Source organism: Ranitomeya imitator, chromosome 6 (assembly GCF_032444005.1).
Source record: "Ranitomeya imitator isolate aRanImi1 chromosome 6, aRanImi1.pri, whole genome shotgun sequence".
NCBI lineage: Eukaryota > Metazoa > Chordata > Amphibia > Anura > Dendrobatidae > Ranitomeya > Ranitomeya imitator.
The window spans coordinates 135,446,905-135,518,993 of record NC_091287.1 but is presented as its reverse complement, the minus strand read 5'-3'; the positions used below and the strand labels follow the sequence as shown (position 1 = coordinate 135,518,993).

At 45.5% G+C, this 72,089-nt stretch overlaps 1 protein-coding gene across 4 annotated transcripts; it reads left to right on the top strand.

Moving 5' to 3' along the window:
* The first annotated feature begins 17,187 nt into the window (after positions 1–17,187).
* On the top strand, positions 17,188–70,147 carry CTNNB1 (catenin beta 1). Of its 4 annotated transcripts, none has more exons than XM_069730131.1 (17): positions 17,188–17,520; positions 46,820–46,896; positions 61,614–61,662; positions 61,827–62,054; positions 62,130–62,383; positions 62,583–62,821; positions 62,988–63,189; positions 63,334–63,478; positions 63,698–63,801; positions 63,889–64,227; positions 64,670–64,828; positions 65,474–65,593; positions 65,757–65,907; positions 66,425–66,546; positions 67,290–67,350; positions 68,956–69,179; positions 69,270–70,147. In XM_069730131.1, exons 3-16 carry the CDS (start codon positions 61,650–61,652, stop codon positions 69,162–69,164), a joined length of 2,346 nt encoding a protein of 781 aa, XP_069586232.1. In that variant the 5' UTR covers positions 17,188–17,520; positions 46,820–46,896; positions 61,614–61,649; the 3' UTR covers positions 69,165–69,179; positions 69,270–70,147. The 4 variants fall into 4 exon arrangements, with proteins under 4 accessions (XP_069586232.1, XP_069586233.1, XP_069586231.1 ...); XM_069730132.1 differs by having other exon boundaries at positions 17,218–17,433; XM_069730130.1 differs by lacking the exons at positions 17,188–17,520; positions 46,820–46,896 and adding an exon at positions 56,157–56,784.
* Positions 70,148–72,089: the final 1,942 nt, after the last annotated feature.

Genomic DNA, 72,089 nt, shown 5'->3' with positions numbered 1-72,089 from the left:
GGTCTTGGTGTCCGTCTGGGGTCTTGCTGCCAGGCTGGGGTCTTGGTGTCCGGCTGAGGTCTTGGTGTCCGGCTGGGGTCTTGGTGTCCGGCTGGCTGGAGGCTTCTTCTTCTTTTCTCTCTGGGTCTTGCTGGCAATATGTGGGGTTGAAGGCCCAGACCAGGTTTATATAGATTTGGGGATGTCTGGCAAATTAGCTAAAAAATCCTGGTTCTGAGCATGCTCAGTAGAAAAAAACGTATTGCAGTGCTGCATTGCGTCGTACGACGTGTCTCGACGCATCCGTCGCTCATAGACTTTCATTGTAGCCAAAGACGCATGCCGCAGAATGCGCCGCGACACGTTTTTTTGTCGGAGCCAAAAAACGTTACAATCTACGTTTTTCCAGACAACGTGTCGCCTAATTTCGACGCATACGTCGAAAGACGTATACCGACGTATGCAAATCCGTCGCAATGCATCGCCAATACAAGTCTATGGGGAAAAAACGCATCCAGCAAAATATTTTGCTGGATGCGTTTTTTCGGCAAAACGACGCATTTTAACGTATTGCTAGTGTGAAAGTAGCCTAAAGCAACCCCGACAGAAGTTAGCAACATTTAGGGGGTAAAAATAACATTTTTCCTTCCTAGCATGCTACTTTGTATTAATTCTTAAAGCACCCGAATGGTTAATAAACTACCTGACAGCAATTTTGAATACCTTGAGGGGTGCAGTTTATAAAATGATGTCACTTTTGGGGTTCATATGACATATTGGTTCGCCAAAGTCACTTCAAGACTGAATAGGGCCATAAAAGGTACGTTTTGTAAATTTCCCTGAAAAAAATAAAAATTGCTGCAACAGTTTAAAACCTTCTAGCATCCTATGTTTTAAAAATGGTGCTGATGTAAAGCAGACATGAGGGAAATGTTATTTAATGACTATTTTATGTGGTATGACTGTCTGGGTTAAAGAGATAATCATTCAAAGTTTGAAAATTGCAAATTGCTTGCATTTTTTGACAAATATCTGATATTTTTTATAAATAAGCTCAAAAAATATCAACATTAATTTACTATTAACATAAAGTACAATGTGTCACAAAAAAGTCACAAAATAAATGAGATCTGTTGAAGCGTTCCAGAGTTATTACTAGAGATGAGCGAATTTGCTTGGGTTCCCTCTTAAGCTGCAGACGGAACCCGGCTTCCTGGATCGTGACGGCTGATCAGCGTCGCAACTGCATGTGTCGCGGCTGTGTAACAGGCACGACACATGTATGGAGAGCCTGGTTGTTGGGCTCTCCATGCCTGTCACACAGCCGCGACACTTGCAGCTGTTGCACCGATCAGCTGATCGGCCAGCGCGATCCAGGAAGCCGGGTTCCCTATGCACTCTGCAGCTTACTCGGCAAACGCTATAGCTTGCTGAAAAAGAGGGAACCCGAGCAAATTCGCTCATCTCTAGTTATTACCACAAAGTGACAGTGGTCAGATTTGAAAAATTTGGCCCGGTCACTAAGAGGTTAAAATGCAACTGCCGGCCCCACTGCTGGACAGTGCTGGCACAGGAGGTAAGTATAAATGTTTTTTATGTTAATGAGGGCAAACAGTCAGAGAAGCAGTTGTCCGAGTAGGGGACAACCCCTTTTAATAACTATCCTCAGTGTAAAAAAGAACATTGGGTTCTAGAAGTGAAGACATGGCCCCTACAAAGCCCTGATCTCAAAGTCATTGAGTCTGTCTGAAATATTACATAAAGGTAAAGGATTTGTGAAAATCTACATCCACTAATTGAAAACAGAAGAGGAGAACCCCATTGTGTAACCCTCTCTAACAGATCATAAAACTTACCCTTTATTGATTATCAAAATAAATGAGGGTGGGTGTAACAGGTGAATGATTAAAAAGGAATAAGTCCCTAATCTGCTCAGATTATATTTATTGAATAAGCAATTGCTTCTATTTATCATATGATGGAACCTCGGGGTGCCATCATTGTTAGGCAGAAAAGAGCACTCAATTAAAACCCTGCTTTTCTGCTCACATTGGCTGTCCACTTGTGTATACCGTATATACTTTTTCGGGTCAAATAGACCCAAACAGAACACCAGGGTTAAAAGCATAAAGTCCCTCCGACATGTTTGACCGCATACACATTGTCATCAGGGAAAGGGACAGAAATAGCAATTACTATGTGAGCAGATTAGGGGCTTATTCCTTTTTAATCATTCACTTATTATACCCTCATTTATTTTGATAATCAATAAAAGCTAAGTTTTATAACGCAATGGGGTTCTCCTCTTATGTTTTCAATTTATAATACATCCCTCCCAGGTCATTTGTACCCCATTAGTTTAGCCTGCTACATCCACAGAAGATCTATGGTTTTCCAAGATGTTTGGAACCTCATCTGCCTAAAATCTTTTTTTATACATTACTGTACATTAGACTTGGGTCAGCTGAAGCCACATATTACGTCAGTGTCACCACCTCGCAGTCCGGGGCGCCTTCTTTCTCTTCCCCGCCTGCTCTTACCTCTTCTGGTCCTGTCCTTAGTCAGCAGGGTCACGCTCCGGTCGTCCGCCGGCGCTCCGGGGTCCGTCCCTGCAGACATGCTGCCCGGGTCCTTGCTCCCATGTCTGCTGCACTCCCTCCTTTCTCTCCCTCTCCTAGGGAGTGCATAGGGGGCGGGCAGGTGAGCTCTCTGGCTTCTTAAAGGGTCAGCCCCCCCTACTCACTGCCCCTCCTCCCAGCCTATCACCTGGAGGCTGGAGGTATATAAGGATCTCAGTCACTCCTGGACGCCGCCTGGGCAACTTCTATTATCCTGAAGTTGCTGCTCCAGGTCTTATCCTGCTTGGCTTATCAGTCCAATTTGCCTGTCTTACTCTGTGTTCCTTTTTCCCTAGGATCGAGTCTGGTCTCCACAGCATCCGGAGTCCAGTATCCTGTGTGGTTCCCTGCAGTCTTCTTCCTGCTTCCAAGTTCCACATTCAGCCCTATTTTGTTTATTAATTTCTTCCTACCTCCTAGGTCGATTTAACACAGGTGTCTGCCTCATCGGACCCTCTATTGGTGGTCTAGGGGAAATCCCTGTATAGGGGTTACTCCAAGCCTTGGTCTCCTTAGAGGCTTTCTGGTGTTGTGGCCCTGTGGCCTTCCTTTGGGGTGTCTCCCCTAGTGTTTGTATTACTGTACAATAAAGCGTTTGAACCTGCTTTCCTGGTCTGGTTCTCCCTTCCTGGTATCAGTAACCGCTGTATTTGCGGTCCAGTGGGTCCACCTGATAGACACGTCTGTAGGGCGTGACAGATTTTGCCCAGGACATGGACCCCGCTGATGCCAGGTTCGATGCTCAGAGGGAGCTTGCTAGTCTCTGCCAGAGCCAGGTAGTTGCGTTCATGCGTACCCTTGAGGCCCATCTAGCTTCCCCTCAGGGAGTGGATGCATCTTTCTCCTCTCATCTTGCAGATCTCCATCAGGAGTTGGATCAACAAGGACGGATGCAGACACAGATGCTGAGTTACATGACGTCTGTGGATGAGCGGCTTTCGAATCTGCAGCGATCTTCTGCTCCGGTTACCGCACCCGTGTTGGATCCCAGTGCCGTAGGAGGCGTCTACTCTTCCCCTCGCCTCTGCAAACCCACCAGGTACTCTGGGGATCCAAAGATGTGCAGGGGTTTCATCAACCAATGCCAGCTGCATTTCAGGCTTCTCCCTCATCAATACCCTACGGATGTGGCGAAAGTGGCCTTTCTGGCATCACACCTGGAGGGCGAGGCCTTGGCCTGGTTCAACCCACTAGTGGAGAGAGAGGACCCCATTGTATCCGATTTGCGGGCCTTTTTGGACACCTTCGGGAAGATCTTTGATGAGCCAGGTCGGGTGGCTTCTGCCACGGAGGAGTTGTTCAACTTACAACAAGGTACTCTGTCGGTTGGCCAATACGCCATACAGTTTCGCACTTTGGATTCTGAGCTTCGCTGGTCTGACGAGCCCCTGATCGGTGTCTTCCGGAGAGGGTTATCCAGTCACCTGAAGGACGAGCTCGCCGTACGAGATCTTCCTGGTACCCTGGATGAATACATCTCCTGTCACGCCCTACAGACGTGTCTATCGGGTGGACCCACTGGACCGCAAATACAGCGGTTACTGATACCAGGAAGGGAGAACCAGACCAGGAAAGCAGGTTCAAACGCTTTATTGTACAGTAATACAAACACTAGGGGAGACACCCCAAAGGAAGGCCACAGGGCCACAACACCAGAAAACCTCTAAGGAGACCAAGGCTTGGAGTGACCCCTATACAGGGATTTCCCCTAGACCACCAATAGAGGGTCCGATGAGGCAGACACCTGTGTTAAACCGACCTAGGAGGTAGGAAGAAATGAATAAACAAAACAGGGCTGAATGTGGAACTTGGAAGCAGGAAGAAGACTGCAGGGAACCACACAGGATACTGGACTCAGGATGCTGTGGAGACCAGACTCGATCCTAGGGAAAAAAGGAACACAGAGTAAGACAGGCAAATTGGACTGATAAGCCTAGCAGGATAAGACCTGGAGCAGCAACTTCAGGATAATAGAAGTTGCCAAGGCGGCGTCCAGGAGTGACTGAGATCCTTATATACCTACAGACTCCAGGTGATAGGCCGGGAGGAGGGGCAGTGAGTAGGGAGGGGCTGACCCTTTAAGAAGCCAGAGAGCTCGCCTGACCGTCCCCTATGCACTCCCTAGGAGAGGGTGAGAAAGGAGGAAGTGCAGCAGACATGGGAGCAAAGACTCGGGCAGCATGTCTGCAGGGACGGACCCCGGAGCGCCGGCGGATGACCGGAGCGTGACCCTGCTGGCTAAGGACAGGACCAGAAGAGGTAAGAGCAGGCGGGGAAGAGAAAGAAGGCGCCCCGGACTGCGAGGTGCTGACAGTACCCCCCCTCCAGGCCCCCCCGGGCGGCGACTGGCAAAGAACCGCCGTAGGAGACGAGGAGCATGGACGTTGCCCTCCGGCTCCCAGGACCTCTCCTCAGGACCAAACCCCTTCCAGTCGACCAGGTACCATGTGGCACGCCCTCTCTTCTTCACATCCAGGATGGCACTGACCTCATACTCGTCATTGGCCGAAATCGGAGGAGGACGCTCTCCCGAATCCTGGGAGAAGCGGTTGAGGATCACAGGTTTGAGGAGGGAACGGTGGAAAGAATTATGTATTCGCAGAGAAGGAGGCAGTAGTAGCCGATAGCACACATCGTTGAGTCTCCGGGACACCTCGAACGGTCCGATGTACCGAGGTCCGAGCTTGAAGGAGGGCACATTAAGGCGGACGTACTTGGCTGATAACCATACCTTGTCTCCTGGTTGAAACATCTGGGCATCAAGTCTTCTCTTGTCGGCATGGTCCTTCATGCGCTGGGATGCTTTCACAAGAGCCTCGCGAGTCTTGTTCCAGATGTTGGCGAAGTCGCGAGCCACGGCCTCTGCTGCAGGATTGGGAGTCGCGATGTCCAAGGGAGTCGGGATCCTCGGGTGTTGCCCATATACAATAAAAAATGGAGTGTTACGAGAGGACTCACCAACATGATTATTGTACGAAAACTCCGCCCAAGGCAGTAGGGACGTCCAGTTGTCGTGGTGTGCGTTGACAAAGCGTCGTAGAAAACCTGCCAACACCTGGTTTACCCATTCCACCTGTCCGTTAGACTGTGGATGATAAGCCGAAGAGAAGTCCAAGGTAATATCGAGTTTCCTGCAGAGAGACCGCCAGAATCGGGACACGAATTGTACTCCCCTATCTGAAACAATGTTGGAGGGTAACCCATGCAACCGGAGGATATGTTGAACAAACAACTCGGCCAGCTTGGGTGCCGAAGGAAGACCAGGCAGAGAAACGAAGTGACTCATCTTGGAAAATCTGTCCACCGCGACCCAGATGACAGTATTCCAGGAGGATGCAGGGAGATCCGTGATGAAGTCCATCGCAATGTGTTGCCATGGTTTTGATGGTATAGGCAAGGGCAAGAGTTGACCGGTGGGAAGCCGTTTGGGGGTCTTGTTGCGGGCACAGGAAGAACAGGCTGAGACGTAGTCTGACACCTCTTGACGCATCCCAGGCCACCAGTAGTACCGATCGATTAACTGTAGAGTCTTTGTCAGACCTGCGTGGCCGGCTAGTAAGGAGGAATGTCCCCAGTGAAGGATGCGTTCTCGACTCAGTTCGGGCACCAGCGTCTTACCAGGAGGTACCTGCGACAGTCGAAGCGGTGCAACCATGATCACCTTGGATGGATCGATGATGGGACGAGGTTCCTCCTCCTGATCGTTGGTAAGAAAAGACCGGGAGAGGGCGTCAGCCTTGATATTCTTATCTGCGGGACGAAAATGAAGACAGTAGTCAAACCGAGCAAAGAATAAAGACCAACGGGCCTGACGAGGATTGAGCCTCTGGGCAGACTGGAGATAGGCCAAGTTCTTGTGATCGGTGTAGATCACCACCGGGTGCACCGCTCCCTCTAGGAGGTAACGCCACTCCTCCAAGGCCATCTTGATGGCAAGCAACTCACGGTCACCAATGGAGTAATTCCGCTCACAGGGGGTAAAGGCCTTCGAAAAGAAGCCGCAAGAGACAATGCGTCCGGAGGCGGCTTTCTGCGTGAGGACGGCCCCGACACCTGTGGAGGATGCGTCCACTTCCAGAAAGAACTGCTTCTCAGCAACGGGCCTGTGCAGGGCTGGTGCGGAGGAGAAGGCCCGTTTGAGTGCCTGGAAGGAACACTCGGCCTCTGGAGTCCATCCATTAGCAGGTATTCCCTTGTGTGTGAGTGCTGTGAGAGGCTTGACCAGATCCGAGAAGTGCTGGATAAACTGCCGGTAGTAGTTGTCGAATCCTACGAACCGCTGGATGGCTTTGATCCCGATCGGCCGAGGCCAGTTCATGATGGCCGACATCTTGTTAGGATCCATCTCCAGCCCAGAGTCAGAGACGATGTATCCAAGGAACGGCAGAGAAGACCGCTCGAAGAGGCATTTCTCATACTTGGCATACAAGCGGTTCTCCCGTAATCGAAGGAGAACTCGTCGGACGTCTCTTCTGTGTGTGGGTAGGTCTGGGGAGAAAACCAAGATGTCATCCAGGTATACCACTACACATACGTACAGCATGTCACGGAAGACGTCGTTCACGAACTCCTGGAAAACGGCTGGTGCGTTGTCCGAAGGGCATCACCCGGTACTCGAAGTGACCATCACGGGTGTTGAAGGCGGTTTTCCACTCGTCACCGGCCTGGATGCGGACAAGGTTGTAAGCCCCTCACAGGTCCAGTTTGGTGAAGATCCGGGCTCCCCGGAGCCGATCGAAGAGTTCTGGAATAAGAGGCAGTGGGTACTTATTCTTTACCGTGATAGCGTTTAATCCGCGGTAGTCAATGCAAGGACGCAAGGACCCCTCTTTCTTTTTCACGAAGAAGAACCCGGCTCCCATAAGGGATGTGGACCTCTGGATGAATCCCCGGGCCAAACTGTCTGTGACGTATTCTGACATCGCCTGAGTCTCAGCAGGGGACAGAGGGTAGATTCGTCCTGTAGGAAAAGAAGCACCTGGAACCAAATCGATGGGACAATCATAAGGCCTGTGCGGGGGCAAGACCTCTGCTTCTTGTTTATCGAAGACATCCGCAAATGCCCAGTAGGCCTCCGGAAGTCCGGGCAAGGACGTAGGTGAGGGAGGCAAACGGATAGGCCGGACGGACAGCAGGCAACGGCTATGGCAGGCCGAACCCCAACGCAGGCCCTCCCCACCTCGCCAGTCTATGACTGGCTCATGCGTACGCAGCCATGGCAGACCGAGCATGAAAGGCGGAGAGAGAGTGGGTAGCACGTAAAAGGCAATCCTCTCAGCATGGAGAGCTCCGATCTGAAGCTCCATCTCACTGGTAATGCCCTCAACGGAATCTAGTAGGGGTCTCCCGTCTATGGTGGTGATGATGCGGGGATGCTGCAGGGAGTGTATAGGAATGCCGAGGCGGAGAGCCATGTCTCGCTGAATAAAGTTACCTGCAGATCCCGAGTCCAAATACGCCAACTCTGAGAATCGCCTGTCACCGACTTTCACCTGTATGGAAACAGTTAACGGTAGAGAGGTATCACTCTCACCTAGGATGGCCTCTCTTACCTGTCCTAGGTGGAGGAGTTTTCCGATCTTCTTGGACATTGCCGGCGGAAATGGTTGGAGCCACCACAATAGAGACACAACCTCCGGGCGACTCTCTCCTCACGCTCCCGGGGACTCAGCCGGAGACGATCCACCTCCATGGGTTCGGGTGCTTCAGCAGAAGAAGCGTTACCTGGTAACAGGGGCCTCTGAAAAGAGGGTGCCAATCGAGGTGGTCTTTTCTCCTGGGTTCTCTCCTTGGTGCGTTCTTGTAGGCGGCGATCTATCCGGACGGCAAGGGAGATGTATTCATCCAGGGTACCGGGAAGATCTCGTACAGCGAGCTCATCCTTCAGGCGACTGGATAACCCTCTCTGGAAGACACCGATCAGGGGCTCGTCAGACCAGCGAAGCTCAGAAGCCAAAGTGCGAAACTGTATGGCGTATTGGCCAACCGACAGAGTACCTTGCTGTAAGTTGAACAACTCCTCCGTGGCAGAAGCCACCCGACCTGGCTCGTCAAAGATCTTCTGGAAAGTGTCCAAGAAGGCCCGCAAATCGGATACAATGGGGTCCTCTCTCTCCAGTAGTGGGTTGAACCAGGCCAAGGCCTCGCCCTCCAGGTGTGATGCCAGAAAGGCCACTTTCGCCACATCCGTAGGGTATTGATGAGGGAGAAGCCTGAAATGCAGCTGGCATTGGTTGATGAAACCCATGCACATCTTTGGATCCCCAGAGTACCTGGTAGGTTTGCAGAGGCGAGGGGAAGAGTAGACGCCTCCTACGGCACTGGGATCTAACACAGGTGCGGCAACCGGAGCAGAAGGAGATCGCTGCAGATTCGAAAGCCGCTCGTCCACAGACGTCATGTAACTCAGCATCTGGGTCTGTATCCGTCCTTGTTGATCCAACTCCTGATGGAGATCTGCAAGATGAGAGGAGAAAGATGCATCCACCCCCTGAGGGGAAGCTAGTCGGGCCTCAAGGGTACGCATGAACGCAACTACCTGTTCCTGGCTCTGGCGGAGACTAGCGAGCTCCCTCTGAGCATCGAACCTGGCATCAGCGGGGTCCATGGCCTGGGCAAAATCTGTCACGCCCTACAGACGTGTCTATACAGGGATTTCCCCTAGACCACCAATAGAGGGTCCGATGAGGCAGACACCTGTGTTAAACCGACCTAGGAGGTAGGAAGAAATGAATAAACAAAACAGGGCTGAATGTGGAACTTGGAAGCAGGAAGAAGACTGCAGGGAACCACACAGCATACTGGACTCAGGATGCTGTGGAGACCAGACTCGATCCTAGGGAAAAAAGGAACATAGAGTAAGACAGGCAAATTGGACTGATAAGCCTAGCAGGATAAGACCTGGAGCAGCAACTTCAGGATAATAGAAGTTGCCCAGGTGGCGTCCAGGAGTGACTGAGATCCTTATATACCTCCAGCCTCCAGGTGATAGGCCGGGAGGAGGGGCAGTGAGTAGGGAGGGGCTGACCCTTTAAGAAGCCAGAGAGCTCGCCTGACCGTCCCCTATGCACTCCCTAGGAGAGGGAGAGAAAGGAGGAAGTGCAGCAGACATGGGAGCAAGGACCCGGGCAGCATGTCTGCAGGGACGGACCCCGGAGCGCCGGCGGACGACCGGAGCGTGACCCTGCTGGCTAAGGACAGGACCAGAAGAGGTAAGAGCAGGCGGGGAAGAGAAAGAAGGCGCACCGGACTGCGAGGTAGTGACATCTCCCTTGCCGTCCGGATAGATCGCCGCCTACAAGAACGCACCAAGGAGAGAACCCAGGAGAAAAGACCACCTCGATTGGCACCCTCTTTTCAGAGGCCCCTGTTACCAGGTAACGCTTCTTCTGCTGATGCACCCGAACCCATGGAGGTGGATCGTCTCCGGCTGAGTCCCCGGGAGCGTGAGGAGAGAGTCGCATGGAGGTTGTGTCTCTATTGTGGTGGCTCCAACCATTTCCGCCGGCAATGTCCCAGAAGACCGGAAAACTCCTCCACCTAGGACAGGTAAGAGAGGCCATCCTAGGTGAGAGTGATACCTCTCTACCGTTAACTGTTTCCATACAGGTGAAAGTCGGTGACAGGCGATTCTCAGAGTTGGCGTATTTGGACTCGGGATCTGCAGGTAACTTTATTCAGCGAGACATGGCTATCCGCCTCGGCATTCCTATACACCCCCTGCAGCATCCCCGCATCATCACCACCATAGACGGGAGACCCCTACTAGATTCCGTTGAGGGCATTACCAGTGAGGTGGAGCTTCAGATCGGAGCTCTCCATGCTGAGAGGATAGCCTTTTACGTGCTACCCACTCTCTCTCTGCCTTTCATGCTCGGTCTGCCATGGCTGCGTACGCATGAGCCAGTCATAGACTGGCGAAGTGGGGAGGTCCAGCGTTGGGGTTCGGCCTGCCATAGCCGTTGCCTGCTGTCCGTCCGGCCTATCCGTTTGCCTCCCTCACCTACATCCTTGCCCGGACTTCCGGAGGCCTACTGGGCATTTGCGGATGTCTTCGATAAACGAGAAGCAGAGGTCTTGCCCCCGCACAGGCCTTATGATTGTCCCATCGATTTGGTTCCAGGTGCTTCTTTTCCTACAGGACGAATCTACCCTCTGTCCCCTGCTGAGACTCAGGCGATGTCAGAATACGTCACAGACAGCTTGGCCCGGGGATTCACCCAGAGGTCCACATCCCCTGTGGGAGCCGGGTTCTTCTTCGTGAAAAAGAAGGACGGGTCCTTGCGTCCTTGCATTGACTACCGCGGATTAAACGCTATCACGGTAAAGAATAAGTACCCACTGCCTCTTATTCCAGAACTCTTTGATCGGCTCCGGGGAGCCCGGATCTTCACCAAGCTGGACCTGCGAGGGGCTTACAACCTTGTCCGCATCCGGGCCGGTGACGAGTGGAAAACCGCCTTCAACACCCGTGATGGTCACTTCGAGTACCGGGTGATGCCCTTCGGACTGTGCAACGCACCAGCCGTTTTCAAGGAGTTTGTGAACGACGTCTTCCATGACATGCTGTACGTATGTGTAGTGGTATACCTGGATGACATCTTGGTTTTCTCCCCAGACCTACCCACACACAGAAGAGACGTCCGACGAGTTCTCCTTCGATTACGGGAGAACCGCTTGTATGCCAAGTATGAGAAATGCCTCTTCGAGCGGTCTTCACTGCCGTTCCTTGGATACATCGTCTCTGACTCTGGGCTGGAGATGGATCCTAACAAGGTGTCGGCCATCATGAACTGGCCTCGGCCGGTCGGGATCAAAGCCATCCAGCGGTTCGTAGGATTCGCCAACTACTACCGGCAGTTTATCCAGCACTTCTCGGATCTGGTCAAGCCTCTCACAGCACTCACACACAAGGGAATACCTGCTAATGGATGGACTCCAGAGGCCGAGTGTTCCTTCCAGGCACTCAAACGGGCCTTCTCCTCCGCACCAGCCCTGCACAGGCCCGTCGCTGAGAAGCAGTTCTTTCTGGAGGTGGACGCATCCTCCACAGGTGCTGGGGCCGTCCTAACGCAGAAAGCCACCTCCGGACGCATGGTCTCTTGCGGCTTCTTTTCGAAGGCCTTTACCCCCTGTGAGCGGAATTACTCCATTGGTGACCGTGAGTTGCTTGCCATCAAGATGGCCTTGGAGGAGTGGCGTTACCTCCTAGAGGGAGCGGTGCACCCGGTGGTGATCTACACCGACCACAAGAACTTGGCCTATCTCCAGTCTGCCCAGAGGCTCAATCCTTGTCAGGCCCGTTGGTCTTTATTCTTTGCTCGGTTTGACTACCGTCTTCATTTTCGTCCCGCAGATAAGAATATCAAGGCTGACGCCCTCTCTCGGTCTTTTCTTACCAACGATCAGGAGGAGGAACCTCGTCCCATCATCGATCCATCCAAGGTGATCATGGTTGCACCGCTTCGACTGTCGCAGGTACCTCCTGGTAAGACGCTGGTGCCCGAACTGAGTCGAGAATGCATCCTTCGCTGGGGACATTCCTCCTTACTAGCCGGCCACGCGGGTCTGACAAAGACTCTACAGTTGATCGGTTGGCACTACTGGTGGCCTGGGATGCGTCAAGAGGTGTCAGACTACGTCTCAGCCTGTTCTTCCTGTGCCCGCAACAAGACCCCCAAACGGCTTCCCACCGGTCAACTCTTGCCCTTGCCTATACCATCAAAACCATGGCAACACATTGCGATGGACTTCATCACGGATCTCCCTACATCCTCCGGGAATACTGTCATCTGGGTCGTGGTGGACAGATTTTCCAAGATGAGTCACTTCGTTTCTCTGCCTGGTCTTCCTTCGGCACCCAAGCTGGCCGAGTTGTTTGTTCAACATATCCTCCGGTTGCATGGGTTACCCTCCAACATTGTTTCCGATAGGGGAGTACAATTCGTGTCCCGATTCTGGCGGTCTCTCTGCAGGAAACTCGATATTGCCTTGGACTTCTCTTCGGCTTATCATCCACAGTCTAACGGACAGGTGGAACGGGTAAACCAGGTGTTGGCAGGTTTTCTACGACACTTTGTCAACGCACACCACGACAACTGGACGTCCCTACTGCCTTGGGCGGAGTTCTCGTACAATAATCATGTTGGTGAGTCCTCTCGTAACACTCCATTTTTTATTGTATATGGGCAACACCCGAGGATCCCGACTCCCTTGGACATCGCGACTCCCAATCCTGCAGCAGAGGCCGTGGCTCGCGACTTCGCCAACATCTGGAACAAGACTCGTGAGGCTCTTGTGAAAGCATCCCAGCGCATGAAGGACCATGCCGACAAGAGAAGACTTGATGCCCAGATGTTTCAACCGGGAGACAAGGTATGGTTATCAGCCAAGTACGTCCGCCTTAAGGTGCCCTCCTTCAAGCTCGGACCTCGGTACATCGGACCGTTCGAGGTGTCCCGGAGACTCAACGATGTGTGCTATCGGCTACTACTGCCTCCTTCTCTGCGAATACATAATTCTTTCCACCGTTCCCTCCTCAAACCTGTGATCCTCAACCGCTTCTCCCAGGATCCGGGAGAGCGTCCTCCTCCGATTTCGGCCAATGACGAGTATGAGGTCAGTGCCATCCTGGATGTGAACAGAGGGCGTGCCACATGGTACCTGGTCGACTGGAAGGGGTTTGGTCCTGAGGAGAGGTCCTGGGAGCCGGAGGGCAACGTCCATGCTCCTCGTCTCCTACGGCGGTTCTTTGCCAGTCGCCGCCCGGGGGGGCCTAGGGAGTGCATAGGGGGCGGGCAGGTGAGCTCTCTGGCTTCTTAAAGGGTTAGCCCCTCCCTACTCACTGCCCCTCCTCCCAGCCTATCACCTGGAGGCTGGAGGTATATAAGGATCTCAGTCACTCCTGGACACCGCCTGGGCAACTTCTATTATCCTGAAGTTGCTGCTCCAGGTCTTATCCTGCTAGGCTTATCAGTCCAATTTGCCTGTCTTACTCTGTGTTCCTTTTTCCCTAGGATCGAGTCTGGTCTCCACAGCATCCGGAGTCCAGTATCCTGTGTGGTTCCCTGCAGTCTTCTTCCTGCTTCCAAGTTCCACATTCAGCCCTATTTTGTTTATTCACTTCTTCCTACCTCCTAGGTCGGTTTAACACAGGTGTCTGCCTCATCGGACCCTCTATTGGTGGTCTAGGGTAAATCCCTGTATAGGGGTCACTCCAAGCCTTGGTCTCCTTAGAGGCTTTCTGGTGTTGTGGCCCTGTGGCCTTCCTTTGGGGTGTCTCCCCTAGTGTTTGTATTACTGTACAATAAAGCGTTTGAACCTGCTTTCCTGGTCTGGTTCTCCCTTCCTGGTATCAGTAACCGCTGTATTTGCGGTCCAGTGGGTCCACCTGATAGACACGTCTGTAGGGCGTGACAGTCAGGAAGGAGCAACCTATATAATGTGCATTAGACTTTTGGCCGGCATTTGCTTGGCAGATTTCAAGGGAAAAAGGATCATGAGTGCTGAATTTTGACATACTAGATGAGATCCTTTGTTTTTAAATGGCGATAAGCCTTGCCGTCAGTGTCTAACCGAGCCTGATTTCCCTCTTCGCATTCAGGACACATGTAGGTTTCATAAAGTATTTAGGCAAGTGATTTCCTTTGCAAAATGCCATGTTATCGAGAAAACATACTGCATATATATGATAATAAAGCACCCATAACAATCCAAAAATGCAGTTTACTCCAAAAAAAAGTGATTAAAAAGTTGGATGTAGCCTAAAATGGCAAACAACTATCTGGTTTATCCAGCTAGAAATGTGCAGCCACAGAAACATTCTGAGTCTTGAAATGCTAAAACAAATTATACTAGAACTAGATGGTGGCCCGATTCTAACGCATCGGGTATTCTAGAATATGTATATAGCAGCCACATAGTATATAGCACAGGCCACGTAGTATATAGGAGTACTACGTGGCCTGTAGTATATACCATGTGGCAGCTATAAACATATTGTAGAATACGCGATGTGTTAATATAGGCCACGCAGTAAATAACACAGCCCACGTAGTATATAACACAGCCCACACAGTATATAGCAGCCACGCAGTATATAACACAGCCCACGTACTATGTAACACTGGCCACGTAATATATAGCACAGCCCACATAGTATCTAACAGTGGCCACGTAGTATATAGCATGCAGTATAGAACACAGCCACATAGTATATAACACTGCCCACGTGGTATATAGCAGCCATGTAGTATATAACGCAGCCCACGCAGTATAGAACACAGCCCACATAGTATCTGACACTGGCCAGGTAGTATATAGCAGCCACGCGGTATCTAGCACAGCCCACGTAGTATTTAGCAGTGTGGGCACCATATCCCTGTTAAAAAAAAATAATTAAAATAATAGTTATATACTCACCCGCCGGCGGGAGCCAGCGTAGATCCAGCGAACCTCTGGCGATGCGCGCACGGCTGCCGCCATCTTTCGTTCCCAGGATGCATTGCGAAATTACCGAGACCGCTAAGTCTTCTGGGTAATTTCGCAATGCATCTCTGGGAACGGAAACTGGCGGCAGGCGCGAGCACATCGTCGGACTACGGAAGGTGAAAATAGCAGGTTTTTCGTTTTTTTATTATTTTTAACATTAGGTCTTTTTACTATTGATGCTGCATAGGCAGCATCAATAGTAAAAACTTGGTCACACAGGGTTAATAGCGGCGGTAACGGAGTGAGTTACCCGCGGCATAACGCGGTCCGTTACCGCTGGCATTAATCCTGTGTGAGCGGTGACTGGAGGGGAGTATGGAGCAGGCGCTGACTGCGGGGAGTATGGAGCGGGCGCCGGGCGCTGACTGCAGGGGAGTAGGGAGGGACTAATCGGACTGTGGCCACCACTGATTGGTCGCGGCAGCCATGACAGGCAGCTAGTTAGGCAAATCAGCGACTTGCATTTCCATGACAGGGGCCGCCACCAATGAATATCCGTGACAGACAGAAGGACAGACGGAAGTGACCCTTTGACAATTATATAGTAGACTAGATGGTGGCCCGATTCTAGCGCATCGGGTATTCTAGAATATGTATGTCCACGTAGTATATTGACCAGCCACGTAGTATATTGCCCAGCCACGTAGTTCACGTAGTATATTGCCCAGTCACATAGTATATTGCCCAGCCATGTAGAATATTGCCCAGTCACATAGTATATTGCCCAGCCACGTAGTATATTGCCCAGTCACGTAGTATATTGCCCAGTCACGTAGTATATTGCCCAATCACATAGTATATTGCCCAGCCACGTAGTATATTGCCCAGCTTGCCCAGTCACATAGTATATTGCACAGAGCCACGTAGTATACAGCACAGAGCCACGTAGTATACAGCACAGAGCCACATAGTATATTGCTGTCACGTAGTATACAGCACAGTCACGTAGTCTATTGGCCAGTCACGTAGTATGCACCATATCCCTGTTAAAAAAAAAGAATTAAAATAAAAAATAGTTACATACTCACCTCCTGGAGCCTCTGGATCGAAGCGGCCGGTTCCCGATGCTTGTCGCACGCTTTGGTCTGAAGATTGCATTGTGGTCTCGCGAGACCGTATGTCATAATCTCGCGAGACCGTACGTCATCATCTCGCGAGACCGCAATGCATGCAGCGGTCACCGGGGCGTCACGCGGAGCGGGGAAGGCCGGTTTTTTTTATTATTTTTAACATTAGATATTTTTATTATTCATGCTGCATAGGCAGCATGAATAGTAAAAAGGTGGTCACACAGGGTTAATAGCAGCGTTAACCGAGTGCGTTACACCGCGGTCAATGCTGCCATTAACCCTGTGTGAGCGCTGACCGGAGGGGAGTATGCGGACGTTGGGCACTGACTGCGGGGAGGAAGGAGCGGCCATTTTCTTCTGGACTGTGCCCGTCGCCGATTGGTTGCGGCAGCTGTGACAGGCAGCTGCCGAGACCAATCAGCGAATATCCGCGACAGAAAGAAGGACAGACAGACGGAAGTGACCCTTAGACAATTATATAGTAGATTATGTGGCATAACATATAGCGAAGGTGTCATTTTTTTCCCAAAGACTGTGCAAGAAAAAACACTAAAAACAGGGAAAAACTTTTAGGTCATGTTCATTCCTTTTTTTTTTTTGTACAAGAGGCCAAGTCCCTTTTCCAAGCACAGGGCACTTTAGCAATCACTCCTTGTCTCTGGGCATTTTTCTTTAACCCTGAAGTGCTATTAATGTATTTTAGCAGTGAATAAAACACTAATGTTTCTTGAAGTGAAAAAGTTTTCAGAATGATCAAAAAGACCCTCTGACATCATTTCTTTTCAGCCTCACAGTGACTTCTATTCTAAAGTATGGGCTATTTGGGTAGCGGAAACCACTTTTAAATTGGACATGTAACTTGTTTTCGACACTTGGTGTTTTTGAAGTGATTATTACTCCTTGCCTACGAGGCCATTTTTTGGTTTATTGCAATTTTACAGTATGTGCACGCGGACCCCTTATCTGTTGTTAAACAAAGTCACAAAAGCAGCAGGAAACACTGTGGCGTCAGGGAAGGGGTTAAGCTGCGCACTGTCTACTTCCTGTCTGGCGCGCCGTGCAGACACCTCGGAGGCTCCGCTCCACCTGCAGCGCAGACAGCAGCCGGGAGGAGGGAGGCACGGCGGCACGGCCTCACATTCCACCACCGCAGTTCACACACAGTCGCGGCCCCCAGGCAGAACCTCGGAACTGGGATGTGGCCGTCTGCACGCCGGACTGTGGAGAGCGCCGGCCAGGGCGTGGTCACATGACTCACCAGGCGCCCCTACGCTCAGGTTACAGCTGCTGCTGGGGCTTCTAGGACAGCCGTGTGTGACGTCACGGCTGAACGGAGGGGGCGGGGCTACAGTGATGTGGTAAAGGTGTGTAGGCTCTGACTGTCTGAGCGCAAGTCCTGAATGCGGCGGCGGCGGCAATTGGAGCTCGGAGCAGTGCGCCTGCGCCATCTTGTCATGACGTGGTGTGAGGCAGAATGGCGGGGGTCGCTCAGCCACACCTCACCTGTGCAGTCTCCTGTCACCGCCGGAGTTTCACTGTTTAGGACATTTCGCGGTAACTCATTGGTGACCTGTCTGACCTCGGTGGTCTCCGGACAGCGAATGCCGTGACCCGGTCCCGGTGGTCACACCTGTGGGGCCGCTACAGCACGGCTTTACGGCCTTCATTTTGCCTGACGACTCCCCGGTCAGCAGGACCCTGTGGCGCAGTATGGCCGCACTGACGCCAAACTTGTCACACTTTAGTTTTTTTTAAAGTGATAAAAAACAATTTTTGAAATTTGCAAAAAAAAAAACCCTGTCACCGTCTTCTGAACCTGTAATGTGTATTTTTGTCAGTGCGGCTTTGTGAGGACTCGTCTTTTTTGTGTCGCGATCTGATTGACCAATACCATTTTGGGGTCCATCTGATTGCTTGTTAGGCCAGTTTTATGTCCAGGAAGGCTGATAATTTTTTATTCATATGATACCCATTTTTTACGTCCGTATACAATCCATGTGTCTGGTCTGTCCATCGTTACGGAATCTGTTATTGACATTATTAAATAATACAGAACAAATACAGTTTTCTATTAGTGATGAGCGAGCATGCTTAAATAAGGTGTCATCTGAGCATGCTCGGGTGCTGACCGAGCGTCTTCGGCGTGCTTGAATAATATGCTCGAGTATCATGGCTGTTAGACAGCCACAACACATGCAGGGATTACCTGTTTGGTAGGCAGTCCCCACATATTGCAGCTGTCTAACAGCCGCGAGACAGGCAGCCACCGGAAATATTTTTCACGCATGGTGAAGTAACTCGGATAACACCTTACTGAGCACGTTCACTTATCACGGATTTAAGAGGCATGCTTCTCAATTAATTTCCAGGACCGGAGTACATTGTGACGTAATTGACTCCACTTTTGTGGCGTAAATTGTGATGCACTTGGCCATGCCCCCTCCTGTAAATCTCTTTTCAAACAGTTGTCAGAGCTGGCGTGAAAACATTCATGAACGCATGCCAGAAATCAGATGTAAAACAGATAGAGATTATGCAAAATGTTTGCTCAACAAAAGTGGTGTACATTTTGATGGCGCATGGCACCTGACGGATGACCCCCATTAATTTGGAGGTGTGGGCTTCCTATTGAATTTGGTGGGCCTTACTCCAATAGACCCTTTATCAAACCTTGTGCGCAAAATACCAGTCTTGATAAACTGAACTCCAAAAATGTTTACAACTACGAGTTGCACAAAAAAATGTTGCAAAGTTGTAGAACAGATTTCTGGCACAAACTATTTGATAAATCAGCCTCTAACTTTTCATATATTTTGGATGCAGAGTTCTTTATGTAGGTGGAAGATCCCGATCACACTAAAGCCCCCGTCTCACATAGCGAGATCGCTAGCGAGATCGCTGCTGAGTCACAAGTTTTGTGACGCAACAGCGACCTCAGTAGCGATCTCGCTATGTGTGACATGTAGCAGCGACCAGGCCCCTGCTGTGAGATCGCTGGTCGTGTCGGAATGGCCTGGACCTTTTTTTGATCGTTGAGGTCCCGCTGGGTAGCACACATCGCTGTGTTTGACACCTTACCAACGACCTCATGACAGGACGTCCCTCATTGAGGTCTGTTAATCGTCATGAAATAGCTGCCATGTGACATCGTTGTACAGGTCGCCGCATCGCTGCTGCGTCGTTGGGGAGATCTCACAGTTTGACATCTCACCAGCGACCACATAGCGACGCAGCAACGATCCCTGACAGGTCGTATCGTTGTCGGGATCGCTTTAGCGTCGCTAAGTGTGACGGGGCCTTAATATCATCAGTTTTCCTTTTTGTAATCTATCCCTTTAACTTTTTAGGCTATGTGCACATGTTGCGGATTAGCCTCAGGAATTTTTTGTGCAGATTCTGCATCTCTTGGCAGGAAACGCAGGTGTGGAGTTGATGCGTTTTTTATGCGGATTTTGTGTGGATTTCCTGCGGATTTCTTGCGTTTTTTACCCTTGCGGACTTCTATAATGGAATGGGTACAAAAACGCTGCAGATCCGCACAAAAGAAATGATATGCTACTTCTTTTAATCCGCAGCGTTTCCGCGCTGAATTTTCCGAACTATTAGCACAGCAATTTTTTTTTTCATTGATTTACATTGTACTGTAAATCACTTGCTGATCTGCAGCGTTTCTGCACGGTAAAAAACGCTGCAGATCCGCAGGAAATCTGCAACGTGTGCACAAAGGGTATGTTCACAGATTTTTTTCAGGTGGCCAGAAATGTCCTTTTTTTTTTTTTTTTTTTTTTTTTTCCCCTTTCCTCTCGGTAATTTCCTGAGCACTTTTTTCAATGTTATCTAACCCTACCAATTATTTTTAAACATTTTTCCAGAGTTAGGCTGGAGTCACACTAGCAAGTTTTACGGACGTATGAGTGCAGAAAATACGTCCGTAAAACATGCCTAACAAACGTCCCAATTATTCTCTATGCCCCTGCTCCTATCTGCCGTATTTTACTGATCAGTATTATACGGCTTTCTACGGCCGTAGAAAATCGCGGCTGCTGCATTTGTCACCGTATTGCGCAAAAAAAAACGCCAATGAAAGTCTATGGAAGCCAGAAAAATACGGATTACACACGGACCAGCAGTGTGACTTGCGAGAAATACGCAGCGGTGTTAAAGAGAAAAGCCGGAAATTCAGTGCGGTGTACAGTAAAATCACACTGACAGCTTACAGTAGAATAGGTAGAATAAATGTGTACACATAGAATGCGTATATATATGTCAGTGAGACACATATATGTATATATATTATTACTTCATACAGCGCTAGATAGCTTTAAAGCCGGTAATTCAATTACCGGCTTTTGCTATCTCCTTCCTAAACCCGACATGATATGAGACATGGTTTACATACAGTAAACCATCTCATATCACCATTTTTTTTGCATATTCCGCACTACTAATGTTAGTAGTGTGTATATGCAAAATTTGGCCGTTCTAGCTATTAAATTAAAGGGTTAAATGGCGGAAAAAATTGGCGTGGGCTCCCGTGCAATTTTCTCAGCCAGAGTAGTAAAGCCAGTGACTGAGGGCAGATATTAATAGCCTGGAGAGGGTCCACCCCAGAAAAGGCACATCTGGAAGATGCGCCTATTCTGGCACTTGGCCACTCTCTTCCCATTCCTGTGTAGCGGTGGGATATGGGGTAATGAAGGGTTAATGCCACCTTGCTATTGTAAGGTGACATTAAGCCAAATTAATAATGGAGAGGCGTCAATTATGACACCTATCCATTATTAATCCAATACTAGTAAAGGGTTAAAAAAACAACCACATTATTAAAAATTATTTTAATGAAATAAAAACAAAGGTTGTTGTAATATTTTATTCTACGCTCAATCCAATCACTGAAGACCCTCGATCTGTAACAAAAAAATAAACCAACAATATCCATACCTTCCGCAGATCTGTAACGTCCAATGATGTAAATCCATCTGAAGGGGTTAAAATATTTTGCAGCCACGAACTCTGCTAATGCAGCCTTGCTCCTGGCTGCAAAACCCTGGGGAAACAGTAGTGTGGATTATGCAAAAAAAATGGGGATATGACATGGTTTACTGTATGTAAACCATGTCTCATATCATGTCGGGTTTAGGAAGGAGATAGCAAAGCCGGTAATTGAATTACCGGCTTTAAAGCCTTCTAGCGCTGTATGAAGTAATAATATATATATATATATATATATATATATATATATATATATATATATATATATATAATGCCTACAAGTAATATTCAACCCCCTGCAGATTTAGCAGGTTTAATAAGATGCAAATACAGGTCCTTCTAAAAAAATTAGCATATAGTGTTAAATTTCATTATTTACCATAATGTAATGATTACAATTAAACTTTCATATATTATAGATTCATTATCCACCAACTGAAATTTGTCAGGTCTTTTATTGTTTTAATACTGATGATTTTGGCATACAACTCCTGATAACCCAAAAAACCTGTCTCAATAAATTAGCATATTTCACCCATCCAATCAAATAAAAGTGTTTTTTAATAACAAACAAAAAAACCATCAAATAATAATGTTCAGTTATGCACTCAATACTTGGTCGGGAATCCTTTGGCAGAATTGACTGCTTCAATGCGGCGTGGCATGGAGGCAATCAGCCTGTGACACTGCTGAGATGTTATGGAGGCCAAGGATGCTTCAATAGCGGCCTTAAGCTCATCCAGAGTGTTGGGTCTTGCGTCTCTCAACTTTCTCTTCACAATATCCCACAGATTCTCTATGGGGTTCAGGTCAGGAGAGTTGGCAGGCCAATTGAGCACAGTAATACCATGGTCAGTAAACCATTTACCAGTGGTTTTGGCACTGTGAGCAGGTGCCAGGTCGTGCTGAAAAATGAAATCTTCATCTCCATAAAGCATTTCAGCCGATGGAAGCATGAAGTGCTCCAAAATCTCCTGATAGCTAGCTGCATTGACCCTGCCCTTGATGAAACACAGTGGACCAACACCAGCAGCTGACATGGCACCCCACACCATCACTGACTGTGGGTACTTGACACTGGACTTCAGGCATTTTGGCATTTCCTTCTCCCCAGTCTTCCTCCAGACTCTGGCACCTTGATTTCCGAATGACATGCAAAATTTGCTTTCATCAGAAAAAAGTACTTGGGACCACTTAGCAACAGTCCAGTGCTGCTTCTCTGTAGCCCAGGTCAGGCGCCTCTGCCGCTGTTTATGGTTCAAAAGTGGCTTTACCTGGAGAATGCGGCACCTGTAGCCCATTTCCTGCACACGCCTGTGCACGGTGGCTCTGGATGTTTCCACATCAGACTCAGTCCACTGCTTCCTCAGGTTCCCCAAGGTCTGGAATCGGTCCTTCTCCACAATCTTCCTCAGGGTCCGGTCTCCTCTTCTCGTTGTACAGCGTTTTCTGCCACATTGTTTCCTTCCAACAGACTTACCATTGAGGTGCCTTGATACAGCACTCTGGGAACAGCCTATTTGTTGAGAAATTTCTTTCTGGGTCTTACCCTCTTGCTTGAGGGAGTCAATGATGGCCTTCTTGACATCTGTCAGGTCGCTAGTCTTACCCATGATGGGGGTTTTGAGTAATGAACCAGGCAGGGAGTTTATAAAAGCCTCAGGTATCTTTTGCATGTGTTTAGAGTTAATTAGTTGATTCAGAAGATTAGGGTAATAGGTCGTTTAGAGAACCTTTTCTTGATATGCTAATTTATTGAGACAGGTTTTTTGGGTTATCAGGAGTTGTATGCCAAAATCATCAGTATTAAAACAATAAAAGACCTGACAAATTTCAGTTGGTGGATAATGAATCTATAATATATGAAAGTTTAATTGTAATCATTACATTATGGTAAATAATGAAATTTAACACTATATGCTAATTTTTTGAGAAGGACCTGTAAGTTAGAGACTTCAAACAAGAGCAGGATTTATTAACAGATGCATAAATCTTACAAACCAAAAAGTTTTGTTGCTCAGTTAAATTTTTATACATTTTAAACATAAAAGTGTGGGTCAATTATTATTCAACCCCTAGGTTTAATATTTTGTGGAATAACCTTTGTTTGCAATTACAGCTAATAATCGTCTTTTATAAGAGCTGATTAGGCCGGCACAGGTCTCTGGAGTTATCTTGGCCCACTCCTCCATGCAGATCTTCTCCAAGTTATCTAGGTTCTTTGGGTGTCTCATGTGGACTTTAATCTTGAGCTCCTTCCACAAGTTTTCAATTGGGTTAAGTTCAGGAGACTGACTAGGCCACTGCAACACCTTGATTTTTTGCCTCTTGAACCAGGCCTTGGTTTTCTTGGCCGTGTGCTTTGGGTCGTTGTCTTGTTGGAAGATGATATGACGACCCATCTTAAGATCCTTGATAGAGGAGCGGAGGTTCTTGGTCAAAATCTCCAGGTAGAGCTTGCTATCCATCTTCCCATGGATGCGGACCAGATGGCCAGGCCCCTTGGCTGAGAAACAGCCCCACAGCATGATGCTGCCACCACCATGCTTGACTGTAGGGATGGTATTCTTGGGGTAGTATGCAGTGCCATCCAGTCTCCAAACATCACGTGTGTGATTGGCACCAAAGATCTCGATCTTGGTCTCATCAGACCAGAGAACCTTGAACCAGTCAGTCTCAGTCCTCCAAGTGATCATGAGCAAACTGTAGACGAGCCTTGACATGACGCTTTGAAAGTAAAGGTACCTTACGGGCTCGTCTGGAACGGAGACCATTGCGGTGGAGTACGTTACTTATGGTATTGACTGAAACCAATGTCCCCACTGCCATGAGATCTTCCCGGAGCTCCTTCCTTGTTGTCCTTGGGTTAGCCTTGACTCTTCAGACAAGCCTGGCCTCGGCATGGGAGGAAACTTTCAAAGGCTGTCCAGGCCGTGGAAGGCAAACAGTAGTTCCATAAGCCTTCCACTTCCGGATGATGCTCCCAACAGTGGAGACAGGTAGGCCCAACTCCTTGGAAAGGGTTTTGTACCCCTTGCCAGCCTTGTGACCCTCCACGATCTTGTCTCTGATGGCCTTGGAATGCTCATTTGTCTTTCCCATGTTGACCATGTATGAGTGCTGTTCACAAGTTTGGGGAGGGTCTTAACCCTTAGCGACCGCCGATACGCCTTTTAACGGCGGCCGCTAAGGGTACTTAAACCACAGCGCCGTTAATTAACGGCGCTGTGGAAAAAGTCAATAGCGCCCCCCAGAGGCCGAATTTCTCCGGGGTCTCGGCTGCCGGGGGTAGCCGAGACCCCAGAGAACATGATTCGGGGGGGTTTTAACCCACCCCGCATTTGCGATCGCCGGTAATTAACCGTTTACCGGCGATCGCAAAAACAAAAAAAAAACAAAACGCAATCTCTTTTTAATTTCTCTGTCCTCCGATGTGATCGCACATCGGAGGACAGAGAAAAGGGGTCCCAGGTGGCCCCCCAATACTCACCTAGCTCCCCCGATGCTCCTCGTGTCTCCCGGTGGGCGCCGCCATCTTCAAAATAGCGGGCGCATGCGCAGTGCGCCCGCTGGCCGGAACCGGGAGAATCTTTGGGGTCTCGGCTGCCGGGGGTAGCCGAGACCCCAAAGAGCATGATCGGGGTCGGTTTTACCGACCCCTGTTTTGCGATCGCCGGTAATTAACTGTTTACCGGCGACCGCAAAAAAAAAAAAGTAAAGTGTAATTCTCTGTCCTCTGATGTGATCGCACATCAGAGGACATAGAAATAGGGGGATTCGGGGACCCTACAATACTCACCTGTGTCCCTGGATCCTCTTGCTGCTCCTCCTGGCCGCCGGCAGAAGAACATGGCGGACGCGTGCCCAGTGCGCCCGCCATCTGTCTCCATCTGCCGGCCGGCAGGAGAACAGCAGTTGGGGCTAAAATTAGGGGTAGGGGTAGGGTTAGGTTAGGGCTAGGGTTGGGGCTAAATTTAGGGTTAGGCTTCTTTCACACTTACGTCGGTACGGGGCCGTCGCAATGCGTCGGCCCGACATACCGACGCACGTTGTGAAAATTGTGCACAACGTGGGCAGCAGCTGTAGTTGTTCAACGCATCCGCTGCCCAATCTATGTCCTGGGGAGGAGGGGGCGGAGTTACGGCCATGCATGCGCGGTCAGAAATGGCGGATGCGACGTACAAAAAAAGTTTCATTGAACTTTTTTTGTGCCGACGGTCCGCCAAAACACAACTGATCCAGTGCACGACGGACGCGACGTGTGGCCATCCGTCACGATCCGTCGGCAATACAAGTCTATGGGCAAAAAACGCATCCTGCGGGCACATTTGCAGGATCCGTTTCTTGTCCAAAACGACGGATTGCGACGGAATGCCAAACGACGCAAGTGTGAAAGTAGCCTTAGGGTTGGGGCTAAAGTTAGGGCTAGGGTTGGGGCTAAAGTTAGGGTTAGAGCTGGGATTAGGGTTTGGATTAGGGTTGGCATTAGGGTTAGGTTTGGGATTAGGGTTAAGGTTAGGGTTGTGATTAGGGGTGTATTGGGATTAGGGTTAGGTTTGAGGTTAGGGTTGAGATTAGGATTAGGGGTGTGTTGGATTTAGGGTTTTGATTAGGGTTATGGTTAGGGTTGACATTAGGGTTGTTTTGGGGTAAGGGTTGTGATTATGGTTAGGGTTAGTGATTAGGATTATGGATCAGGTTGGGATTAGGGTTAGGGGTGTGTTGGGGTTAGGGTTGGAGCTAGAATTGGGGGGTTTCCACTGTTTAGGTACATCAGGGGGTCTCCAAACACGACAGCCAATTTTGCGCTCAAAAAGTCAAATGGTGCTCCCTCCCTTCTGAGCTCTGCCGTGCGCCCAAACAGTGGGTTATCCCCACATATGGGGCATCAGCGTACTCGGGATAAATTGGACAACAACTTCTGGGGTCCAATTTCTCGTTACCCTTGTGAAAATAAAAACTTGGGGGCTACAATATCTTTTTTGTGGAAAAAAAAAATATTTTTTATTTTCACGACTCTGCATTCTAAACTTCTGTGAAGCACTTGGGCATTCAAAGTTCTCACCACACATCTAGATAAGTTCCTTGGGGGGTCTAGTTTCCAAAATGTGGTCACTTGGGGGGGATTTCTACTGTTTAGGCACATCAGGGGCTCTCCAAACGCGACATGGCGTCCGATCTCAATTCCAGCGAATTCTACATTGAAAAAGTAAAACGGCACTCTTTCTCTTCCAAGCTCTGCGGTGCGCCCAAACAGTGGTTTACCCCCACATATTGGGTATCGGCGTACTCAGGAGAAATTGCACAACAACTTTTGTGGTCTAATTTCTCCTGTTACCCTTGTGAAAATAAAAATTTGTGGGCGAAAAGATCATTTTTGTGTAAACAAAAGCGATTTTTTATTTTCACGGCTCTACGTTATAAACTTCTGTGAAGCACTTGGGGGTTCAAAGTGCTCACCACACATCTAGATAAGTTCCTTAAGGGGTCTAGTTTCCAAAATGGTGTCACTTGTGGGGAGTTTCCACTGTTTAGGCACATCAGGGGCTCTAAACGTGACATGGCGTCCGATCTCAATTCCAGCCAATTCTGCATTGAAAAAGTCAAACGGCGCTCCTTCACTTCTAAGTTCTGCGGTGCGCCCAAAAAGTGGTTTACCCCCACATATGGGGTATTGGCGTATTCAGGAGAAATTTCATAACAAAATTTATGGTTACATTTCTGTTTTTACACTTGTGAAAATAAAAAAATGGTTCTGAATTAAGATGTTTGCAAAAAAAAGTTAAATGTTCATTTTTTCCTTCCACATTTTCAGTTCCTGTGAAGCACGTAAAGGGTTAATAAACTTCTTGAATGTGGTTTTGAGAACCTTGAGGGGTGTAGTTTTTAGAATGGTGTCACACTTCATTATTTTCTATCGTATAGACCCCTCAAAATGACTTCAAATGTGATGTGGTCCCTAAAAAAAAATGGTGTTGTAAAAATGAGAAATTGCTGGTCAACTTTTAACCCTTATAACTCCCTAACAAAAAAAATTTTGTTTCCAAAATTGTGCTGATGTAAAGTAGACATGTGGGAAATGTTATTTATTAACTATTTTTCATGACATATCTCTCTGATTTAAGGGCATAAAAATACAAAGTTTGAAAATTGCAAAATTTTAAAAATTTTCGCCATATTTCCGTTTTTTTCATAAATAATCGCAAGTAATATCGAAGAAATGTTACCACTAACATGAAGTACAATATGTCACGAAAAAACAGTCTCAGAATCAGCGGGATCCGTTGAAGCGTTCCAGAGTTATAACCTCATAAAGTGACAGTGGTCAGAATTGCAAAAATTGGCTCGGTCATTAAGTACCAAATTGGCTCTGTCACTAAGGTGTTAAATAGTCAGAAAAGGCTGGAAAAAGAGATAATTAATCCAAACATGTGAAGCTCATTGTTCTTTGTGCCTGAACTACTTCTTAATACTTTAGGGGAACCAAACAGAATTCTGGTGGGTTGAGGGGTTGAATAATAAATGACCCTCTGAAAAGACTTTTCACAATTTAAAAAAAAAAATAAACAAAGAAATAACATTATTTTTTGCTGCAGTGCATTTCATACTTCCAGGCTGATCTACAGTCCAAATGTCACAATGCCAAGTTAATTCCAAATGTGTAAACCTGCTAAATCTGCAGGGGGTTGAATACTACTTGTAGGCACTGTATACTGTGTCTATATATAGTATATATGTTTTTTTTTCTTTTTTTTTTTACACATGGATCCCTTGTATAGCCGTATGTTGGTTTTGCAAGCCTGCGAGAAAAACATGCAGTACGGATGCCATACGGATTACATACGGAGGATGCCATGCGCAAAATACGCTGACACACCCTGCCTACGGAGGAGCTACGGACCACTTTTTTGGGGACTTTTCAGCGTATTACGGTCGTAATATACGGACCGTATTGTCTTACGCTGAGTGTGACTCCAGCCTTATTGAGGTATTTCTTGTCTTTTTGAGCCTTCCCAGTGACTTGATTTGTAAAGTATAAAGTGTGTCAGATGGGAAGACACCTGAAGAATGGCAGTGGCTTTTTAACCTTCGTCAGGCTGCATAATTTTACAACGTTAACAGGCTGCAGAGGTACAATTGTACCTTCATATATATTTTATTGAAATTTGGCCAATATATTCTGGACCAAAACTGCAGAGATGTCACGAAATTTCAGCCCTCTACGGCTTTTCGGGAAAAAAAAGTTATTGCAATTTTAAAACGAAATAGTTACAATTGTACCTACTCAGCCGGACGAAGGTTAACCCCTTCACTGCTGAGTTATTTTCGGGAAAGTGGGGAATATTATTTTTTCCCTCCCGCAACTTTATTTTTCCGTCAGTATGTATGAGGGTTTGTTTTTGCAGGATAAGTTGTACTTTTGAATGACCCCATTAATTTTATCATATGATGAACAGGAAAGCAGAAAAAAAATTCCAAGTGTGTTGAAATTGCCAAAAAATTGCTTTGCAATTTCACAATTTTTTTTTTTTTAAATTTGCCATTTTCAATATTGGGTGAAACTGACCTGGCAATATGACTCTCCAGGTCAGTACAATTACACAGATGACAAACATGGATAATTTTTTTTATTTTTTAATTGAAGTGATGAAAAAAATTCAGAAATGTAAAAATAAATAAATTGTCACCAGCCGAGACCGGTAACGCTTTCATTTTTTTGTGATATGGGGCTGTGTGAGGGTTTATATTTTGCGCTCAGAACTGACATTTTTACTGATAACATTTTGTGGTAGATATGATGTTTTGATCGCCTTTTATTGCAATGTTGCAGCTGCCAAAACAACCTAATTTTGGCTTTTCTTTCTCATTACGCTGTTTAGCGATCAGATTAATTTATATTTTGATAGATTGAACCTTTTATTAAGGGCTCTTTCAGACATTGGTGTGTCGAGCATTTATGGTGACAGTTTCACACTTACCGGAGACTCTTAGGCCGGGATCACACATGCAAGAAATACGTCCGAGTCTTGCATGGTAATACCCAGCATTCCCGCCGTCACTCAGGAGCAGAGCGTCGGCCGCATAGCAATTCATGGAGCCGCACGCTCTGCTTCTGAGTGACGGCGGCAATGCCGGGTATTACCATGCGAGACTCGGACGTATTTCTCGTATGTGTGATCCCGGCCTTATGTGTACAGACACATTCACTAGAATAGGTCTATGTATGTAAGTGTGTTTCCATTGACAGTGTGTTCGTATCCATTTTTTTTAACAGTAGCACGGGCTGCAAAATGTTGCACATGGATGACATCAATGTGTCATCAGTGTGACACGTAGTGGCGCTTGGGAAACAGCGGTAATGTTAGCGCTGGTGCCGTGTGCTGAAGACCTTTCTCATCATTGTCCCCTGCTCTGCCTGTGACCAGCGCAAGCAGGGGAGAATGTTGAGTAATATTCAACTGATAACAGCGAGAGCAGGCGACTTCTGGTGAGACTACTACTCCCATCAGCCTACACCTGCTGCCACTAATAACCGTGAGAGCAGGTGCTGGCTGCAACCCTCAGCTGTCAGCGTCAGCAAGGCTAGTTTTCAAGAATAGAGGGGTCCCCACGCTTTTTTAAAATTATTTAAAGCAGATCGCTTGGGTCTGGTAAAGGTGGCCCCCACAGCCACCTAGAAAAGGAACATCTATTAGATGCACCCAATTCTGGCGCTTTGCCTGGCTCTTCCCACTTGCCCTGTGACGTCAAGTGGGGTAACATTTGTGGGGTTGATGTCACCTTAGTATTTTCTGGTGACATCAAGCCCACTGGTTAGTAATGGAGAGGTGTCCATAAAACACCTACCCATTACTAATGCTATAGTTGTATGGTAAATAAATACACAGCAAGTATAAAGTGCTTTATTTGAAATAAAAACAAAACACACAATGTTATACTCGCCTAATGCCTATACCATTGAAGCCCTCGTCACCTATTAAAAAACAAAAAATTAAAAACAACCATATCGCTCAGCTCTCCGTCGTTCTGTCCCATGCCGTAAACCGTGTCTGGAGAATAGTTTGCAACAGGATGGTGCCAAGATGCGACATCCAGGCTGAGAACCACTGATGAATGAACTGCTGTGAGTGCAGCGTCAGTGAGCAGCGGTGACATTGAGGTTACCGCGGGTCACTGAGGCTGTATTCCTAGCCAGGCTGAACTGCGGTGAGCACTACAGATCTTTGATCTTTCACTCAACCCGGAGCTGTTAAAGGCACCTTGTTGGCAGGAAAAATGCTGGAATCGATATATGGTGTACCAGTACGTCACATGTCGGTAAAGGGTTATCTGATTGGCGCTTTGAAAACCTAAAGCGGTTAAGACTCTCAAATGACTGAAAATATGAACAGCAACTCGTTTTATACATAGAAAGTAATATGTTATTTTGAGCATGTTCTGCTAAAATATTGCAAAATTTGCACAAGGGGAAAAACGTGTACAAAAAATAATTCCAGGGAGTGGAGTATCTTTGCACAAAAATATTGCAATTGAGGTATCGGCTAAATTATCTGGAAACCCCCAAACTGAACCTAAAATACATGCCTAAAAATAAGCAGAAAAACACTTAGGCTGGTTTCACACTTGCGTTTTAAAAAAAAAAACGCATGGTGAAAACGCATGTAAACATATGCAAACGCTGCGTTTTTTTGACGCATGCGTTTTTGCATGTGGTGAAAAAAACACGGCGTTTTGACGCGTTTACATGCGTTTTTTCATGCGTTTGTGTTTTTTAAATGCATGCAGATAAATGTGTGACAGCTGCCAATCATCAAAATAAAGTAAAAAACCCACTAAACAGAAAGAGCTAGGGTTAGGGGTAGGGTTAGGGGTAGGGATCCTAACCCTACCCTTAAAGGGATTAGGGCTAAGGTTAGGGGTAGGATCCCTTTATCAATTTTATGGTGTGGGGTGGTTTATCAGTGTGTTTTTTTGTTTTTGTTTTTTTAAAAAAGCATGCGTTTTTAACGCATGCAAACGCATGTGGTTAAAAACGCATGCGTTTACATAGACAGCAATGCATTTTTTTGCCGCAAAAAAAGCATGCTTTTTTTGCGGCAAAAAAAATGCCGCTAAAAATACTACATGTTGCATTTCTGCAACACAACACATGCAGAAAAAAACGCATGCGTTGCAAAAACGCATACAAAAAAACGCATGCATTTTTAATGTTAAATATAGGGAAGAAAACGCATGCTTTTTTTGCGTTTTGTACCGCAAAAACGCAAAAAGAAAAACGCAAATGTGAAACCACCCTTATAAAATAAAAAAGGTGCAAATGAAAATCTGGTGAAAAAACACCAAAAATGAGAGAAAATATGGTATAAATGTGGTAATGAATAGGCTCATTGTATTCTGTATATTTTGACAAATAATATGGCAAATATATACGTTTGTAAAATGTGTTTGGAGATGTTGGCAGGGGTGAGAGGGCACAATACTTTGTTTTTTATTACACAATATCACTTAGAAAAGACGATTGTGGAACATTTGCTTTGCACTGCAATATAGATTTCTCCTGTAAACACTCGCAGAATGAAGCTTCCCTGACCTTGGGACAAAGTAGAGTAGGATCTTATTAGGACAGCTGCTGTAACAAGGGGCAAGTATCGCAGCAATCACATGAGCTTTTGCCTGAATAATGGGACCAATAAAGGAAACAAAACCGCCATTTCTTCTATTGCATGCACAGTATTTGTTGAGGCCTGTGTAATATAGGACAGAAAAAGAAGAAACAGTAAGGCCGGGGTCACACTACCATAGAGTACGGGCGAGTGCTATGTGAGAAAACATTGTTAATCTATGGGGCAGCTCACATCACTGTGTTTTTTTTTCTCAGGCGTATTCCACGTGCATGTAAAATCGCAGCATGCTGCAATTGTGCGTGTATATCATCCGAGACTTGCCAATGCCAGCCTATGGGTGAGAGCAAAATTCGGATACCACATAGACCATCTAGCTTGCCACAAATACGCACACATTTTCCTCATTTCAGCCCATTGAGCAATTTAATTCGGTGGGAAAATCAGTGAGACATGTAAAGTCATACGGATGCCATACTGATACATGGGTGGGAGAAAAGCTCATCATCGCATTGCAAATGCCTTGCACACAGATGACCATACAGAGAACACTCATGCGACTCTCGGCAGGGAGACTCGGACTAATTTTCTATGTTTAGTGTGACGCCGCCCTTAAAAAAAAAAACATTTCTGTCTTTTTTGGAGGGAGCCTAGCTGCTTCCGACCTGTGCCATTACTATAATGAGTACAGTCACAATTCTACAGCAACATCAGTTGTAATATATCACAATTCATCTTAATGGCATTGAAAAAATACCTGCATTGAAAAAAAACCTATAAGCTAGAAACTTATTGAAATAGCAATTCCTACACGTCAAGAGAGAGTTGTTTGCATAATGCTAATTCAAATGACAGCTCCCTTGTATGTCTTCTTGCTGGCTTCATGTTTTCCTGAAGTGGCTTACAATGGTGTTACATGGAAGTGGGCTGCTAGTCACAACAGCTAGGAGACATTAATGACTGTCTAAGGACAGAATTATGTCACCTAATGTGGATCTCGAGTCTCATTCACACCAGTATATGTCATAACCGCATTAGTTAAGACTGTATTCACATATGCAATGAAGTTTTTTTTAATATCCAAGCACAATAAAGCAGATCTCAAAGGATGGAAAAGGAAACAAATTATTAATGTATGAACCAACCCATTGGAATATTAATTATATACCATTCTAAATCCATAGGCATTAATGTAAAGATCACCCCCTCCATTGCATTAGTAACAGCTTCTGCTCGTCTAGAAAGTCTTTTGTATAAGATTTTGGAGTGCCTGTGGGAATGTTTGCCTATTCATCTAGAAGAGCATTTATGACATTAGACACTGTTTTTAGATGAGAGGACCTGGCTCACCATCTCCATTTACATTTCATCCCAAATGTGTTCAATAAGATAAGAAGCATTAAAATCTCTTCACTGTAACTAAGGGCCTCCTAGGTCAACCCATGAGACACCATAGCATTATCCCTCCTCCACCAGTTGGCACAATACAGTCAGGCAACGTTATCCTGGCATTCTCCGCAACCTAGGCTCATCCATCAGATTACCAGATAGAGAAACATGATTCTTAATTCCACAAAGCACATTTCCAAGGCTCCAGAGCACCCAGGCTCTGATGCTTGGCATTGTGCTTGATGATGTTAAGGTTACCTTCAGCTGCTTTGTCATAGAAACCAATGCTACGAGGTTTAAAACTTGTTATTTAGTCAACAAACAGGGCCGGCGTCAGCACCCGGCGCACCTGGGCAAATGCTGGGGCCCTGGGAAGAGAGGGGGCCCACTCACGCTGTCATAGATACAGCTGGGAGAGCAGAGCAGGAGAACATGCTCTCTCCGCCCACAAAGTCACTGCTGGCTGCATTCTCTTAACCCCTATGTGCCAGCTCTGACACAAGCATCTTCTCACTCAGTCAGTGCAGCCAGGCAGGCACACATAGGGGTTAAGAGAAGGCAGCCAGTGTGACATTGTTTGTGGGCGGAGAGAGCAGTTCTCTGCTCTCAGTTCTCTGCTCTGCTCTGGCCCCTGGCTGGCTGCAGTGCTGAGCTGAACTTATCAGGCAGATTCCGGAGCTCCTACCAGTGCCTGAGTGAGTACTATGGTATCCAGCAGTTGTTGCAGTTGGACTTGTGGCTCAGTCTGCTGCTGTCTGTCTCCGCTACCTAAAAATGTGGGTGATGTCTGGAGGAGGAGATGGTGGAGAGCAGCCTGCAACCTGCAGCCACCCAACTCTCCCAGAATACATGCATGCTGCACCAAACCTGCACCAGTGGGGTAGGAAGAAGCTTAACCCCTTCCCATCTGTATGAAGGTTATTGTTGAACCTTAAAGATAACAATCCGACCCGCATAAATGGGGTTAACCAGATGCCAGGAGGAAGGGGAGCTGCTGCCATGGATAAAACTGAGCTGTGGGCTGTATGTTGGGGCCCCGTGGCCCCAGGCTGGTGACTGGAGGGACTCTGCCCAGTGCTGGCATGTGGGTGATTTCTGCTCTGGAGTCTCAGCTTCTCTCCTCCAGGTCAGACTGTGCAGTCACAGCAACATTGGTTGTCTCTGTCCAGGTACCAGCTGCAGCCACTGCTCCCACCAAGGACATGGCATCACCTAACCCTTCCCCTGCAGCCACCGGCAACAAACCCACATTATTCCTTGATTAAATCAGGTTCCAACCCAATAGAGGAGCAGACATTTCCTGCTGCCATTAGGGTCCGGGAGGGGGTGACATTGGCTGCCCTGCTACTCTGTAGTGGAGGGTGACAAGTGTAACATGGGGTAACGATGAAGGAGAAATGCACAGGATAATAGTGAGCGCGACAGAGGGCAGTGTATGGTATGGAGCAGTCAGGGGGGTGGGCTGCAGGATCCCCCCATACTGTACATGACTGCTCGGGACAGGGAGGCGTTTAATGAGCTTCTAATGACGGAGCACTAATTGGGTCATTAGGGTTTGTGGAAAGGATTCAGCATCAGGTCCCTCATTAATGCCCGAGCCGCCTGTTACTTTGTAGCACAGATCTGTTAGGGCCGCAAAACCAAACAACGTTGTTTATGTAGTTTTTGTTTCATTGAAAAACTCAAAACAGAAAAGATTTTCTGATACAACAACGCCCTGCTCACGACACTGCACTGCACCTCTCCTGTATATATACACTGCACAGCACCTCTCCCCCTGTATATATACACTGCACCTTTCCTCCAGTCCTATATATACACTGCCCAGCACCTTTCCTCCTGTATGTATACACTGCACAGCACCTCTCCTGTATATATACACTGCACAGTACAACTCCTCCTGTCCTGTATATATACACTGCAGAATTTACAATAGCTGTCACTCATGTAAGAAGCGAAATCTGGCATTGTACTATACATTTCTCTGCCGTATCTGTGCATCATAAATCGGGGTATGTGTTAAAGGGGGGGGGCCCACTGAGACTCTTTCGCCCGGGGCCCTCGAAAACCTGGAGCCGGCCCTGTCAACAAAGCATTGGTGTCTCGCTCCCTGTCTCTTTTCTTCGCCTGGAACTCGGATTTTAGCACCGTGTAGTGTCCAATACGAACCCCGAACTTTAAAGTTTGGGTTCGCTCATCTCTGGTCACAAGCAGTGTGGACTGATGATGCAGGGTGGTGTGATATAAGCTGTGGTCACGTCTTCATCACCGTTAATCAAAAAGCACGTCATGAAGGTACAGCAGTGACAGAAGCTCTAGTAAGTGACTGCAGCACCGTTCATCAATGACTCTATTTCTAAGTGGAAAATTAAGCTGTGGGAGTGACAGCAGCCCCCTAGTGACGATCCATTTGCCATTACCTTGTAAATGCTGGGAGACTCAAATGAATCATCGGAAGTAAGAAAAAAAAACAGACAGGAAGGTAGAGTAGTTAAGGAAAAGGAGGGACAACCACTTAAAAATATTCTGCCAAGTTTATCAGCCTCTACAAGGTTTCCATAGTGTTAGCCGATCATTTGTCTGGTCTGTTCCTTTTGTTGCTAACTGTGATGGCATACCTTCAATTACAGATAATCTTTATTTTAATGTCTTTACAGTGCAGGATTGATTTACGGTATGCTGAAGACGTGCTAATAAAACCAATGTTTTTTCCTGCTGATAGCTATATGGTGCATACAGTTGTGTGTTTTTAAAACACTGAAGGTCCATTTACACAGACTAACCACTGATCTGTAAGGGTATGTGCACACGTATTTTGGGTTCACTGCGGATTTTTGCAGCGGATTCTAGCAGATTTGATAAATCCGCAGTGGAAAACCGCTGCGGATTTATCGTGGATTTACCGCGGTTTTTCTGTGGTTTTACAACTGTGGATTTCTATTGGAGCAGTTGTAAAACTGCTGCGGAATCCGCAGAAAGAAGTGACATGCTGCGGAATGTAAACCGCTGCATTTCCGCGCAGTTTTTTTTCGCAGCATGTGCACAGCGTTTTTGGTTTCCCATAGGTTTACATTGAACTGTAAACGCATGGGAAACTGCTGCGGACCCACAGCGGATCCGCAGCAAAATCCTCATCGTGTGCACATACCCTAAACCTTCAGTGATCATTTTATATAGGAAGACTAAAATAAACAATGCACATTGAGCGATCTGTAAACGGCTGCCATTGTTCTTGGCAGAGTGAGTCTTGTTAACATGATGCTGCACCATGAAGAAGGACGATCTTTTGTGCTGCACAAAAGATCATTTCACGCAATGATTGGCAGCCTGTTTAAACTGCAAGATTGTCGTTAAATGTGTTTTTTTTTGTCAAATTATTTTTATTAGGGGATTTTTACAATAATGGGTACTAGGGCAAAAATAACCATGGAGCAAACTGGAACAAGGGAGGAGAATGAATTGGGAAGGGATAAGGAATGGTTAGGGAAATAGGAGGGATGGGAAGGATATAAAGAAAAAGGTTACTAAGGCCCCTTTCTCTGATCGCCCATGACGGCACCACGGAGAGGGGATCCGCCCACCAAGGACAGGAAACCTACGGATAAAAAGGCGGTACCACTCTCCTGCATCAGTTGGTTTCCTGTCCTTGATGGGAGACCTACGGACTTACCAGTCAGCGTTGGAATTCCGGGGCCAACAAGTCCAATTCAGGCAGCTGGGGTCCCTCTGCCTCGGCTGGGGTGGTGACCCGAGGCACCACCGCTGGGGGCTAGTGGGCCTCAAGGGTGCGTGGAGGAGGGGACAAGGAGTTCGCGGTCACCTCCTCAGGTAAGATGCAGCAGCGGCAACATCCAGGGGGGTCCCTCTGGTTGCGGGAGGTGCGGCGTGGCCCTCCCCTAGCTCGCGTCAGCCTGCACACTGCAACGCCATCGGGCTTGCAGAGCCGTGCAATAAGGGTCTGCATAGGACCGGGGGTGCCGGTCAGCAGCGCCATATCTGTACTCCGGGCGCCATCTTGGAAAGTCGGCGCATGCCCGGAACTGCGCTGGTCTCGCGAGACGCCGGGGCGCCGCGGAAGCAACTGCGCAGGCGTCGGCGTTCGGCGCTCCTCGCCGTAGTCTGGACGCTCCATAGATCCCGACATGACGCTTAGGCGTTCTACAAGACGCAGGAGCGTCTGCGCAGGCGCCAGCGTTTCAGCGCTCCTCGTGCCGGCCGGGCGCTACTGCGCAGGCGCCGAGAAAGGAAAAAAAAAAAAAAAAGAGGAGCGGCGGGAAAGTTTAAATGGGAGGATTTACTTCCCCCCAGTGGCTCTGCAGTATATCGGCAGGAGCCTCAGGAGCAGTCGTGTCAGCGCCATCGTAGCAAGTGTTGTTTTGCGCAGACAGCAGCAGCAGTATGAGCGACCCGGCATCTCCCTTGCCTGAATCACCTCCACCTATAGCATCGCCGCAGCAGCAAAAAAGGCGGCAGCAGAAAGGTTACCAGGACACCAGCAAAGAACGCCAAAGGTCTCAACACAGCAAGGAGTCCAGCACGGCGTCGGGGAAAAAGCCAGAGGCTGAGAATTCCCAACCGGTATTTATGGGTCCTGGAGGTGGTAAGTTGATCTTCGTGAAAGTTAGAGACAGTAAGATTATTATTTGTCTCTTTTAGGGGAGGAAAAGCGTAGGTAAAACCAAGCACAAGGTCTGTGCCATCTGTAAAAAGGATCTTCCACTCGCCTGGGAGAAGCAGCTATGTAATTCCTGCATACAGCAGACGGTATCAGAAAGCCTGCCCGGGTTTGCAACAGATCTTAAAAACCTGATTAAAGAGCAGGTGGAAGACACCTTTAAATCCCTTAAAAGGGGAAGAAAACGGAGAAGGACCAGACACAGGTCCCCGTCCCGAGTCTCTAAATCTGACAGCGATAGTGCGAGTTCGGTATCTTCCGACTCCTCCTCCGCATCTTCGTCATCCACTTCTTCCTCAGGAGGTCACAATTGTTTCCCATTAGAGGACACTGATGGCCTCATAAAGGCAGTGAGGAGTACTATGGGGTTAGTAGACTCCCACCCTAAAAAAATCAGCACAAGACGGGGCTTAGAACAAAAAAAGAGGAGAGCTTTTCCGCTTAATGAAACAATTGCAGCGCTAATCAAAAAGGAATGGAAAAAACCCATGAAAAAGACTCTCCTAACTCCCAAAAGGAAATACCCCTTTGAGGATGAATCCTGCTCCTTTTGGGAAAAAGCCCCCAAATTAGATGTAGCAATAGCAAAAGCATCAAAGAAATTCGCTCTCCCGTTCGAGGACATGGGGGTCCTAAAAGACCCTATGGACAAGAAGGCGGATGCCTTCCTCAAGGGCTCTTGGGAGTCAGCGGGAGGAGGCCTGAAACCGGCAGTGGCAGCAGCATGCACATCTCGCTCCCTAATGATCTGGTTGAATCAACTAGAGGGTCAATTAAAGGGGAAAACTTCCCGAGACTTGATGCTGAAGACATTACCCGTAATAAGGGGAGCTGCGGCCTTTCTGGCTGACGCCTCGGCAGACTCTATAAGATTAGCTGCCAGGTCGGCAGTATTTGCTAATGCGGCCAGGCGTGCCCTCTGGCTTAAGAATTGGCCTGGCGATCTACAAACAAAAACAAAATTGTGTACTATCCCCTGCGAAGGGGAGTTTTTGTTCGGTTCCACATTAGATGATATCTTGGAAAAAGCAGGGGACAAGAAAAAGTCCTTTCCCTCTCTAGGTCTCCCCTCTTACAGGAAGCCCTTTCGGAACAAGAGGTTTTTCCGTAAGAACCCTGGGAGAGGCCAGGGAAAGTGGGAGGATAAGAGGAACAAGAACAAGGGGTTCATCTTTAACAAAAACCCCAGCGATACCAAGAAGCCTTCTCAATGAAGGTTCGCCCCAGGTGGGAGGGAGATTATCTCTCTTTCTCCCAGCCTGGAAAAAGATTACCTCCAGTCAATGGATTCTAAACATCATAGAATCAGGTCTGAGGCTGACATTCAAAAAATGGCCCCGTCCCTCTTTTACGATGACATCTATAAGATCTTCGGCAGAAGAACAGCTGGCACTGGAAAACGAGGTCATCGGGCTAGTAAAAAAGGGAGTACTCCTGGAGGTTCCCCCACAAGAAAGAGGGCAAGGGTACTATTCCCCTCTATTCCTGAGGAAGAAGCCAGACGGTTCCTTCAGGACCATTATAAATCTAAAAAAACTAAACGATTACTTGGACGTTCAAGCATTCAAGATGGAAACGATAAAATAATCTATCAAAATGTTGTTTCCCCAATGCTTCATGGTGGTCCTGGACCTAAAGGACGCATATTATCACGTCCCAATACACAAGGATCACCAGAGGTTCCTCAGGATGGCAGTTCTCATCAGGGGAGTCCTAAATCACTTCCAATTTTCAGCTCTACCATTTGGCCTTGCCATAGCCCCGAGGGTTTTCACAAAGCTGATAGCAGAGGTAATGGCTCACCTCAGGGAAGAAAATACCCTAATCGTTCCATATCTGGACGATTTCTTGGTGATAGGCTCCTCCCCGCAACATTGCGAGGATCAACTGGAAATAGTGATGCATTCTTTAAAGGAATTGGGCTGGCTAATAAACATAGAGAAATCCAGACTAATGCCTTCTCAGGTCCAGGAGTACCTAGGTCTCACTCTAGACTCCAAAAAGATGGAGTGTCGGCTCCCAGAGAACAAGATACAAAAACTAAGAAGTTTAGTATCAAGAACCCAATCTCTCCCCTCCATAACACTCAGTCAGGCCATGTCCCTCTTAGGCTCCATGACCTCTTGTATTCCAGCGGTCCAGTGGGCCCAATTACATTCGAGAGTCCTTCAATGGCAGATATTATCGGAGCAAATCCATCTAGGAGGGCATTTAGACGGGCAGTTGACTCTATCTCCTCGCACCAATCACTCTCTAACATGGTGGAAATCGCAGGAAAATCTTTCCCAGGGAGTCCCATGGGTAATTCAGGTCTCGAAAGTCCTGACTACAGACGCAAGCCCTTCAGGGTGGGGGGCCCATCTGGGCGACCTAGTAGCCCAGGGCATTTGGTCTCCATCTCTGGTAAACAAATCCTCCAACATGAAGGAACTCCTTGCAGTAAAATTTGGCCTTCAAGAATTCTTGGGGGTCCTTCACTCTCACCATGTAAGAGTAATGTCGGACAACCGGGTGGTAGTATCTTACCTAAATCACCAGGGGGGTACCCGTTCCGAAAATCTAATGGAAGTGACCGACTCAATCCTGCAAATAGCCAAGAGCAATCTCTTATCCCTAACAAGCCTACACATAAGGGGAGTAGACAATTACAAAGCAGACTTCCTCAGCCGGTCCAGCCTAAAACAGGGGGAATGGGAACTAAATCGGTCAATATTCACCCAGATCACAGAAAGATGGGGTGTTCCCAAAATAGATCTCTTTGCGAGCCATCTAAACAAAAAAGTAGCCTCCTTTTGCTCCCTATCTCCTCTGGGGAACCCAGTAGCGGTGGACGCTTTCCTGATATCTTGGGGTCACCATCTGGTCTATGCCTTCCCTCCTCTTATTCTGATTCCAGCAGTGCTGAGGAAGATTCGGGAGGACGGGGCGCTGGTCATCCTAATTGCCCCGTTCTGGCCGAAGAGACCTTGGTTCTCATGGATGAGGAAGATGTCAATATCCGACCCTTGGGTATTACCAGACGTTCAGGATCTATTGTCGCAGGGCCCAGTCTGTCATCCACGAGTCAAGAACTTGCACTTGACAGCTTGGCTCTTGAAAGGAAATTATTAGAGAGCAGAGGGTTCTCTCCGGGGCTAATCTCAACTCTGTTACAAAGTAGGAAGCCGGTTACAACAAAACAATACGGCAAGGTATGGAAAAAATTTCTGTCTTCTTCAGGTGTAATAATAGGGAAAGAAATTCCCCTTCCATACTAGAATTCCTACAAAATGGGTTGGAGATGGGGTTGGCCACTAGTACCCTAAAAGTTCATGTGGCAGCTTTGGGAGCCCTATTCAATTTTGACTTGGCTTCAAACAGATGGGTCTCTAGATTTATCAGGGCAGCAGGAAGATCGAGGCCTCTTCCAGTAAAAATTGTTCCTCAATGGGACTTAAACTTGGTCCTTAAAGCCCTGACTAGTACTCCATTTGAACCATTACGCGAAGCTTCACTGAAAAATTTATCTCTAAAAACTGCTCTGTTAGTCGCCCTCACTTCTGCCCGTAGGGTTAGCGACTTACAGGCTCTCTCAGCCAATCCTCCCTACACACAATTTCTAGAGGATAGAGTCATTTTAAAAACAGACCCAGCATATCTACCGAAAGTGGCTTCAAAATTTCATAGGTCCCAAGAGATATCTCTCCCCTCCTTCTGTCCCAACCCTAAAAATAAGGAGGAACAAACATTACATACACTAGATGTAAAAAGGTGTCTCTTACATTACATAGAAGCCACTAGAGAGAGTAGGGAGGATCCCTCTCTGTTTGTGTGTTTCCAGGGTCCCCGGAAGGGGAAAAAAGCATCCAAAGCCACCATAGCAAGATGGATCACGGACGCCATCAGTCTCTCATACTCGGCAAGTGGGATGTCCGTTCCCGGGGAGGTTAAGGCTCACTCAACAAGGGCAGTGGCAACTTCCTGGGCGGAGAAGGCCGGAGCTTCCATAGACCAGATATGTAGAGCTGCTACCTGGTCTTCACCATCCACATTCTATAGGCACTATAGATTGGACCTAATCTCCTCTTCAGACCTTACTTTCGGTAAAAGGGTTCTGGAGGCGGTGGTCCCTCCCTGAATGTACTATCTATGCAATTCTCTCCGTGGTGCCGTCATGGGCGATCAGAGAAAAATATAGTTCTTACCGATAACGGTATTTCTCTGAGCCCATGACGGCACTCGTACATTCCCTCCCTTCACTTATGGGTGCGCACATCAAATTAGTGCCATAGTCTATTGATAGTCTTTAAACACGCGGTATCTCGTTATGATAAACAGTTAAAATTTACAAATGTTTTAGTAGTCTCCCATCATTCTCTATGTAAAACAACTGATGCAGGAGAGTGGTACCGCCTTTTTATCTGTAGGTTTCCTGTCCTTGGTGGGCGGATCCCCTCTCCGTGGTGCCGTCATGGGCTCAGAGAAATACCGTTATCGGTAAGAACTATATTTTTCACACCAGTTTTTTGCCATCAGTCACAATCCGTTAGCTCGACGGATTCATCGCAGATTGTAAAAAACTGATGCGACTGATTCGTTTTTTCGACGGATCTGACTAGCGGATCTGGCTAATTGGATCCTAAATAAATCGAAGCATACCCAGTTAAAAAAAATGGCCCATAGGCTTCCATTCGAGCAAACAACAGACTGTGACGGATCCGTCGCTGTCCGATTTTTCGATGTACACAAAAAAGGTTACTTTGTCGTCTCCGGCCGCTGGACAAACAATTTTCGACGGATCCAGCAAACGACGGATGAAACGTGAGGCTATCCGTCGCTAATACAAGTTTATGAGAAAAAAATGGATCCGGCTGCATCACTCGCCAAATTCGTTTTTTTCAAAATTTGACAGATTGCGACTGATGGCTAAAAACTGATGTGTGAAAGGGGCCTAACTCCACAACTTTTTTTCTTGGGGTTGCAATTTCAATGGTAAGGAATGTAATAGGTAATCCAGTTCAGAATATTTAGCACTTACTGCCATGCCATAAGAAGCTCTTCCTCGATATATAGTTAAGTCCATATATATTTGGACAGAGACAGCATTTTTCTAATTTTGGTTATAGACATTACCACAATGAATTTTAAACAAAACAATTCAGATGCAGTTGAAGTTCAGACTTTCAGCTTTCATTTGAGGGTATCCACATTAAAATTGGATGAAGGGTTTAGGACTTTCAGCTCCTTAACCCCTTCATGACCGGGGGATTTTTCGTTTTTCCGTGTTTGTTTTTCGCTCCCCTCCTTCCCAGAGCCATAACTTTTTTATTTTTCTGTCAATTTGGCCATGTGAGGGCTTATTTTTTGCGGGACGAGTTGTACTTTTGAACGACATCATTGGTTTTAGCATGTCGTGTACTAGAAAACGGGAAAAAAATTCCAAGTGCGGTGAAATTGCAAAAAAAGTGCAATCCCACATTGGTTTTTTGTTTGGCTTTTTTGCTAGGTTCACTAAATGCTAAAACTGACCTGCCATTATGATTCTCCAGGTCATTACGAGTTCATAGACACCAAACATGACTAGGTTATTTTTTATCTAAGTGGTGAAAAAAAATTCCAAACTTTGCTAAAAAAAAAAAAAAAAAAAAAAAAAAAATTGCGCCATTTTCCGATACTCGTAGCGTCTCCATTTTTCATCATCTGGGGTCGGTTGAGGGCTTATTTTTTGCGTGCCGAGATGACGTTTTTAATGATAGCATTTCGGTGCAGATACGTTCTTTTGATCGCCCGTTATTGCATTTTAATGCAATGTCGCGGCGACCAAAAAAACGTAATTCTGGCGTTTCGAATTTTTTTCCCGCTATGCTGTTTAGCGATCAGGTTAATACTTTTTTTTAATTGATAGATCGGGCGATTCTGAGCGCGGCGATACCAAATATGTGTAGATTTGATATTTTTTTTATTGATTTATTTTGATTGGGGCGAAAGGGGGGTGATTTAAACTTTTATGTTTTTTTTATTTTTTTCACATTTTTTTAAACTTTTTTTTTTTAACTTTTGCCATGCTTCAATAGCCTCCATGAGAGGCTAGAAGCTGGCATAGCACGATCGGCTCTGCTACATAGCAGCGATCTGCTGATCGCTGCTATGTAGCAGAATTGCACGTGTGCTGTGAGCGCCGACCACAGGGTGGCGCTCACAGCGACGGGCAATCAGTAACCATAGAGGTCTCAAGGACCTCTATGGTTACCATTCACAAGCATCGCCGACCCCCGATCATGTGACGGGGGTCGGCGATGACGTCATTTCCGGCCGCCCGGCCGGAAGCGGTAGTTAAATGCCGCTGTCTGCGTTTGACGGCGGCATTTAACTAGTTAATAGGTGCGGGCAGATCGCGATTCTGCCCGCGCCTATTACGGGCACATGTCAGCTGTTCAAAACAGCTGACATGTCCCGGCTTTGGTGCGGGTTCACCGCGGAGCCCTGCATCAAAGCAGGGGAGCCGGCATCGGACGGTATAGTACGTCCGATGCCGGTAAGGGGTTAACATGTGCCACCCTGTTTTTAAAGGGACCAAAAGTAATTGGACAGATTAAATAATTTTAAATAAAATGTTAATTTCTAGTACTTGGTTGAAAACCCTTTGTTGGCAATGACTGCCCAAAGTCTTGAACTCATGGACATCACCAGACACTGTGTTTCCTCCTTTTTGATGCTCTGCCAGGCCTTCACTGCGGTGGTTTTCAGTTGATGTTTGTTTGTGGGCCTTTCTGTCTGAAGTTTAGTCTTTAACAAGTGAAATGCTGCTCAGTTGGGTTGAGATCAGGTGACTGATGTGGCCATTCAAGAATATTCCACTTCTTTGTTTTAATAAACTCCTGGGGTGCTTTGGATTTATATTTTGGGTAATTGTCCATCTGTAGTATGAAACGACGACCAATCAGTTTGGCTGCATTTGGCTGGATCTGAGCACACAGTATGGCTCTGAATACCTCAGAATTCATTCGGCTGCTTCTGTCCTGTGTCACATCATCAATAAACACTAGTGACCCAGTGCCACTGGCAGCCATGCATGCCCAAGCCATCACACTGCCTCCGCCGTGTTTTACAGATGATGTGGTATGCTTTGGAGCATGAGCTGTTCCACACCTTCGCCATACTTTTCTCTTTCCATCATTCTGGTAGAGGTTGATCTTGGTTTCATCTGTACAAAGAATGTTCTTCCAGAACTGTGCTGGCTTTTTTAGATGTTTTTCAGCAAAGTCCAGTGTAGCCTTTTTATTCTTGATGCTTATGAGTGGCTTGCACCGTGCAGTGAACCCTCTGTATTTACTTTCATGCAGTCTTCTCTTTATGGTAGATTTGGATATTGATACGCCGACCTCCTGGAGAGTGTTGTTCACCTGGTTGGCTGTTGTGAAGGGGTTTCTCTCATCCACCACTGTTGTCTTCCGTGGCGCCCAGGTCTTTTTGCATTGGAGTTCACCAGTGCTTTTTCTTTCTCAGGATGTACCAAACTGTAGATTTTGCCACTCCTAATATTGTAGCAATTTCTCGGATGGTTTTTTTCTGTTTTTGCAGCTTAAGGATGGCTTGTTTCACCTGCACCTTTGACCGCATGTTTACTTCACAGCAAAACCTTCCAAATGCAAGCACCACACCTCAAATCAACTCCAGGCCTTTTATCTGCTTAATTGAGAATGACATAACGAAGGGATTGCCCACACCTGTCCATTAAATAGCCTGGAGTCAATTGTCCAATTACTTTTGGTCCCTTAAAACAGGGTGGCACATGTTAAAGGAGCTGAAACTCCTAAACCCTTCATCCAGTTTTAATGTGGATACCCTCAAAGAAAGCTGAAAGTCTGAACTTCAACTGCATCTGAATTGTTTTGCTTAAAATTCATTGTGGTAATGTCTATAACCAAAATTAGAAAAATGTTGTCTCTGTCCAAATATATATGGACATAACTGTAGGTCTTTGCAGGGAAGGCAGGGACATCTGATTAGATACTTGCTCACATCACTTCCAGTAATGAGTGGGAGCTCTTTTTTTTTTTTTAGGACATACCAGACACAATTGATTCCTAGTTGAGAGCCTGAGGGGGCATGACATACGGATTCTCTCCTTGGTGTTCTGTTAATCTATGTGTCATACTCTGACCCCTGCTCCCCTGCACATAAATCAGTGAATCCCTTTTATCTGTCCATAGCGTTGTTCCTTGTTGTAACTTGTTGGGTGAGAAACTCTCCGTTTGGGCCCTCCCTAACAGTGCCAGCAAGAGGAGTAATTCTGTGCTACAGCCCTGTATGTGTCATTCATAATATAATTGCACAAACTTTCTCATACATTAAATGTAATATTTTACTTATATATGCTGTATTTACCACTGATGCAAAAACTTCTGATGTTTGTCTAGGATATAGCATTAAAAAGTCACACGTACTGCATTTTTTTTCTAATTTTTCAATGCAGATTCCACATGAAAAATCCGTAGGACTCCAGCAGAGATCCATGAAACTCAGTCTGAGCACAGACCGCAATGCATAGACTATCTGCAAGTCTCGCAACCTGAATTTGACTACCTCATAGGCAGATATGAAGTTATCAGGTTCGGGTTGAGAGATCCACAGACAGTGCATGGTCTGTACTCAGACTGCGTGTCACGGACATCTGCATGAGCCCTTACTGTACAATGACTATGAATAGGGTTTAGAAAACCTCATTTACGTGCAGTGGAAAAAATCTGTGCAAATCTGAGTGTTTTCCAATCTGAAGCATGCTCTATTGTAGCACAGATTTATTATGGATGTCCCCCAACTTTCACCTAGTCTATAGCAATGCATATGGATTTACTACAGATGTATGGGGGGGTTCCATTGTGGACTTTCTCTACAGCATATGAACCAAGCCTTGAAAAGAGATTACTGTGAGACAAGTTTCTTTAAAGGAGGGCATGTGTTTGTATACTAAAGCATTGCTTTGTTTTTTCTTTTTCATCCCAGGCAAAGACAGATTAACTGCAGAGGTCTGTGTTGGGAGGCAAAAAGTGTTGAATTGGAAGTAATGGGTAATTGATAAGGTGCGTATGACATTCTTTAGTTTGCTTTTTGTTTTTTTATGCATTCTGAATTAAAAAACAAAACAAAAAAATTTCTTGGCTAGATAACCCCTTTTTAATGTTCTCTTTTCCAGCTGAGAAATGCCATAAGATTCAGTTACCACTTGCTCCTCTACAGAGAGACTATGGCAAGAACCCTACTGTAGATCAACAAATGCCAAAATATGTGATCTATATTGCCTGATGTGTATCTTTCAACTGTTTCAGCGGCAATGACCAGCTATCTCAGGGGTCTCAAGGATATATGGTAGTCACCTATGTGGAGCACTGAATCTGAAATGCAAAGCAGGGAAAATGAGATTTACTGTTCATGTGGGTTAGACAATTCACAGAGAGCTGCCATTAGTAAATTTGAACAAGGAAGGATTTTTCATTCCAATTGATTATATTCCCTGGAGATAAGTGTACCAGACACATATATAGCAGATGCTCATCCCAGCTCCATTGACGCACTTTTTCAGATACAGGGAGGATGGATATTTCTTTGGAGATATCAAGACTCTAAGGACTCCCATACAAATAAGATAGCTGTTGGATGAAAGAGCTTTTTCTTTTGTTTCCCCCATAAACAGGAATGCTCTGTGGAGCATTGCTGTCTTCTCTATGGGAGAGCTTCTGCTAAACTCCTCTGGTAGCAGATTATCTCACCATTAAACACAAGAATCCGCTGTTGAAATTCCAATGGCCAGATCTTTCCCTGACATCATCTGTCGGGGGAAGATTCTGGAGGCCCCTACACAGTATACAGCCATCCAATCCAGCCAAAATTGGTAGGTTTAGATAATTCTTACTTAAAGGGAACCTGTCACCCTGTTTTTGCGATATGAGATAAAGTTTTTGTTCAGTTGGGCCTGAGCTTTTCTTTACAAGAGTGCCTTTATTATCCTCTGATTCCCCACCTTTGCAGAGAAAATACCGTACTAATCTGGCCGTTTTCTGCTGTCAATCACCCTGGTCCGATGGGCGGGGCTTAATCGACAATCCTCCCCACCTCCGGCTTTCACTACGAACTTTCATCCCGGCATTGGCGTTGTATTTAGCGCCTGCGCATTAAAATGTCATCTCGCACCTGCGCAGTATGCTTTGCCCAACTGTGGGCAAAGCATACAACACATCATTGCGCATGTGCCGGTTTTTCACTGTAACCTCTGTGCCCCGGAAGTCTCGATATGCAAATTTGCATACCGAGAGTTCCGTGGCACAGAGGTTACAGTAAAAAAACGGCGCATACGCAATGATGTATTGTGCACTAGCGGCAAATGCACTGTGCAAACGCAAAAAATGTGCGCGATCTGTGCTATTCACAGATCGAGTTACGTCTGACACTCCGAGGAGCGGGGGGAGAGACAGCGATTAGGCACAGCCCATCGGACCGGACCGGGGTGATTGACAGCTGAAAACTATGAGATTACTACGGTATTTTCTCTGCAAAGGTGGGGAATCAGGGGATAATAAAGGCACTCTTGTAAAGCAGAGCTCAGGCCCTATTGAACAATATTTTTATCTCATATCGCAAAAAATGGGGTGACAGGTTCCCTTTAATATGAAAGGGGTACTTGGGCCAGCTTCACGCTTCTGACATTCATGGTCCAAGTATGGATCGTGGTTCACTGGCAGGCTACAGATCTCCTCCCCCAAACTCAACAGGCATATATGAGGCTGTTGAATTTGGGTCAGAAGACAAACGGCCAGTTCTCACATTGCGGTCCGTCTTGGACGGTGAATGACGGAAGTCTAAAGCCAGTTGTAGGCTGAATGATTATTCTACTATTTGATGTGTATGTACCTGCTGCCTGTACTATACATAAATGTTTTGTAATATATACTTTATATTTAGTTTTTCTCCCAAATCTAAGTGAAGGTGCTCTAGAATTATTATTTACATGGAGAATACAATAATTTCCAAAAGCAGACGGGTCAGGAAATCTGGCCTTCTACATAAGATGCGCTGCCTCCCCATACTGTCCCATAAACAGTCAGTTGTAAGACCCTTCTCATTCAGGTGGATTCACACATGCTTGATGCAGAGTTTCTGTTGTGAAATCCACACTGAAATTTCACATCAAATTACAGTAAATTGGAGCAAAAATGATTTGTCATGTTGAGTTTAAATGAAGGATCCTTTTGTAGGTTGATATCAATTGTACAAATAAGAGGCATGCTGTGGATTGATTTGGAAATGCTCCAGATTTTCACTATAGACTTCATTCATTGCAATATGTGAAATTTGTGGCTAAATTCTGCATCAGAATCAGCAATGAAATCTGCATAAAACGCATGCGGATTACATTTTGAATTTGGGTATAGAATTTTATACTGGTCCCAAACTAATTTTTCTGCGATGTGTGAGTCTAGGCTACATGTTAAGTTGTCAGCATATTCTATTGATTTCATTGGATCCAAAAACAATACACGAGTTGTCCGCTATTGGGAAAAGTGCCAAACTTGCACATGGGCTACAATACCAGACAGACTATATACTAAGCGACAGTATGGCCTATAAAGCCTTGATCCCACAGTGCTGACCTTGCATTATTTTTTTTAAATAATAAAACTAGAATTGGATCAAACATGTGGAACAATGTAATGCTTTCCTTTTTAATTCCTTTATGGATAAACTGTTGTTTTGGCCAAAAGAAACATCCAAAAACTGAGCTGTCATCATTGCAAACATTATCAGGGAGGCAGTTATTATAAAAGAGATGCCTTTATTGTTCGTCCTGTCTTCTTAATACATCTTTGTAGTAGTGAGAAGATGGCTAGCCCTCCCTATGTCAGGCTGAGTGTTAGTACATTTGCTGTAGTCAGTATACTAGTAGACATCTAGACCCTTACATTACCTTGTTACCTTACATTTATACTCTCTGCTCATACAGTTGTATTTGTTTCGGCAGCTCTCATCAATGCACACAATTACACAGTCTGTACATGTCTGAATACGCACAGAAAGATGTGTGTGTTGCTTTAAACTAATCCTGGAATCAGCTACTGTAGAGAAAAAGAAGTTGGCAGTTCTGGCAAGGATCACTGCCCTGTCTTCCATTAATATGTGGAACAGAGAGCGAAATGAGTCTCTTCTTCTTCCTGTGTACAATAATATAGCAGGAAGTAGCTGCAGCCAGATGTCCTCAGTGAAACACTGCTGGCATACAAGAAGACAGAGATTTCTGGCATGTTGAGAACATATGTAGGAGCAAACGGTGTCCTCAAAATTCATTTCTGTCCTTTCATAGAACTCAGAATGGCTGTTACATACCATCCTTTTACTTCTAAGTGAGATGTAAAACCAATGAGAAAAAAGCTTCAGCCTATAGCAAACAAACATTTAGCCAGTAGCTTCCTAATATCACTACAAACGGCCATAGACCCTCCCTAGCATACATCATTCCAAAACATGAATGACCCTTGTAAAATGTAGAAATGTTGTTATTTTCAGTATATTGCCACACGGGATGGATTTGTTCATTCTTCATTGATTTCTACAAGCCCCATTTAGAAATTTCAAAAACAAATCTGTTGTTTGATTACAAACTTAAAGGAATATTCTCCCACTCTAATATTGATGACCTAGATGGCTGTCACCTGAGCAATACTTTGGACGATCGTTAAGCCACCAACAATCTCAGCCCACTCTCCCATTCACAGGAGCAGTCACTCAGCCGAACACTCCTGTGTTCTCTTTGAGAAACTCGGCGACTTATCTCCAGAAGAGCAAGGTAATCAGCAGTCTGAAATCGGATATACTTATCAACACCTCCGACCACAATCAGTTGGCCTTCACCCCCATACACCTTAGAATGTCAGCCAATCCCATCAATATTGGTGAGTGCAGCCTAAAGGCCCCGTCACACATAGCGACGCTTAAGCGATCCCGACAACGATACGACCTGTCAGGGATCGTTGCTGCGTTGCTATGTGGTCGCTGGTGAGATGTCACACAGTGAGATCTCCCCAACGACGCAGCAGCGATGCGGCGAACTGTAGCGACCTGTAGAACGATGCTATTTCATGATGATTCAATGGGACGTCCTGTCAACGAGGTCGTTGGTAAGGTGTCAAACACAGCGATGTGTGCTACCCAGCGGGACCTCAACGATCAAAAAATGGTCCAGGCCATTCCGACACGACCAGCGATCTCACAGCAGGGGCCTGATCGCTGCTACATGTCACACATAGCGAGATCGCTACTGAGGTCGCTGTTGCGTCACAAAACTTGTGACTCAGCAGCGATCTCGCTAGCGATCTCGCTATGTGAAACGGGGGCTTTAGTCTAATGTGTATGGAAGGGTTTTAGGACACGTCCTCAATGTCAGATCAGTGGAGGTGCGGCACAGCCACTGATCAGCTGTCACACTGTAATGGCCACTGCTGGGTGCTACAATTAAGCTCCTATTCAAATAAGAAGAGATGATCTGCAGATCTGTGTTACTCCACTCCATACACTGCCTTCTGCTGACACTGGAAACAGCGGATCAGTGGGGGTGCTGGTTGTCGGACCTCCACTGATCTCATATTGATGAACTATCTAGGGAAAAGGTCAACAATATGAAGGTGGTGGAAAACTCCTTAAGGTACCCATAGAAATTAGAGAAAAACATTGTCCAAACTCATCAATTTTGGCAGGACTAATGATTGTTACTTGTGTGGGGGCTTCCTGAATGTTCCCCAACAGACAGTGTTGAGGGAATGAAGAAAAGGCCATGTTGATTTCAACTGCGAACTTCCTTTTGTTTGTCCCCAGAGTTATTTAGTAGTGGCTTAGTTTCATCTTGTCATAGATTACACATGCACACTTAGCCTGCCTGAGCATGGATGTGGGAGAAATAGTTGTTCAGCTCACAGCTGTTTGAAGGAGTATGGACACCTTAAGTGTATTCACCTCACATCAAGCTTGTGCACCCATCATAGTAACATAGTAACATAGTAACATAGTTAGTAAGGCCGAAAAAAGACATTTGTCCATCCAGTTCAGCCTATATTCCATCATAATAAATCCCCAGATCTACGTCCTTCTACAGAACCTAATAATTGTATGATACAATATTGTTCTGCTCCAGGAAGACATCCAGGCCTCTCTTGAACCCCTCGACTGAGTTCGCCATCACCACCTCCTCAGGCAAGCAATTCCAGATTCTCACTGCCCTAACAGTAAAGAATCCTCTTCTATGTTGGTGGAAAAACCTTCTCTCCTCCAGACGCAAAGAATGCCCCCTTGTGCCCGTCACCTTCCTTGGTATAAACAGATCCTCAGCGAGATATTTGTATTGTCCCCTTATATACTTATACATGGTTATTAGATCGCCCCTCAGTCGTCTTTTTTCTAGACTAAATAATCCTAATTTCGCTAATCTATCTGGGTATTGTAGTTCTCCCATCCCCTTTATTAATTTTGTTGCCCTCCTTTGTACTCTCTCTAGTTCCATTATATCCTTCCTGAGCACCGGTGCCCAAAACTGGACACAGTACTCCATGTGCGGTCTAACTAGGGATTTGTACAGAGGCAGTATAATGCTCTCATCATGTGTATCCAGACCTCTTTTAATGCACCCCATGATCCTGTTTGCCTTGGCAGCTGCTGCCTGGCACTGGCTGCTCCAGGTAAGTTTATCATTAACTAGGATCCCCAAGTCCTTCTCCCTGTCAGATTTACCCAGTGGTTTCCCGTTCAGTGTGTAATGGTGATATTGATTCCCTCTTCCCATGTGTATAACCTTACATTTATCATTGTTAAACCTCATCTGCCACCTTTCAGCCCAAGTTTCCAACTTATCCAGATCCATCTGTAGCAGAATACTATCTTCTCTTGTATTAACTGCTTTACATAGTTTTGTATCATCTGCAAATATCGATATTTTACTGTGTAAACCTTCTACCAGATCATTAATGAATATGTTGAAGAGAACAGGTCCCAATACTGACCCCTGCGGTACCCCACTGGTCACAGCGACCCAGTTAGAGACTATACCATTTATAACCACCCTCTGCTTTCTATCACTAAGCCAGTTACTAACCCATTTACACACATTTTCCCCCAGACCAAGCATTCTCATTTTGTGTACCAACCTCGTACCAGGCTTTTACAGTATACGGTGTAGCCCCCTATTAAATTTATGAAGGTCAAAACAAGTATGTGTTACTTAACTGCAATATTGGGGTCAAATGTCTACCTGCAAGTTATAGATCTATATGCAATACTGTGACAACAAAGTTGTATAATTTCACTTTTTCTTTATTCTTCTGCATTTTTAAGATCTCTGTTTACTGTAAATGTATGGATGCTTTCTTTCCCCCACAGGGTTTGCTTTAAAGTATATCAGTCAGTAGGATCAACCCTCCTTTGCCATCCGTATGGGCATGTACATCATAAAGACAATGAATATGATCATACCTTGATACAGTATCTATAATCATGTCGTATTTCAGAGTAATTAACATTTTCCTAATATGTAAATGGGCTGTTCAGAACTATGGGCCGTACACTGATTTGCACGAGAATCTGCCTCCAGAGATTATTTCTCATTAAAGAGGGCATTACTGAAACATGTAACTAACAAAGGAGAGCGGCACTTTGTCCCATAACAAACACATTAACAACTACAATAATATTGCAGCCCTGTCTGCCTGTGAGATGGAAGCTGAGAGGAACCTGCAGATGTGTCACGCACAATCACACACCGCTCTGCAGTGAGAGCAGAGAGCGGCCATTACATATCACATTGATCGCTCCTCCTTCATGTAAAATAAGCTCTGGAAGCAGATTCTCATATCGATCAGTGTCTGGCCCATTGTTCTTAATGGCTCATTTACATATTAAAAAATCAGATTGCAGATATTAAGGTAGAATCAGTTTCCTATGACCTACCTGCCCGTATAGATGGCATAGGAGGGTTGGTCCTACTGAGATTCCTTTCCATGAAATTAGTCTAGAGGCAATAAGTTGACCATCTTGGGCTGCGCTGATACATTGTAGAGAACCGATAGACTGGATACATGATCGCAATAACTGAACTGTCTTTGGGTACCTGGTGCACAAAAATTGAGGTGATTGATAGGAACTGAAACCAACTAAATTCCAACTCTTTACTTTGCACAATCTTTCAGATTAATTTCTCATGAAAATGCTAGATGTTGAAGACCTGAAAGTACTTTGATCACTTATGGTTAAGAGGGGTTTTTACCTTTTTTTTTTGTTGGGTATTTTCTCCCTTAAATACAATTGTATGGTATAATAGTTGTTTTGGTAAGGTTTCCAGGCAGTAGGCATCCATATCCTACACAAAACTAGAGGGCGAGGACAATGTGTGTGTTACACTGCCCTCTGTAACCTCATGACTTTGGTGACTGTCCCCAACGGGGGATACAAAAATTGGACCGGTTCCTACTCTGTTATTTATCTTAGGCTGAGTGGAATTAGAGGTGCTATTAGCCCATTCTGGAAATAGCACCCCAGTTGAACATGACCAGCAGTCCATCATTTTAATTACCAGACTGGGTAGAAGAGTATGGTTCAATAACTGACTTCACATGTCTAGATACGTGCTCATCCTGCAACATTAGAAGCCCGGCACATGGATGGACTTGTACCAAACCTCAGCTATCCTTCCATATGTACAGTGCATACCAGCTAGTCATTGTAGGGACCTTGCTGCTCCGGCCAGCCGGGAATGACGCTGCTGGAAATCTATTTATGGCATTGTAGTCTGACAAATGTGTGGAAAAGAAAACAGATTGTGAAACTGTAAACCCCCAATGTGAGATGTGAATGACCTGCAGGAGCGTGACTAGCCCATAATCCAAAATATGGATTGTCTTCTGTTAGTTTAATAATTGGGAACCCCACAATCACTGGAATAAGGGGGACCTGCAGCCCATTGTTCAATGTGTATCTCCATAGAGGAATGTGTGGATTCAGCTGGTCTCAGGAGATAGGAAACCTCTAAGGTAAAATTTGAAGGTTCCATTAATCTGGGCACCAGCTATCTAGACACATTGCCATGCACCAATATGGGAGGATCCATACCCAGCTGATGTAGGAGAGTCCCGGCTAAAATGTAGGACAACGGTAGCCAATGCAGGACAGAGCCAGCCAATGTAGGACAGTCCCAGCAGATGTAGAACAGTCCCGGCTAAAATATAGGACAGCGCTAGCCAATGCAGGACAGTCCCGGCTAAAATATAGGACAGCGCTAGCCAATGCAGGACAGTCCCGGCTAAAATATAGGACAGCGCTAGCCAATGCAGGACAGTCCCGGCTAAAATGTAGGACAGCGCTAGCCAATGTAGGACTGTCCCAGCTAAAATGTAGGACAGCGCTAGCCAATGTAGGACTGTCCCGGCTAAAATGTAGGACAGCGCTAGCCAATGTAGGACTGTCCCAGCTAAAATGTAGGACAGCGCTAGCCAATGTAGGACTGTCCCAGCTAAAATGTAGGACAGCGCTAGCCAATGTAGGACTGTCCCGGCTAAAATATAGGACAGCGCTAGCCAATGCAGGACAGTCCCGGCTAAAATATAGGACAGCGCTAGCCAATGCAGGACTGTCCCGGCTAAAATGTAGGACAGCGCTAGCCAATGCAGGACAGTCCCGGCTAAAATATAGGACAGCGCTAGCCAATGTAGAACTGTCCCAGCTAAAATGTAGGACAGCGCTAGCCAATGTAGGACTGTCCCAGCTGATGTCGGACAGTCCCAGGTGATGTAGGACAGCGCTAGCCAATGTAGGACTGTCCCTGCTAAAATATAGGACAGAGCCAGCCAATGTAGGACAGTCCCGGCTAAAATATAGGACAACGGTAGCCAATGCAGGCCAGAGCCAGCCAATGTAGGACGGTCCCGGCTGATGCAGGACAGTCCCAGCAGACCTCTTTGGAGAGGTTACTACTTGCATCCTTGGATTTCATTTAAGCTTTGTTATGACTGAGTTTTGGCCTCTATAAGTGAATTTGGAGGCAGAAATTCATGGAAATTCCCAGAGCTGCCAACTTTCCCTTATATTTACATCCTAGAGGAATTCAGGTGATGTTCAGTCACTGTGGTGTAAAGAGACAACTTTACTGTGAGCAGCCCCTGCAGCATCCTGAGAAAAGTTGGTCCTGAGCAGTGACCGGCCCCGCCCCCTCCCGCTTTGTCTCTGCCTTCCTCCAGCTCCACATTCCAACCACGGGGAAAAGGTGCGTGGGCCGCATCACCAGTCTAGGATCACTCCGCGATCCAGCTCCAGCCACACAATGAGCAGCAGCGGAAAAGCGTCCCCCACCTGGAGTGTATGTCACCGCTGCCCGGTTCTATTATGTGTTCAGATCAATGCTTTATTTTCCTCATGAAAACGTACCAGACTGCGTTTACACTGTAGTTATGTAAACCGTGTGGCATATAGTTAGCGTTGGGAGCGGGCTTCAGCCTACAAGCCACCAGCACAATGCACGGCTCACGTCACAACACCAGCAGAGCCGAGAGTAGGCGGGACTACTTTTCGTATCACTCCGCCCTCACCATACTCACTCTCTCTCCCCCCACCCGCTGTGTGCCGAGCAGGCGGAGGGATACAGCCACGACCGACGCAGCGCCCTGGTATAAAACTAGAGTGTGCGACGCCATTTTAAGCCTCTGTGTCGCATTGTGAGGAGGGAGAGCGCGGAGAGGTACGCGGCTGGCCTGGAAGCCACGGGGAGATTGCGTATTACGGGGATTTATTAACATTACCGTGTGACTTGCGTACCTCCTGGTACTGAACCCTATGTGCCGCTACTCCTGACGGGGCGCGGAATAAGGAGAGCGGGGGCTGGAGGAGGAGGCCGACACCGGACGACATTGTTACTGCAGCCGGAGCCTGGCGTCCAGCACTGAGCGGTATGTGTGCGGCTGTGTGTGAGCGGTGCCTGCAGCCCCGGGGCGCCTGACCCAGTGGTGCCCTTGTGTTTGCCGTCCCGGGGTGATCACCCCCATCCTCCTCGGACTACGCTCTCTCTGCTCTTTGTCTCGGGACTGTTTACTTTTCGGTGGAGCTGTAACCTGAGCTCCTGTGTGGTGAGAATGGCTGCTAGGGCGGAGGTGGCTGTCCTGCTCCTCCCTGCCCTTACACAGAGTTCCTGCCCAGTCCGGGGCTCTGCTGCGGCTCTGGGACACTTCATGGCCAATGCTCGCCTCTACTTCCAGTATCTCTGCCCTAGTAACAGCGCATCACGTGTAGGCTAGTAATGGGAAGTGGGCTGTGTATGTACCAGGAGGGGGTCTAGCTGGGCTGGGGGCTCCCTGTGCCGGGGCTGGGGGCTCCCTGTGCCGGGGCTGGGGGCTCCCTGTGCCGGGGCTGGGGGCTCCCTGTGCCGGGGCTGGGGGCTCCCTGTGCCGGGGCTGGGGGCTCCCTGTGCCGGGGCTGGGGGCTCCCTGTGCTAGGTCTTGTCTGCTGCTGACTCCTGCTGTTCAGCCTAGAATGACTTTCCAATGGGACAAATACTCTACACAAGAACTGAGGTTGTTGCCTCTGAACCAGTGCTGCTCTTTTTTCCTCTAAACTGTATGTGAATGCTGTATAGGTGTGGTTGTACGTGATTTACACTGGGCACTCCTATATGACCTGCCACCTCTAAGTATAGACACCATTGTCAGGCTTGTAATAGATGGAGCCTCGGTTGGCACAATCCCCTTGCAGAACTGGTGTGTTGGGTCTGGATCCTGCCCTGGCCACCTCAGATTTGGTGTTCACTAAAGGTGCCTTTTGTATTTCTTTCCCCTCTCCATAAGTCGAGGTTCATTATTTACTTATTTTTCTTCTGGTTAATTTAGAGATGAAGATGCCAATGACTGATGACCTGTTCTACATTGGCTGCCAAAATCTATTGTGTATATTACAAAGTTACATCAGTGTATCATATAGTGACAATTCAGAGGAATCAAACTATAAATGCTACTGACCTGATTTCTCCTTAGTTTGTACGTTGTTTCCAGACTTTTTATTTTCTCATTTGATAAACTTTAGCACAGAAATGTCATTATATTTGTGGGACTGAAGTTCATGTTTCCTGATGTTCCTGCTTCTAATGCTCTCTGGATGGTCAGTAACTGGCATGGAGATGGCAGCCTGGTATTTCCGTTTTAATAAGATGTTATTTGAGGACAGTCTTAACCCTGTGTTGCCTGCAGAATTATGTTTCTATTGCTCACCTACAACCTCCTCTGGGTTTTTGCAGTTCATAAGTGGACAGGTGTCCATTTTAGGGTGTTTACAATCACAGTAATCCTATTTTACTCCTTTAGCACCATTTCATTCCACAGTGCTTTAGACATCACTGTCCTCATGGGCGCTCAATCTAAATTCCTATCAGTAGATGTCTGCGCGGGTTTCCTCCCACACTCCAAACAGGATAACATACAAACTTCTTGCAGATGTTGTTCTTGGTGGCGTTTGAACCCAGGACCCCAGCGCTGCAAAGTAACAGTGCTAACCGTGGTAATAGTATTTGGGTTTGCTGAGGAACACAATGATCTGGCACATTGCTATTACTGCTGCTAAGTAACGTGACAATCAATATGCCATGATATTGAGGGGCATCTGCATCTAAAGCCTGTTTGATGTTGAGGTGGAGAATGTACAGTGGACCATTTCTTCAGCATTTAAACAGATTGGCCGTGGATTTGTGTGGAAACCAGGTAAAATGCCACCGTTCTGAGTGCTAATAAAATGGAGAAGGAATTGCTGATCCCGTTTACGGTTTCCATAATCCCCTTCCTTTATCGGGGAAAGGAGGGTTCATCAGATGGTGACTATGTACATGTACGGACTGGTGAAGGCAGCCAGTGCTGGAGACTGATCTATGTATTGCACAGTAATGTTCATGGTGGTCTTGTGTATGCAGGGAAGTTTCCCTGATATCTATTTATATGGGAAATGTGTGTTTGTGACGGTCTTGTTGCCCTGTCCTCTTGCTTTGTTTTCATGCTATTACTGACTTGCAGTTCCTATCAGCTAATATCTATAATCCTGTGGTAGTGGCCATGTTGGGAGGCTACATTTCTGGACAGTCACTTTCTTGACAACTTTCCCAGTCTCCATTCTAGTTTGTTTTTCAGCATTTCCTGGCTTTACAAGAGACCCAAGAATATATAGTAGTGATTAGTATTATATTAGTATTATATATTGATTCCTTAAGCAAACCATTTCTATGAATATGGATGTAAAGTGCTTTCAGGGGTTTGGAGCATAATTTTTAGTTGTGTGGGATACAAGGCTATAACTACTCCTACCAGTATCCTATTCTAATCCATTTCCTGTAGTCTAAACAAGAGTAACATTTCTGAACCATGACAAGTGAATGCTGTTCACCAAAATGTCCAGACTGACAAATGTTTTATGTAAAGGGAGGTGTAGTCTAGGATCTGTCTGCAGTCCTTACTGACTACTGCAGTGATGGAAGGGTTTGTGGCTGTTGTGGACTGTAAATGTACATCTCTGAAATGGTTTCAGATTGTCGGCAGTTGTCCTCTTCTCTGTTGGCAGAAGTCAGTCCTTGCCTTACAAACAGGGGCTATGGACCATACACACAGCAAAAAACAGTGAGCAGCAGAGCCATAGCCTTCCAGTCTTGGCCACTTGTGTCAGTGGCCAAATGAAAAAACATTCCATGTGGGGACTTTTTTTTTTTTTAAGAACTAATTGAGGTCATCATACACTAAGTTTCTTCAGGTTTTAGCCTGCTCCTTTCTACATTAAAAAGTGGGGTCATAAGATGCTGAAAGCACTGCTTTATTTACATATGTAGACAGTAAATTGCTTTGTTGCCCTTAAGCCCATTGATTAGAGTCCTTGAATTGCTAGGCTGACAAAATGGTCATGGCTTCATTGTGGTTACATAATGACTACCTGTCCCCTCTATAGAAGCCATACTGCACCATGAGGGCTCAGACAGGTAAAGCTTGGTGGCAGCTTGTTTGCGAGAATAGCACCAGTCTAATGCAGGAGCGTCTTTGTGTCCAGTGTGCTTACACCATGTGCCTACACCTTAGTTTTGGGCTTTAGTGTGACATTGGCTCCAACAAAGACCATTCGCTTAGCAAGTTTGTTTTCAATTAACGTTGTACATAAGTCTTGGAGCGAACAGACAGCAGTAGCAAGACGTGTTTTTAAGCCACAAACCTGTAGAGCCAACATGATTGTTATGTGTTAATAGAAAGTCTTAAAAAAGAGAAAAACCTCATTTGGGTGCCGATAACTAATATAAGGCTAAGTGCACACGTTCAGGATTTCTCGCAGAAAATTCCTGAGAAAACCGGACATTTTCTGCAAGAAATCCGCAAGAAAACCGCATGCGTTTTTGACGCGTTTTTTTCCGGACACTTCCCAATGCATTTAGTAGTGGGAAATCCGCAAAAAAACCCCCACAAAATTAATGAACATGCTGCAGTTTTTACCGCGATGCGTTTTTTTCCGCGAAAAATACGCAACATGTGCACAAAACATGCGGAATTCATTCTAAATGATGGGATGCTTATTGTATGCAGTTTTTTTTGTGTGGTTTTATAGCGTTTTTATCGGGAAAAACCGCAAAAAAACTGCAACGTGTGCACACAGCCTAAAGGGACTCTGCCAACCAGAGTACTGTCCAACCTCATAGTAAACTTTCAGCAGTGTTTTTTTTTTTTTTTTTTTTTTCCTTGGCAAATACCTGTATTAATGTCACCATTTTGTTATTTCTAAAATTAAGACCCTATTAGGCTGCCGTCACACTAGCAGTATTTGGTGAGTATTTTACATCAGTATTTGTGGCCAAAATCAGGAGTGGGTGATAAATACAGAAGTGGTGCATATGTTTCTATTGTACTTTTCCTCTATTAGTTCCACTCCTGGTTTTGGCATACAAATACTGAGGTAAAATACTTACCAAATACTGATAGTGTGATGGCAGCCTTAAATGTGTTTAATTTCTTGAGAAATTCTTTAGGGGAAATTGCGTTTTTTTTTTTTTTTTTTTCTTCAAACCCCCCCCCCCCCACTGCCCTTGTAGGGGTTGTTTTCTGGAAGAGATTTCTCAATGCCACAATTCTGCTTTGTAGAACATATAGGTATTCTATTACCCAGTCCCAAGTGGGGGAGGGAACAGCTTGGTTCCTGACTTGGAATAGGACTGCATCACAAAAGGCTGAAACTCTTCTCCCTGTGCAAAATCACTGGATCATATGCTGAAGAGAACAGTGTGTAATGGCCTTTGGGGCAAGTTTAATTTGCAGGTCTCCCGAACAGGAACTGCATTAGCTCCACTGTTACTGTCTATTAGAAGGTTGTGTAACAGTTGATTTGGTTGTAGTATCAAGACCCTAGAATTAATAAGGAGTTAAACTTGCACTTGGTACTGTCACGGCCCCTGTCGGATACCATGTGGTATACCATGTACAAATGGTGCTCATCCATGGAGCCCTTCCTCCACATGAACTGATGTGCATGACTGTGCTTATTGCTATGCTGAGCTGTCTTGTCATCAGTTATTATGCATTTTGAAAGAAGCTGAACCTAAGCATTGCAGCCATAATGGTAAACCTAGTATCAAATATTTAAGTAAACTGGAAGTGTTGTATGTAATTCCCTAATAAGCTGAGTAAGTTAAATGTCTGCTTCAATTTACTGTAAGAATACTTGCTACCTTTTTTTAATTGAAGTGTCCTAATTTTTTTTTTTTTTTTTCTTTAAGGCTTCTACATTACAGCAGTCTGTCTTGGACTGAAACATGGCAAATCAAGGTGACTCCTCTTCTTAGGCCCTAGACATGTTAAGGGGGGAATAATAACGTCTGTTTTGTTTTCATAGACTACACGGCACATGACGTTAATTTGTGTTGCACAGTTATGATATAAGGAAGACGCTTGGCCAGTTGTAATTTTGGGATTTGTGTTTTTCCATTTAGCTGACCTAATGGAGCTAGACATGGCAATGGAGCCAGATCGGAAAGCGGCAGTCAGTCACTGGCAACAGCAGTCTTATTTGGATTCTGGAATTCATTCTGGAGCTACTACCACTGCCCCATCTCTTAGCGGGAAGGGAAATCCAGATGAGGAAGATGTGGACACGTCCCAAGTACTGTATGAATGGGAACAGGGCTTCTCGCAGCCTTTCACTCAAGATCAAGTGGCAGGTGAAAAGAAGATTTCATAACTTTCCTATTAATTTGCAGAGGCTTCCATATTCTAATGTTTCTATTGATTTGCAGATATTGATGGGCAGTTTGCAATGACCAGAGCCCAGAGGGTACGTGCTGCCATGTTTCCAGAAACGCTAGACGAAGGCATGCAGATTCCCTCAACACAGTTTGATTCTGCTCATCCTACAAATGTGCAGCGCTTGGCAGAACCTTCCCAGATGCTGAAACATGCTGTGGTCAACTTGATAAACTACCAAGATGATGCAGAATTGGCTACCCGTGCTATTCCTGAGCTAACAAAACTGCTTAATGATGAGGATCAGGTAAGCTCCCCTTCTGTAGTCGCCTAGCAGCATTTATTGTGCGTAATTAAATATTTAATTCAGGAAATGTAAGATTGGTGTTAAACATTACCAAGGCTTTTCCAAGCTTTGTGTTGTGATGTTTGCACTTAGACACCACTTCAGATCACTTTCGTAACACTACAATTTTTTTATATATATATTTTTATATGTTCTATAGGTTGTGGTTAACAAAGCTGCAGTTATGGTTCATCAGTTGTCAAAAAAGGAAGCTTCCCGCCATGCCATCATGCGTTCTCCACAGATGGTTTCTGCGATTGTTCGTACCATGCAAAACACAAATGATGTTGAAACAGCGCGGTGTACTGCTGGTACGCTTCACAACCTTTCTCATCATCGTGAAGGGTTGCTGGCTATCTTCAAATCTGGAGGCATTCCTGCTTTGGTCAAAATGCTTGGGTAGGTTTCTTCTGAACGGTGTTCCTGACAGTCTTGCCATAATCACAAATGTCTCCATTAGCTATTAAAGTTTGTGTATTTTTATTAGATAATGTTTTCTAAAGTTAATACTTTAACCGTTAAAATATTTTTGGCACTCAATATGTCTTTCTATAATCTTACTCAGGTCACCTGTGGATTCTGTGCTCTTTTACGCAATCACAACACTGCACAATCTTCTCTTGCATCAAGAAGGTGCAAAAATGGCTGTTCGCTTAGCCGGTGGATTGCAGAAAATGGTTGCCCTGCTGAACAAAACAAATGTCAAATTTTTAGCCATCACAACAGATTGTCTCCAAATTTTAGCTTATGGGAACCAAGAGAGCAAGGTATGTTATGCTAACATGGCTGTATGGGGTTTGAGCAGTACAGTCGTGTTCAAGATTGTAGAAGCGTGCTTTACCCATACATTACACGTTTGGCAGTTAATGAGTTGGTTCTTAAGTTTTGGTTTTTTTTTTTCTCCCCTCTAGTTAATAATTCTTGCAAGTGGTGGTCCTCAAGCGTTGGTCACAATAATGAGGACTTACAGTTATGAGAAACTTCTGTGGACCACAAGTCGCGTGCTGAAGGTGTTATCCGTCTGCTCCAGTAACAAGCCTGCTATTGTTGAAGCAGGTAAGATTTGGTGGAGTTTCTATGGATTCTGGTCATATTGATCCATTACTGGAAGAGTTCTCATGCAGCACTGTTATGCGTTTGGACTCTGTGCTTTTGTAGGGTTTAGTATTTGCATTAACAAATGTGACCTGTAGACATCAGCTTGAAATCTTGGTCCGGATTCTGTTTGAACCTATAGTCCATGCTACATAAATACCACTTCTTGCTGTCTTCTAGGTGGCATGCAAGCTTTGGGGTTGCACCTCACAGACCCAAGCCAGCGTCTGGTACAGAATTGTCTCTGGACATTAAGAAATCTTTCCGATGCTGCAACTAAACAGGTAAGCATTTCTTAAATTATGATTCTATAGTAGATAGTGCCTCTATCCCTGGCAATTCATTAGCTTTACAACGTGATTGTATTACAGGAGGGAATGGAAGGCCTGCTAGGAACCCTTGTTCAGCTGCTTGGATCAGATGATATCAATGTTGTAACTTGTGCAGCTGGTATTCTGTCCAATCTCACGTGCAACAACTACAAGAATAAGATGATGGTCTGTCAAGTTGGTGGTATTGAGGCACTAGTGCGCACAGTTCTACGTGCTGGTGACAGAGAGGACATCACAGAGCCTGCTATATGTGCGCTTCGTCACCTTACCAGCAGACACCAAGAAGCCGAGATGGCTCAGAATGCTGTACGACTCCACTATGGACTCCCAGTGGTGGTAAAGTTACTGCACCCACCCTCTCACTGGCCGCTCATTAAGGTAAGCACATGAGGTATTTAGCTTTAATATCTGTGCAGGCTTTTTGTAGAGTTTTCTGAGCAGAAACTCCTGGTTTTAAAGCATTTTGATTAGAATTTGCAGTTTCTGCTCCAAAAACTGCGTTGTCTTACACATACTACAAGAGACTTCAGAAGACTAAACCTCAAAATACCTTTAAGATCATGCTCTCGCTATTTGTATCCGCAAGATTTTCTGCATGTTCCTGCAGACATTGGTTTGCTCCACCACCTTTTCACACCTACAAAGCTATCGAACTTGTCTTTCTCTGGAGCAGGAAGAAAACGAGACAATGTGGTGAATATCTGGGTCAACAGTTTAGGTTTTATAGCTAAAGGAATGACAGGCTGGGGTGGTTTTGTGTACTTTCATCTTCTATTTTTTTGTAAAGCGACTTTTTAATATTTTTTTAAATTTTTTATAGGCAACTGTTGGCTTGATTCGTAACCTTGCATTGTGCCCAGCTAACCATGCACCATTACGTGAACAAGGTGCTATTCCAAGGCTGGTTCAGCTTCTGGTCCGTGCACACCAGGACACCCAACGTCGCACATCTATGGGCGGAACACAGCAGCAGTTTGTGGTATGTTGCATAATTCTAGAACTATCCTTAACACTCTCTGCCCAATGAGTATAGGAGCTCCATTGTAATGAGGTCTTGTTATGCAGATGGCATAAAAATCAAATAATAGTCTAGACTAAAGGCAAATGCAGTAATCTATTTAGTTTTTTTTTTCCCTAATAAAAATGCTTAACTTTTCTGTCTTTATTGCTGGTACTACTTGGGTTTCCCCCACTCTTTACATATCTTTTGACCACAAATAGTTAGCAACTAAGGTCTTGACTACTGTGATTTCCACAATTGCGAATATGAAGCAGCTGTCACTTGTAGCATTTCATATCAATATTGGAGATCATCTCATCCAGATACCCCATTTGAGAGCTGCATAAGAGATCGCTTATTGGGCTGCACACGGTTTTGATAAAAATGACTATCTGCTGCCAATCTTAGATCTGTATAACCCTGTTCACACCACTGGCTACTTACTGTGTAAAGGCAGGAAGCTGCCAATGAGCAGTAGTGGTGGCCGTTATACAAGGCTCATGAATATGGAGTCTACATGGCAGCAGGTTTACTAGTATGTGGATTTAACATTTAGTCGCTGTCCCACTACCATAAGTGGATTGGTAAATGCTCTGCCCCTATTGCCTTTATCTTTTTCATTAGGAAGGTGTACGTATGGAAGAAATTGTTGAAGGGTGCACAGGGGCTCTTCATATTCTTGCACGGGATGTGCACAACAGAATTGTTATCCGAGGGCTAAATACCATTCCACTTTTTGTACAGGTAAATGTAAAATTATGGCTTTTGGGTAAAACTTTTACTGTAGCAAAGGGCTAACAGATGATGCACTTGCCAGTGATAAAGCAAGATTTATTTATTTTTTTTCCTGTGGGGGGTGACTGAAATGAACTTAAAGTAATGTAAACATGTTTCCTCCTTTTTGTAGCTGTTATACTCTCCCATTGAAAACATCCAAAGGGTTGCAGCTGGTGTGCTCTGTGAGCTGGCTCAAGACAAGGAAGCCGCTGAAGCTATTGAGGCTGAAGGTGCTACTGCCCCTCTGACAGAACTGCTTCACTCAAGAAATGAAGGAGTTGGTGAGTAAAAGCGGCACAAATCACCCAGCCCTATAATATTGAACGCTACGTTCTGACTCTACGTTCTTGAATATCATCACTTCCTGCTTTCATTTAAAGACTAGCCCAAGCAAGCTGACTTCCAGTAATGGCTGTCTTGTGTGGATTTAGAGGGCCCAACATGATCGCCTGTCCACAATATACATGATTGTCTGATTGCTGGATGTCAAACCTGTCACCTGCCAATTCCAAGAGCTGGAGGGCTCAGATACATGGCCCAATAGTCACACAACAATAAAACTGTGATTGACAGTTACGTGCTGTACTATGTCCATAAGTGCCGTAACCATGGATGAAAAAATGTGCATGGTCAGGTTTCCCTCCCACAATCGCACCTTTTATATGTCCTGTAACTTGTATAATTTGGCAAGAGTGGATCAAAATATAACTGTAAAGTGATGTGGTTCTTTTTATTTTTTCTCATTGTATCCAATCTACTGCAAGTTAAAGTTAATTGAATGCTTGTCTCCCTCTGCAGCAACATACGCAGCCGCTGTACTGTTCCGTATGTCTGAAGACAAGCCTCAGGACTACAAGAAGCGTTTGTCAGTTGAACTTACAAGCTCTCTGTTCAGAACTGAGCCAATGCCTTGGAATGAGGTGAGCTTTTTAAAGCTTAATTTTCCTTTAAAGGTGTTGTCCACTACTAAACAATCATAACTTAAACACAGTCCCATGTGAAGAAGAAAACTTGCTTGTGGGCCCCCCACCCATTGTACCGTCCCAACTATGTCGGCCCTGTTATTCCAGCGTGTGATGTGACAGTCATGTAACTGCTACAGCCACTGATGGAATACGGACAAGCTGCAGGCAATCAATGGCGGCTGAGGTCACATGACTCATCACATGCTGGGAGCAGCAATGGTGACTTTAAAACCGCACCACTTGGGGTGTTTTAAAATATAACTTTTTGCATCTTAATGTTACACTTAATGTTAGCTTAAGGGTATGTGCACACGTTCAGGGATTTTTGCGTTTTTTCACAATAAAAACACATACATATGCATCCTAGCATTTAGAATGCATTCCGCATTTTTTGTGCACATGATGTGTTTTTTTCTGAAAAAAAAAACAACGCATTGCGGAAAAATAAGCATCATGTTCATTAGTTTTGCGGATTTTCCATTATTATGGCATTTGGAGTGTCTGGGGAAAAAAATGCAAAAAACACGCATGCGGAAAACCTCATGTTTATCTCAGGAAAATTCCTCATGCATGCCAGACGTGTGCACATACCCTAAAATTGCAGAGATCATTTGTATACAACACCTCTTAAAAAAAACAAAACCTTTCAATAAAAAAAAGCTATACACTATTTAATGCAATTGTCCCCCTCCTAATAGGCTGGAGATCTTGGTGTTGACATATGTGCCCCTGGAGAATCACTTGGATATAGACAAGATGGTGAGTTTTTGGTTTTATTTATGATTTGTTTTCTATCTTTGGGGTGGAGTGGGAGTGTTAACCCCTTAATGACCGCCAATACATCTTTTAACTGACCTGAGATATAAGAGAATAGCCTCCCCATACAGTTGACAATCCAGCAGCTGTCGGCTGTACACTATAGCTGACAATTTGCTGCATTAGCCAGGATCAGTGTTTGCCCCTTCCAAATCTATTTAACCCCTTAGATGCTGCTGCCAATAGTGACTACATCATATAAACGGTTAAGTGTGGGGTCTTCCTCTTTATCCCAATTGGTGCCCTCAGATCCTGATTGTGGTGTCCTAATGTTTGCCATGGAAATTCATGACCAAATGGCAGCCTTAATCTGATGGCTGTTGTAACCTGTTCAGAAGTTAGCGGCATTTAGGTGGTAAAAATACACATTTTCATTTGTCATGCCGCTTTGCCATTAAATCCTGAAAATCACCTGAAGGGTTGTTAAACTACTTGATTGCAGTTTTCAAAGTTTTCAATATGTCAAGGGGTGCTGTTTTTAAAATGGTATATTGAGAAACCCCCAAAATGTATATGGGACCCTTAAAGGCACTTCAAATATGGATAGGTCCCCCCAAAAAATTTTTTTGTAAATTTCCTTGAAAAAATAAAATTACTGCTACATTTTTAAACCTCCAAAAAGGTTAAGAAAATAAAAGAATGTTTTACAAATGGTGCTGATGTAAGCCGACATGAAATGTTAACTAACGTTTTTCTGTGGTATGGCTATCTGGATTAAAGGGATAATCATGCAAAGTTTGAAAATTGCAAAAATTTTTAACATTTTCCTCAAATTTCTGATCTTTTTTTATAAATAAACTATATTGACCTAATTTTTCCAATAGCATAAAGTATAATGTGTCACGAAAAAACAATCTCCAAATCACTGGGATTTGTTGAAGCGTTCCAGAGTTATTGCCACATAAAGTGACACTGGTCAGATTTCAAAAATTTGGCGCTGTCACTAAGGGGTTAAAATTACATCATTGTTTGCATTGGCCCTGGTATTTAAACAGGTTATCTGGGGGAAGAAAGTTATGCTGGGGCTACAAAAAAGCCTTTTTGCAGCAAATCTGCAGACTTCTCCTTGGTCTGCGATCACAGAGAAAGACTGGTTGCTGGTAGAATGACGATGTGTTATAACCTGTGATTGGCTGGAGATCAGACCCGACTGCTGCCCCAATCACAAGCCACATCAGTACTTCTGGAACAGAACACTCTTCAGTGGTCTGCCGATTCTATGCAGTTGCCAGTAGATGCATATGCATTTTTTTTCTTCTATTTCTTGGTTTTTTTTTTTTGTTTTTTTTTTAGTTGTAGTAATTTGACATTACAATTTTTTAATTTGCCGAAAGTTTGCTGCAGACCTTAGCGCTACAGAAGATTGTATTTCCGTTTCTACACAAGTCCCACTTAAATGTTTAATGTAAAACTTAGAAGGGCGCTAATGCTGAGGGCTGTGTCCTGCACGTTGCAGCGGCCTGAGCTTCTGGACTTGACTCCAACTGACGCCGATCTGTGTTTTAAGTATTGCCGTTCTCTCAGTCAATGTGCCATAACTTTTTGCAGATCCCAGCTACCGATCTTTCCATGCTGGCGGATATGGGCAAGATGCAATGGGAATGGACCCAATGATGGACCACGACATGGGAGGACATCATCCTGGTGCTGAATACCCAGTTGATGGCTTGCCCGATTTAGGCCACGCTCAGGATCTTATGGATGGCCTGCCCCCAGGTGACAGCAATCAGTTGGCCTGGTTTGACACTGACCTGTAAATATATCTATTTTCGGTAAGTGTGTTGTCGCTTATTGGCAATGCTATATCCGTTCTGTCGGTCTATATTTAATGGTAACCTGGCTTCATTTGTTTCCCACTGCAGTTATTGTCAGAATGAATCTGCATTGTGATTGGCCTGTAGAGTTGCTGAGAGAGGGCTCAAGTGGTGGACTGGTTATCTCAGAAAGTGCCTGACACACTAACCAAGCTGAGTTTCCTATGGGAACAATGGAAGCTAACTTTATGTTCTGGTCCTTATTTTTGGTCGGAGGAACAATACCAATGGATTTTTGGAAGTGACTCGTACATCAAGAATGCACAAGAATTGATTGCAAGCTGGAACTTCTCAAACACTAGCCTTGCTTGTTTAAATAACTTTTTTATTTTTATTTTTTTTATCTCTGTAATGGTACTGACCTAGCTTGCTTTTCTTAGTATTTAGATTTCTTTTCCCTTTCTGCGGTAACATTTTAAGTCTCTGTAGTGTTCAGTTAGTGCATATTGCTAAAGCGGTTTCTAATTTTTAAGGATCAAGTAAGTGTAGAACACTAATTCATAATCACTCTAATTGTATCCTGAATAAAAGTGGAACATTGTGTAGCCTTTTTGTATAAAACATAGACAAATAGAAATGGTCCAAATAGTTTACTTTTAATATGCTTAAAATAAGCAGGTGGATCGATTTTTGATCAAAGCTTTTATCTGGGATATGTCTGGGTAGGGGCCAGTAAGAACTTATTTGGAACCTGTAATGGACAGTTTACCAGTTGCCTTTTATCCCAAAGTTATGTACTGAGGCCACAGATGCTTAATGAAAACAGATCATGAAATGGCTCAGAAGAATTAAAGTGGACTTTTAATGCATTCTACTGTGTCACGTTATTTTAAGCAAGTCCATGTGGAATGGGTTTCTGTGGTCTTAAGGAACGAACCTCTATGTTTGTAAATGGAATGAACAAAGTAAAGTTATTTTTAAATTCAGGTGTCTAGTGTGAACAGAAGCGTCATTTCTCTGCAAAATCCATTGCTGTAAATGTTCTGCTGTGTGGTCTAACTTTATGGAGTATGTCTATGAATGGGCAGTAAATGGGAAATGGTAACTTGTGAATGTTCTACTTGCTGCCATTGACAGAATGGATTTTTTTATGCTATCTTGTTTGAACTTACAAGAAAGTTTATTTAAACCCATCGGTTTGCCATTACTCAATGAGTATTTTACATTACACGGTGCAAACTTTTTGGACCCTTAAGTTATCTGGCAGTATTTACATCCTTTTTTTTTTTTATGAGCTAAAGAACTTGCCAGCAGGTAGTTGTGAACTATCTGCCTGTGCCCAGCACTGATCTCTGCTGGGTCAGCAGTCATGGATCCCTCCAGCCAGCGGTTCAGCAGCTTCCAATCATGTTAGCAGAGCAGCAGCGTCTCTTCTGCTGTGTTGGTGGGCTGTGACCGACGACATACTGACTGACAGCCGGCTCTCCTCTGCATGTCATTGGCTGTCACACCCTGGTGACAGGGCAGCCCGAAAGAGTAAGTTACTCTGATGTGAAGCGGCATTGGTGGTCTTATACCACTCTGAGCCAATAATGGGCAGGTAGTGAGTAAAATAAATGCCACCTGCCTGTCAGTTTTTATGCCAATTGGGAAAAATAAAGTGATCACAGAAAACCCCCATTGGGACAAAACCCCTTCATTGACCATGGACAGCTGCTTGACTATTGAGCAGATTTTCATTAAATATTCAAACTCTTAACCTACCAAAATTAAGAATTGTCAATATTTGGACAGCAGCTGGGTTTAATGCTGATAGATCAGCATAGGAGATACAGACTTGGCACACAGATATTCTATGATGTACATCTCTACTGGGACCCTTATCACAAGCCAACAGGAATGAAGCAGTAGCCCCCAAAAAATCACGGCATGCAGTAATCTTTCCTGTATTTCATATGAAACTTGACTATTCAAGTCTAGGGCTAACAGATTTGATCCCATATAGCTCAACTGTATAGTATCTTGAATTTAGATGACTACACTGTATTAATGAATGTAAAAAAAAAACTATTTGGTCCTATTTCTTTTGAAAACTTTTTTGCACCCTTATTAACTTGGACTTAAACCCTTCATGACAAGATATTTTCGTTTGTTTTTGCTCACCTTCCCACTGCCATAACTTTTTTTTTTTTTGGTTAAAAAAGGCTTGTTTCTTCGCTGGATGAGTTGTACTTTTGAGCGACACCATTTATTTTTTTTTTGTTTTAACAGATCGTGTACTGGAAAATGGGGGGGGAATTCCAAGTGTGTTGAAATTGGAAAAAAAAAGTGCAATCCCACAATTGTCTTTTGTTCTGCGTTTTTTTTTTTTTTTTACTATGTTCACTAGATGCTAAAACTGACCTGCCATTATGATTCTCCAGGTTATTACAAGTTCATAAGACTCAAAACATGTTTTGTTTATCTTTTTTCTTAGCAGTGAAAAAAAAAAAATAATTCCAAACTTTGTGAGAATTGCACCATTTTCCAATACCCGTATCGTCTCCATTTTTCGTAACCTTAGGTTGGGTGAGGGCTTATATTTTTTTTTTTTTTGCATGCCAAGCTAACATTTTTAAAGATACCATTTTGGTGCAGATATGTTCTTTTGATCACCAGTTATTGCATTTTAATGCAATGTTGCGGCCACAAAAAAAGTAATTCTGGTGTTTTGTTACTTTTTTTTTTTTTTTTTCTTGTGTTAAGCCGTTTAGCGATTAGGTGATTCTGAACACTGTGATGCCAAATGTGTTTGTTTTTTTTAATGGCATGCTTCAATAGTGTCCATGGGAGACAAGAAGCTGCCATAACCCGATTTGCCTCTGCTAGATACAGGCGATGATCAGATTGCCTGTATGGAGCAGAATTTCTATGAGCTTGCTGAAAGTG

Bases quoted from the DNA above. Each gene is read 5' to 3' on its own strand.
- CTNNB1 (XM_069730131.1), top strand. The intron at 65,908-66,424 runs GTGAGTAAAAGC...CTCCCTCTGCAG, and splicing joins CTCAAGAAATGAAGGAGTTG to CAACATACGCAGCCGCTGTA. The intron at 67,351-68,955 runs GTGAGTTTTTGG...AACTTTTTGCAG, and splicing joins ACTTGGATATAGACAAGATG to ATCCCAGCTACCGATCTTTC.